This window comes from Phoenix dactylifera, chromosome 14, assembly GCF_051530095.1.
Source record: "Phoenix dactylifera cultivar Ajwa chromosome 14, Ajwa_hap1_PhDact_Kaust_v1.1, whole genome shotgun sequence".
Taxonomy (NCBI): Eukaryota; Viridiplantae; Streptophyta; class Magnoliopsida; order Arecales; family Arecaceae; genus Phoenix; species Phoenix dactylifera.
In genome coordinates, this window is record NC_143203.1 from 22,380,669 (window position 1) to 22,445,000 (window position 64,332).

Below are 64,332 nucleotides of genomic sequence, written 5' to 3' on the forward strand. Positions count from 1 at the left end.
AACTCATTTTAATTAGTCATGTTTATATTGCAGCAATATTGATACCATTAGGCTAGTTTGGTGCAAAGTTTTTGTCTTGTTTATATTGCAGCAATATGGATACCATTAAGCTAGTTTCGTGAAAGATTTTTGGCTTAAAATCTCGATTTTCATGGTTGATTCGGAAACACAGAAGATGTATTTTTAGAAAGAAACAAGGGGCCCCAACCAAATGTGTGTCTGTGTGTGTGTGTGTGTGAGAGAGAGAGAGAGAGAGTCATTACATGATATGTTCGTATTTAGACCACAATAAATAATATTTGTTATGTATTTTTACTACTTATTTAATTACATTAATTAGCACTTGAGGATATCAAATATTCTTTGTAATTCTATCAAAAAAAAAAAAATACTCTTCATAATATAAATTCATTCACAAGTTTCACTCTTGCAATATCCATATTTTATGGGGCCAACAGTGTGGTACTATTATCGTTATCGATCTCTTAAACTCCACAGGAAGAGATACGAAGCAGAAGTGGAAGCCTACCTATCGGATTGAAATAGTTCGACGGGGTGAATCCAAGATGGAGATTTTGGTCTCAAATATTCTGGAGGTGCCGCTGGCGGTTGGTTTTCCGCTATTCTTTCACTGTTTGATGATGTTTATCTCACCAAGGCTTCGAGACTTAAACGCTCTCTGGTAGATAATTTATGAATGATTGAGATGAGAGATAAGGACCTGGAATCTCTTACAGCGAAGTTGGCTATTAGTCACTAAAACCTTACTGTTACTTAGGACCATGTGTCTGTAAAAGTTTTCATTTCTTGGTGAACACAACCTACAGATTATGATTTAGTGTTTACTGTTGACTAGAAGATGGCAGACTGTTCCTAATATTTTCAGCTATTATTCCTATAGATTGCATCGTTACCTTATTTCGTAGTAAATTAAATTACTCTATCAAAGTTATTATTATGTTGCAGACTTGATCTTCATTTAGCATTGAAATTTGGTCGCGAGAGATAGCAAATCAATATTGTCTTAATTTTTGCATTCAGTTCCTTCAACCCTTCTTGCTAGTTCCTTTGATATGGCTACATGAGGTTATTATATGAAGAATTCAATTAATCACATGTCTATGTGTCAATCTAATGTTCTTGCTATTGTCTTAGAATGTCAAAACATCTTTCCCTAGCATTGTGTAACGAAAGAAGGAGCCAACTTCAGCTAGAGCCCTTCAATCAGCTTTATTGACATGTTTTATGTCTCTTATGTGAATTTTGGGCAGCAAGGATGACTTGATCACCTTTCTAGCTTACAATTGCTATAATCATTCCATCCTCCTCCCCCTCTTCAAGCATTCCTTGATCTTTTTTTTCTCTCTCGCACTCTCGAGAAGCATTTCATGCGCGTTTCTTTAGCTAGAACTCGCTTCAATGTTCTTTTGTGCTGATTTTATTTTTAAAATCTTTTCTTCACAAATGTGTCCTTGTGTCAAATTATCTGACTGGACAAGTTTTACCCTTTCTTATCGTATTTCTTTGCTTTCTTGGATGACATTAATGTAAAACACCGGCAAAAGTTACTATTCCTGTAGTGATTACATCTAGTTGTTTGATTCTGACCTATGTCGGCACATCACATAATACAAGGAAACTATTTTACATGACAACAACCAAATTTGGGTGCACATAACTACAAAGCCTTTTCTTTTCCCGGGGATTTTTTTTTTAATTTTTTATTTTATAGCAGCTTAACATGATCTCAAAAGGAATGCACTTTTACTGCAGAGTATAAGATCTTACCTACATTTTTGCTACAGAAACCAAACAAGTTCTCAAATGTTACTCTTTTGTTATCACTGATCATATTGAAAGAAAAGGACACAAATCAAATCCTTGCCTTGCTAGCCAATCTCTCTAATATGAATCTTTCTTTCAATCAACTGCCGCAGGACTTGACTGCCTCGTGTTTATTTCCCCAAAAAATAATCAAGTCAACCAAAAAAAAAAAAAAAAAAACACATCGCACAACAAAATAAACATTAAATAGACAGCAAATAGTAAATTTATAATCATAGATCTGAAAAATCCATTCTGGCTACTAATATAACTCAAATTAATAGAACACAAAAAAAGAAACATAACAATTATTATCTGATACACCAAAAAAAAAAGGAAAAAAAGAGACAGAGACCTTTTCGAGAATCGAACATGGAAAACGGGAAGAAGTCCTTCCCTCTTCAAGAACTCCAGCTTCGCCATCGGATTCGAAGATGAGAGAAAAAAAGGCACCAACTTGATCAATTTCAACGCTCTCTCCGAGGTTGGAGGTGGGAAAGGAGATCGAAATGATCGGCGGGGACGAGGACGGATGAGACGCTTTGGGTGACAGCATATACCATCTTTCCGTTTCCTTGTTCAATCTTAGATAGCTAGATTAGATCTCGGAGACATCACATCCGTCTGTCGATCGAGACTTAAATTGGGTCGGATCTCTGGTCTGTCCCGGCCCATGTTATAGTTTAGATTTATCTGGGCCAGGCCTAACTCCTTGGAACTTAGCCTCAAGTTCAACCCAATTCTGGATCATAGTTCTCACTTGTGATCAAAATTGTTATTTCATGTACAAACAAGTCTACATTGATAGTTGTGTTCAACAGGAGAAATTCCGAGCTGAGTTGGTTCGTATTTGCATGGATAGTGTCTCGTAGTTTAGAATACTGGAAGATCCATGTGGGATGCGATCCAACGATCGACGTCATGAAAGAAGATCAATCGTTCTTTCATGCAAAAGATGCAACTCAAACCCTACGAACTCAGCCAAAAAAACGAAAAAAAGGTTTACATTCACATCCTAACAGTAGAATAAACTAATTAAGCCTTAGTCATAGCACTCAAAAAGTTTAGGCAAAACACTTAACTAGATTGAATTACTTTAAGAATACAATTCCCTTGTTAATGGAGAAGTATACCCCTGGTTGTTCCTTTTGAGTAGATAATGCCATATAGCTTTTGGACGTAGATAAAGCCAGCCTCTTTGGCATCACACCAATTATTGCTGAGCCAATAAGCATCCAACCGACCATCATTAATGTAACATCAACTTACATCCATAAGTTGTTTTCTAAGTGCTACTTCTAGTTTGACACTAGCACCACTGATTCAGTTTCAGGTCCATTGTTAGTTAGTACTAGATTTGCATATTTGTCTAGGATGGGGTTGTTATTAGAAATATTCAGATGTGTAATCATTAAAGAAATCAACTTGATGATAAGACACCATACAAATTAGCATTTGATGCCAATCTGCTATTTTGGCATCTAATTGACAAGTTATCTCTTGTCAATCCATGAAGAAGATTCTCTTAGATTTTTCTTACCCTTTGGAGTTTAGTTTCGGATCTGCTCAAAGTGAAAAGTTGCATCTGATGTCTCCAGTTATCTTAGGAGCCATGATGGCCTAGTAGATTTAGACCCATAATTGAGCATTTTTCTTTTCTTTTCTTTAATTCGACTCTCAAGATTTTTAAAAGATATGCCTTGCAATCAGCAAACACAACGAAATTCAGAGGTAGATGCCAAGACTAGTCGATAAGATATGCTTTTATCAAGGGAAGATTTAGACTTTAGAGCAGTAAGAATCATATGTTCAATCTCTGCTCTCTTTAATTTCCTGCTATAAATCTTCAAAGGTTTCTTCTTTTCTTAATGTGCATGCAGAGACATTCCAAGTCACATTTCCAACTTTTACTCACATACTCAGTACATGAGCATCTAAATTTCTTAAATATGCAAATATAAAGTTCTAGTTCCCTGAAAATCGTAGTCATCTCAATCTGAAATAGAGTAGTGGAAGAAAAAGCGCAGAACAAGGCCCTCTGTGAGTACTGTTTTCAGATCTGTGCACTGTTATCAGGTCCTCTCGGTCACTACGTGGGATTATAGAAGTGACGTACCACTAATTAAAGAGCCTCTTTTTGCCCACTGCGTTCTGAGAAAGCAACCCGGTCCTGCCCACTTTGTTGCCTTCTTTTCAGAAGATAAGCACCCTCACACCATTAACAAATCAAATTAGGTTCTTCAAATGGAATCACTGCCTTTAGCTAAGCTATAAAAGAAACACTAGAACTAAAGAACTCCTCAGTAAGGCTTAACCAAATAATAAATCCTAGAGTCGCGTTCTTAGCGTATAAAGATTTAAACCGTCAGCTTAAGCATATCTCCAAACACACTGTCCATTTTATTATCCATACTTCCATGTTGTGCAGCGTCAATATCTAACATTAAATATATACTAATCTTTGAGATGCCCAAAATGGTAGGCACCGGGTGCAGATTCAGTGGACTGCATGGCGGATACCGTTTTAGAATTTTTTGCTTCGGATTTATCTGTCATACGTGAGAGACCTTAAAATCCATGCTAGCCGTACTGTATTTGGTGATGAGTAATGTTTTAAAATCTAGGCCGGATCGACCGGTTGCCGTTAACTGGTCTAGCATCCGATCTGAACAATCCTTTAAGAAACCTTGATTGTCATAAAAACTAGTATATTTTGTGAGATTTGCTTTAGATTGCAGTTGAACTGGCAACTAGCTTGTTCGAACTGCTTTGAATTCGAGCAAACTAATAGGTTTTCAAACTGAATAAAACTTCCACATCATATTAGAGAATTAATATTTCAATTGAGACTGTCTATTTGCCTCTTTTCTCTTTGAACAAGACTCTCCTCTCTATTCCGACATGAACTGTGGATAGTTGGCGGCAGGCAACAGACAGCCAAAACCCGTCCGATAAGCATCTCACCTTGAACTCTTAGAAGGCTTGATCCCTCTCTATTCCTCTCTTCTCCCTATCTTTCTCTTCTTGTCCCTCAATCCCTCACTAGATCCCCAGGGATGGCTGGCAACAGGAGGGTCAAAGCCAATTCTTGTGGCAAATGATATATTCATCTCAAGCCAAAGAAGAGGATTGGCTTCAAACCAACATATTTGGCACTCATTGAAATCATTTGTGGACATGTTTGTAATGTCATCATTGATAGTGAGTCATGCAAAAATATTGTATCTTAAGAAGTCATTAATTAACAAGCTCAATCTAAAATTAGAGAAGTATGTCCGACCATATGAAATTTCTTGGTCCTAAGAAGGTAATTGGTTAACCATCTCCAAAACATTGGCTTATCAATTTCTCTATTGGTGACACTTATATTGACAGTGCATGGTGCGATGTAACAATGATAGATACTTGCCATATAATATTAGGTCATCCTTGGCAATATAATCAAAGGGTGATCCATGATGGAGGGCACAATACATACTCTTTCCATTAAGATGGAGTAAAGGCACTTCTCCAACCTATGAAAGAGGAATCCCTATCAAGGAATAAGGAGGATCTGAGTATCCTTACTATCCAAAGCTTTCGTAATAAAAGCAAGGGCTCAAGTTGCATTACGTGGTCATCCACAAGAGGCCAGTGTAAATCCAACACCCGATGATGTGAAGCCACTTCTTGAGGAGATTGATGATTTGTCGCCTAAAGAGCTCCCCAAAGGTTTGGCCCTATGCATGACAACCAGCACTTAATAGACCTTGTACCTAGTAATAACTTCTTGCACACTATAATGTGGTGCTAAAGGAGCATGAGGAGCTACAAAAAGGCAAGTCAACAAGTTTTTCAAAAATGCTTGATCAACGAGAGTGAAGTTCTTGTGGGTGCCTACCCCACTCATTCTACAGAAAGAGGGAACCTAGAGAATGTGCACGAACAACTACTTCATCAATAAGATCATGATGAAGTATAATTTTTCCATACCTCAGTTGGATGATATGTCAGACCACTTTGTTGGAGCCCATATCTTCTCCAAGATTGACCATTGCTCGGATTGTCACCAAATTGAAATCTATCTAAGTCTTTGAGTGGAAAACTGTGTTTAAGACATAGGATTGGTTTTACAGATGGCTTATTATGCCATTGGGTCTCTTTGATGTCTTGAGCACGTTCTAAAGGAGCATGAGGAGCTACAAAAAGGCAAGTCAACAAGTTTTTCAAAAATACTTGATCAACGAGAGTGAAGTTCTTGTGGGTGCCTACCCCACTCATTCTACAGAAAGAGGGAACCTAGAGAATGTGCACGAACAACTACTTCATCAATAAGATCATGATGAAGTATAATTTTTTCATATCTCAGTTGGATGATATGTCAGACCACTTTGTTGGAGCCCATATCTTCTCCAAGATTGACCATTGCTCGGATTGTCACCAAATTGAAATCTATCTAAGTTTTTGAGTGGAAAACTGTGTTTAAGACATAGGATTGGCTTTACAGATGGCTTATTATGCCATTGGGTCTCTTTGATGTCTTGAGCACGTTCATGCAAGTCATGAACCAGGTATTTTAACCTATTTTAGAAGATTTTGTAGTTGTATATTTTGATGACAAACTACTATATAATTGCAATTCTTACAAGCATATTGAGTACTTGAGACAGGTGTTTGGACCCTTACATCAAACGAAACTATACGTTAATTTCAACAAGTGTTCACAGATGGTGCGCAAATTGATCTTCTTATAATATGTCATATCTAAAGATGAAATCCAAACCGACAAAGTGAAGGTCAGAGCCATCAAAGAATGGCCAACTTGTCGAAACATCCATGTTGTCTGGAGCTTCCATGTCCTTGCATCATTTTATTGGTGCTTCATCAAAAAATTCTCCTCCATTGTTACCCCCATCACGGATTACATAAGGCAAAGAAAGTTCATTTGGATGTCCAACATTGAGAGGAGCTTTCATAAATTGGAAGAGTTAATGAAGTAAGCACCCATCTTAGCACTAATTGATTGATAACATGTTCAAGGTGGAGTGTGATGCATCCAAGATCAGCATTGGTGCAATTCTTTCTTATGAAGGCTGATCAATGGCTTATTTTAGCGAAAAGCTAAATGGAAGTTACCTCACTACTCTACCTACAATGTAGAATCAACAGCATGACTTTGTGCTCTACACCGACCATAAGGAAATATCCTTGATGGTAATCACTGCCTTAATCGTTGACGTGGAAGATGGATAATTGCATTTATCTAGTAGTTCAATTTTGTAATTAGGTACTAGTCCATTGCGACAAACTAAGTAGCAATATTCTACTCAATAGCATCTTTATAGAGGTAGTGGGTTGTGACCTACTAAAGTATCTATACAAGAAATATACAAATTTTGGAGCTATCCAGTCTTCCTTCAAACGTGGAGATATTCTTAATTTCTCTTCTACCAATAGCTTTTTCTTCTTTGAAATTTGACTTGCATCCTAAATAGTTTTATGAAATAGAAGATCATTTAAGAACTACATTCCGGAGGATTGAGTGGTCATTTTTGACAGGATAAAACCAAAAATATTGTTCACCTCAATTGTGATGAGAAATAACCTAGTTAGTAATGAAATGTTGAATTTGCTAGACAACTAAAGATAATTATGTGTAGATCCTAGATCTTTATAACTTTTTTCCCATCCTTATAGCTCTATGGATTGAAGTTGGCATGAGTTTCATTCTTGGTTTTCCTAAAATATCATGCCAATTTGGACTCTCTATATTTAGAGTTGGATAGGTTTGATAAGTTAGCATGAATAGCAAGAAAGATCGTTGTTGCACTACATTGGCTCCCTGCACATCGCTCCCCCTCATCAAATGCCAAATCCACCTAGGTTTGTTTTCCTTCCACTTTCTTCTCATCTCCAGATCTTCTATTTGATTTATTGCTACTGTGAATGATGGAGAGGAAAAGCAATGGGACTACGGTTTAGATTGTTTCATTGGATATTATTATTGTCTAAAAATGTCCAATTCTACAATTTGTTCTACAGAAGATATATAAGAAAAGAAATCTCAGGAGAGACTATGAGCTATCTATAAGCAAACAAATATTTTTGAAATAGATATTGATAATTTTTAATTTTTATGTAAAATATGTTTTGCAGAAGATACAGAAAGGCCCATTTTTTCATAAATCTTATTTTTCAGATTTCTTGAAACAATCTAACAAATGTTTCAATAAAGTATACATTTATTATAAATGTTTCAATTTTTTAATAGTTTTTTGGTACAAAATTTATAATATTTTCTATATAGAAATAATCAATGTATTTTTTATAGCATCCTGATGTCCCACGTTAACTTGGTTAACTCAATGATTGAACGATGACCCGTGATTGGTCCCTTTGTTTGTTTTTAGTTTGACTTGTTTTATCCGAACTAAGAGGTGTTTTTAATCCTGGGAGAGGGAACTCCCGTTTCCACCTGCCCCTTCTATTTCCTCTTCTAGTTTGGATCAGGCATGGCGCATATTTTCTACATCTATACACGTACAAACCCTTGCCACATCATTCATCCCATAAATTAACGGCTCTTACTTATTCTAAAAACTATGACCATAATATTGGAATGCCAAATATTTTTTTATAATAAAATATAATTTCAAATATGAAGTTCATAGTCCATAAAAAATGCTTTATAATAAAACAATTATGAACCTATTGAATTTTATAATATCATTTGTTTGATTCTTATTTTTTAAAAATATAATAATATTAATATTTAATTATTTTTATATTTTTTAACATTAAAAAATAAGTATAAATTAAAAAAATAGTAAACAATATAAGATTTGCTCACAAGTTTAAATACTAGTTACAATTAGCTATCAAACATGTCAGATAAAAAAATTCATACCAAGCCTTTAGTTTTCAAAATGGACATACATCGATCATTCGTGTCTTGATCTTCAATGACTGGCAGAGATTTATTCATCAGCAGCCATCACTCGTGTCTTGATCTTCAAGTACATGTACTTGTCCCTGAGCTGACATGGCAAAGTCTGTGTGGCATGCTTTCACTGCATGGATTCAGTGGACTGCACGCTGCAATCCACCGAATCCGCACCGAGGCTATATAAGCACTTCGCTCCCCTTCTCTCGAGCCCAGAGTGGAAAGAAGGAAGAGTCGATCGACCTCCTCCACCCCTTCTCTCTCCAAGCCAACTATCTCCTTCTTCTCCCTCTCCAATTCACTGCCCAACTCTATCACCAAAGACCCTTGTCTCAAAAGAAAAGAAGTCAAAGGAAACCACAAGCAAACGTATAGGCTAAAAAGTGAGAGGAAGTTTATACTTTCTCTAGACTTTTATGCCCAATTCGCCGCGTCTTTCTGCGGTTGCAAACCTTTTCGTTCATATTTTTCGGCGACAAAAGAAGAAGTTACACTACGCCGATGGATTCAGGCAGCTTTATCCTGTCGTTCCCTGGGAAGCGCAGCATTTAAACTTTAAAGAGAAGTGGTTTCCATGGCCTACAAGATCGAGTGATATCGAAATAGGCTGAAAGATTGATATTGATAGCTACGTACGGTGGACTTCTTTCTCCTCTGGTTATTATCTCTCATGAGGCTGCTGGAAATTCTGAACCAGGTGTGGTTTCCGAGAATTCCTCCGGCGGGCTGCCGGCCGGTCGGTAGGTCGATACTTCCGATGGGCTCCTTCCCGGTGCGTGCTCGGAAGGGCAAGGTGGTGGTGGTGATGGGCGCGACCGGCACCGGGAAGTCGAGGCTGGCGATCGACCTGGCGGTCCGCTTCGGCGGGGAGGTGGTCAATTCCGACAAAATGCAGCTCTACGACGGCCTCGACGTCGTCACCAACAAGGTCACCGACGAGGAGACCCGCGGCATCCCTCACCACCTCCTCGGCGGGGTCCCGCCGGATGCCGACCTCACCGCATCGGACTTCCGCCTTGCGGCCGGCAGTGCGACCAACTCGATCGCGCAGCGCGGGTGGGTGCCCGTCGTCGCCGGGGGCTCGAATTCGTACATCGAGGAATTGATCGACGGGGCGGGGAGGGAGTTCCGGTCGAGGTACGCGTGCTGCTTCCTGTGGGTGGACGTGCAGCTCAAGGAGCTGCACCGGTTCGTGGGGGAGCGGGTGGACCGGATGGTGGAGCGGGGGCTGGTGGAGGAGGTGCGAGGGGTATTCGACCCCGAGGCGGACTACGGGAGGGGTATTCGGAAGGCGATCGGCGTGCCGGAGATGGACCGCTACCTGCGAGCCGAGGCGGAGGGGGCCGACGAGTGGACGAAGGCGAGGCTTCTGGAGGCGGCGATCGACGATATCAAGGCCAACACCTGCAAGCTCACCTGCTGCCAGCTGCAGAAGATTAACAGGCTGCGCACGCTGCCCGGCTGGGATGTGCACCGCGTCGACGCCACCGAGGTCTTCCGCAAGCGAGGAGAGGAGGCGGACCGGACCTGGGACGAGCTCGTGTGCAGGCCCAGTCTCGAGATCGTCGGAGAATTTTTGAACCAAAAGGAGAAGGTAGAAGAGAGAGAGGAGGGACAGGAAGAAGCTTATTTTGTTGCCAGCAGCGGCAGGAAGGAGGGGAAGAGCGTGTTGACCAATGAAACAGTGGTGAGAACGGGCGGCGCCGGTGCCGCCGGGGCAGCGGCCAAGCTGGCCTCGGCCGTCGTTGTGGGGGCCACGGTGTGAGAGCCGTAGAGGTCGGGCCCACGGCACGTGTGGGGGGACCCAGGGTGGGCACCGCACGGGCGCAAGTGGGTGTGTGGAGTGCAGGTGGGTTGCTTTCAGAGCCGTTAATGGTTCCCTAATATGTATTAATATATATATAGAGAGAGAGAGAGAGAAGTGCTGAGGTCGTACAGGGCCGGTGTCCGTCCGCATCGGCCCATTCCGAGGGTCGCACGCGCGGGTCTCCGTACGTTGTGCGGCCGCACTGAGCTAGTGTAACTAATAAATTATAATGGATGGCCACGACATTTGCGTTTTTTCTCATGTAACTTTCTTCTTATTTGATGAGCATGGTTTTCATGTTGTCGAGGTATATCAACAAAGGCAGTTATATGTCACACATAATATGTGTATGATAAGTGTTTGCTTGTGATATATAGTTGAGAGCAGGTTATATATTTGGACTCTTTCGAGTGTGGTCAATTGGATACCGCGTAGGTTAGTCTTATTGCCCGACTCATGCTTGACATATGTACGACTTGATGAACTCTTTTGGAACATTTACGGACGCTGATCTATGCCAAGAAGCCAACAAGGCAGCTAATATATTAGTTGATATTGTTAGTCCAATTATTTTGTATTTGGACTTTTCGAATAAATAATAGATGATATTTTAGGTGGCTATTTTGAGCGAACGTGATGTAACTAAAATGGTTGCTCCTTGAATTTCAAAAGATGCATTAAGAATTAAAATCGGACAAAGATCGATGGGTGCATCTAGCACTTGCCACATATTAAGATTGGTTTTCATTAGGATGTTGGTGTAAGTTGATATGCCAACAAGTTAGCTAGGACGTTTCAATATGTTAGGCCAATGTCTTAATGAAGCAAGCACCTTGTTTATGTGGGGTGCAACTGGTGAAATTAGTTGAAATAAGTAGATGGTCTCATGCTGTGCTTATGTCCTCAAAAATTTCTCTTAAATATCACGAGGGGTGGGATGGAGCAGTGTAGAGAAAAAAATATCGGCCTCATCACCCTCGTTTTACATGTCAAAACCGAGGAATTTTGGACCGAGAAAGAAGCCAAAAGGAGGCTTTGGACTAAGCAAGTAAGCATGGCATGTCAACATCTGGAACTGGGTATTTTTTTATTATTATTTAGTATTTTGTTTGAGCATAACCGCATGCCAAGGGAAAGTACCGTTGCAAGAAAACTTAAATTTTTTTGTCGGGCCTGGTTTGGCCTACACTGCCGCACCCACGTGCTTTGCACGCACGGCTGGGAGGAAGACAGGACTCTTACTTATTGGAGACTAGGAAGGACGACTTGTTCTTATTCTCCTCTCTTTTCCGGCTCGTAGGCCGTCCCTATTGCTTGAATTTAGGCCCATGAATCGCCAGAATTCCACGCGCCACCAACACGCCTTTAGGCCCATGGCTTGTCGCCGTTGCCACTGCTGCCGCCACTGAAGGTTGCCACCATGGGCCGAGCACATATTATGATATGCCATTACGGGCCGAAACATGTGAATATTATGGTTTACCACTGAAATGCGGATATTATAGTTTGCTGCCACGGATTGAAGCGCAAAAATTATAGTTTATCAGTCATAAGCCGAAGCATGATTGTGGATAGTCCAAATTAGAAAGATGATTATTGATTAAAAATCTAGGTAATAACAGAAGATAAGATATATAAAACCATTACTCAACGAAAGTTTTAGACTTAAAAATATTTGACATGTTTTTTTAAGTGAGTTGTATATACGATGACATACATTTACATGTATATATTTATATGGATTTACCCAAGCTATGTTGAATAATCGGTATGAGATTTTATAATTTTTGCCTATATTTTAATATGCTGTATAGTTAATCTTTATTTTAAATTTACTATATCTTTATTGATGTGACTATGGAAGATTCTTACTGAATTATAAAGCTTACACTATCTCTCTCTTTTTTTTTTCGGAGTTATAGATGCATAGTCTCGATTGGGTTGAGTGTGGAGTTCGAGCTATGGAGTCATTATTTAGCTGATTTTTCGATAGCAAATGAATATTTAAATATTTCGTAATCGAATAAGTTTAATGATTTGATTACGATAAATTTATTTAATAGAATTATTTGGTTGCTAGCTATTGATTTAAACTTATGAAGTTACTAAAAATTTGTTCATCCCAAGTCTGGTGTAATCTTTAGGATACTGCTCTAAAATTCGTGCGGTCGTTTCATGCGGTCAACCAAAATGCCATGAAAACCGCTTTTTTTAGTGCGCTAGACCCAGAAACGCCGGGTCCTACAGGTCCTGGCACTAAGCTTTATCCTCTTGGGTCGAGGGCCGCGGATGAAGTGGGGAGAGCAACGGAAAGCAGGTACAGAGCACGCAAATGATGCCCTCTCGCATTATCTTCTCTTCTTTACTGGTGGCTTCTTTTTTTTTTTGTGTGTGTGGGGAAGGTAGGATAAGTCCCAAGAAGACTTCCATCAGAAAGACCTTTCAGTGCAAGGAGTCATTAGCTTGTTGAAGAGCACTGATAGAGAAGGATACCCTTCAATCCTCATCCTACCATCTTCCCTGCAAGCATGTTTAGTGGTGCTGCTCGCATATTTTGGATTTTATTTTAATGGTTTCGTGGACTTCGAGTTGAGACTGTAGGTTGGTCAGGATGGGCAGCAAACGAACATATATATCTATATATCAGAAGTAGGCATTGTGCAATCAATACGTAGGGCATGACTCTTCCGGTAGGGAGTGATGATAAGAAAAATATGTGTCTCAGTGGATGTGAGACAAAGATTTTAAATCCCATTATTATAGTAAGGATGATGTCGTCCAAAGCAGGAAGAGAGTGAAAAGAAGAAGTAATTATGATTTGAAAAGAAATTAAGAATTTTCTAAGAGGTTTTAAGAAATTAATACTAGAGGGAGATGTAAATATGGGATCTTCCATAGATACCATGCAGGAGATTAGACAAAAATTATAAAATAAACTGGAAAAGATCGAAGCATATACCTTGTGAGCCCTAAGCAGCCATTGAAAATCGCTATAGCAGTAGATCTTCCTCTCCTTCTCCTTCTTGATATCTATCTCCTTATGACATAGACGCACCCTAGCAACAGAGAGACTTTGATGCTCTAAAGTTTTTTTACGGATAAAAATATATAAGAGTAGAGTGAGAACTTAGCCTAGTTAGTAATCCTAATGGTTTCACCTATTACGGAGCCCATTAACCAAATCAAACCTAACCATATGATTAAGGCAATAGGGCCCAAAAATAGCTATACGATCACAAATTAATTATAGGCTTCTTAAATATTTATTCAGAAGATAACTTAGCGCGTATTACATAATAAATTAAAATAAAATCAGTTTATAATCAACGAAAACCCACCTTATGAGAAATTCCAATGGTAAATTTAGAAAGCAAAAAAAATAGTCATAGATAGAATAATTTATACTACATACTACATGAGAAACACCGCTAAGAAAGAGCATGAAATTAAACAACTACATTGGCTTTTGAGTGATCTATATAAAAAAAAGAGTTGCATATTTGGATAACAACCAAATAGAAAATATTTATTATTCTAGAGGTCAGGAATATGGATTTTTCAATTTATACCATGTCATGTATTATTTTACCCACTAAAATCTTGCATGGCTTATTCAATTTAGTATTTTGCATACGCAGTGCATAAATATAAGCATGGTTTTCCGGGTATATTGGGGGTCCAAGCCTTACCTATTAAGGACACCCATACCCTTCCCAGAAAACAAAAGGTAGGCTTCGGGCTTGGAGGCTGGCATTCAAGTCTTTCCTATTATATAAAGTAGAGATTAAAAACAAAAAATCTAGAACATGTCTATAACTTTTCTAGTGGCTTATATGACTCTTCAGCAGATTAAAATCCTAAAAAACCTAGTCTCTAAACCATATATCAATTTCCATCAGAATTGGCATGACAAAATCCATTATCTTTCAAGAACATAAAGGCCTCGACAAGCAGCAGCCAAAGCTCTTGCCAATAATCTTGATTAACAACATATATAGGTGAAAAAGAGCCAAATTAAGAAGGCATTTCAGCTTATTAAAGGGGGTGAAGAGTGAGAGGAGGAGAAGGAGGACAATAAGCAATCAATTCTATTAAAATTTTGTACATTCTTTCAAACAAATATAAATTCAACACTATTTTTCTTGAGCCTATCCACATCTTAGTATCATAAGCTTAGGTATACTTGGATTTTTAGCATCTTCTGCAACTTTGACCCCAAAATAACGAAAGTAGAGTCGAACAACTGACTTTGCTCATATATTTCATATTATTGCCAAATTTCTAACTCCCAACAGTTTGACAAAACTGTTGCTAATAATTTACTTTTTAATAAACAAAAAAGTAATATTAAATGATCAAGAAGTATATATATAATTCAAGAAGAGAAGACTAAGTTTGTCATTCACTAAATAGACGACTTCCTCGATAAAGTCATGCCTAATAGAATCACAGCCATCCATCACATATCCCATTTGGCTAGCATGGTAGTTGCGCTTGATGGAATAGTAGCTATTGAGAGGGAAAAAAAATTTAAAGCAAGGACGTTGCCATGGTGCATCTCCTTGGTTATTCATACATAATGCTAGTTGTTGTAATAGAAATAATAATCTAGCCCCGACCATATCATAAATCAAGTAACGGAACAATTCAAGAATGCTATTACTTTCCATGACACAACAAATCAAATGATGGACTAGCTCGAGGATCCATCATTATCTGCACCTACGTCCTCATTGGTTGAAAGTGTGGTATTAAAAGGAACAAGAGGTTGTTGCATTGTCTCTAGGACCCACTTAGTTTACATTAGTCTACAACACAATTGCAAAAAAAACCTTATTATTATTACGTAAGACAAGTTTTCTCTAAGATTTTTTATTTGCAGAGGAAAATGTAAAAGGATTTCAAACATATTTTTTCTTGAATTTCATATGAAAAAATTCGCTTGGATGCTTATTGTAACTTGGTATATCTAATGCCTAAACAACTGCATATTGTATATATCGCATAATTTCCATCACAGTATCATAGTTTTATTATTCTCATATATGTTTGCAATGACGAAAAAATTGATCTTGTATTAGTGGATTAATTAATCATTTACTGAGTCACCAATTTCTTCAAAATCTTGAGAACTTTCAGAAATTTTTTCTTTTTTGTGTGCATTAGATGTTTCGAAACCATTCTTGAACACTATGGTTTGCATTCATTTTTAAATTCAAACCCCTAAACTAAACCGAGTAATAAATAAGGTGGTATTATCATAACAAATGCTAAGGCTTGCAAAGATCTTGCTGCATTAAGAGAAAAGCCACTTTCAGAATGTGGTGTGCTTATTTCCTAAAGGAGCGGTGGCCGGTCAAAAGCCTCATGAGATAGAAAGGCAAGCATCCCACCTCCTCAGATCTCATTGGCTCCTCTCAATATCAATCATGGTGCACATTGTTTTACTATCATTGGGAGAGCATTGCACTCATCACGTTCAAATAGAATACCAACAAAAGGTTTATTCCATCACATCAACCATATTTAGTACCGATCCTCGGATGTACCATCATTAATTTCTTTTTGCACTAATGCCCACAAGTTTAATCTTACATAAAACCCATCATCATGTCATGTCACAACACACACTATCGAGTGCCCTTGTCAACTATCATCTCCAAGTGTGCCTCTAAAGAGAACTGACAGAAACCAGAGATTTCAGAATTTTTTTATTTGAACACAGCAGACCCTAGTTTAGATCTCAAAAATTTATTCAATGACCTATCTATTTTATTCAGACATTGGGATGGGAAGACCATGATGCCTTCCAAATGGAAATTGTCTCCTGTTCCTTGTCCCCACCTCAGTATGAATCTCTCTTCTCTCTCTCTCTCTTTTTTGGAGTTGATATAATAGAAAAAAAAAAGGCTCAGATTCACGATTTAATCCAGCATAATAAAGTTACGTTAATGTGAATCTTGTGAATAAACTCTGAAGATGGTTTAGGTTTAGGGTCAGCTCCAAAACATGGTAGAGTCAGTCGTGTCAAGAGCCAAATTAACTGTTCTTGAGTGGCTAACCACAAAGCCGAAGGGCCATTTGGGTTTCCTTTATGAAGGAAATCTGAACGATACACTAGGGGGCTAAAAGCTCAAATAGAATGATGCCCATGCAGATCTTTGGGCATGATTCCACGGATAGCCTGCATGCATATTGTCGAATCGAATTCTCTTTGCCAACATAAAAATAGATTGGATGTTGATTAGGAGATTGATGAAAACGGGCAGACTCTATCTACTAAACGATCTAGAATCAAGTATCTATACGGATATGATACTTAAATTAGAAAAAGGAGAGCCATTAACAAGTTTGTGCACTTTAAATCATTCAAAGAAATGCCTTTTTGTATCGGATGCTTGTTTCCTGTCAATGCTTATGATCAAACCATTTTTAGAGACAAACTGCATCTCCCAGCTGGTTTTCAAATAGTTAATGATTCTGCGCCTTTTCCAACAAAATTATCAGACAATATCTTCACCACTTGTGTACCCCATGGAACAATCACTTTGTTAGAATGTGAAGATCTGCAAGTATAAACTGACAAGCCTGGAAACTGAGTTGATATTGGTTTGTACGCTAGATTGCTGGATGCAACTAACTAATCGTTCGCTGAAAGTTTTCTGGTTCTTATTAGAAAGAAAAAGCTGTCCTGCCTTGCTTCAGACATGATTCGAAACCTTGATAGAGCAACATGAAGATCAACCTTATAAGAATATCATGGTCAAAAGGCCAAACAAGAATTCACACTTCTGTTTGTAGATGAGAAAATCAAAATGCCACCATGATGACAAGCTGTTGAAATCCCCTTACTGGGCAAAAGTTCTTAGGGAAGAAATGATCGATCTACTTCATTCCAAAGTATTATGCTACAAATAGACATTGAAATGTACTTTATTCCAAAATGTTATGCTTTAAATAGACATTGGAATGTAACATTATGTTTACATTGAAAGCCTAATTTGGATTGAAATATTGTTCCTAAAGCAGATTTAGTGAATGGTCGGTTCGCCGCGCCGTGGATCATCAGCAGCTAACAGCTAGAACAAAATGGTAATGAGAACACGAGAAAGATGCATCAGAATATCATGTTGATATTGGTACAGCGTTCTTCAAGGATCCATACATAAAATACTGGTTTCTAAGACCAGGATTGAATATTTGAATTCAAATATTACATTAATGTATGACTACCTTCTAAAATATAGTTAATGATGTGTAGAAACTCGAAATGTACTTTTTCGCATCTCATAAACGCATACTTAAGACCTAATATTGTTAAGTGACCTAACAAATACTGTTTGACCAACCTTGACTGACTTAGACTAAAAGATGGGTTAGCTATATAAGCACTCCAAATGGGCTGGTCTAAAATAAGTAGTCCATTGCTTGGATGTCAAAAACTTTCTGCAGCATAGAACTCGTCCTTAAGTTCTTTCGAAGATAAATGCTTTACAAATTCCTTGTCCTTCAAGTGATACCATGTAAAATCTCTGGCACATAATTTGCAATACGGTAATGAACGATCTTGGTGCTTTCATGGGGAGATAAGAATGCTGTGACAGATGATCTAGTGAGTATCTAAATTTGAGTATAAAGCATTTCCCAATCACCACTTACTAAATTTGAGTATCCAAATTTGAAAGGTGAAATTCAATTTCCAGAACTTCCAAGTTTTGTTTTCCAATAGAACTTTAAACTATCAAATTCCCCACTCGAATGAAACTTAGGCGACGTGGAACTAATGGCAAGCCATAGGTGACATAGAAATTTGAGCAGTATGAGGTTCAAGAACAATAAGAGGAAGTACCTAAGCTTTAGAAGGAGAATTAGGAAGGCATGGTAATACAGTTTCAGAACTTCAGGGAAAAAATCAAACTTCATTTGTTTCCTCTATTAGCTCTTTGTCCTGAGGCTGATATAGTATGGAATAATCACTTCTAATGGTTGATCATTAAAAGAAAGTTCAACTGCAATAAATTGAAAAACCATAGCTTTAAGTTGATCAAGGTACTCTTAAAATATCTTGTTTGTTCTTTAAATCGGTTTGCTTGTTCTCTAAATCCTTCATCTAGTCTTCCTTCTGTTTGAATTGAGCATTCTTCATATTGACAAGATAGCCCTCCGTAGAGTCGAAATTTATCATGCTCGTTGTTGGTGCAAACCAACACTTGAGAAATGGGATGTTTTCTAAAGATAAAAAAAAACCAAGAACATAACGAGAAATCAAGTTGATGTCGTAGTAGCAATTGATGCTAGAATTATACGGAGTTAAACACATGTAACAGAAGATTGTATAAAAGAGAAGAAAGCATCCACCACTAGATTCAAATAGATATTTCATAGACTCACTTTCTACATAAAACCATATTAAATATTTATATTTTTTATATTAATACATGAGTACATTTTGAAAGACATATCATAATTGCCTTTATAAACTTTTAAGAGACATACTGAACTATAATTAATGATGTCTACAAACTCAAAGACGCCTTCCACATTCAAAAACATATTTAAGATTTAATTATTAAACCTAATAAGTATTTTTGACTAGTGTTTGGCTTCTTGACCTAGATATAAACTAGGTATGCAGGCACCCCAAATGGATTGACCGAAAATAAGCAGTCTATCACTCTTACATCGAGTCAGAAAACTCATAATACACAAATGGATTGCTTGTTGATTAACCTTGACTAACGTAACCCGCACTTCAGTAAAGTTGAATTATAGATGTAGAAACAGAAAAATTAGTTCCGGAGAAGACAATCAGGTTGATTTTTGACTTGTACTCAAATGCACGCAGTTGGCAAAATAATCACAAGAAAATCATAAATTAATAATACTCAACAACAATCAAGTAATAAAATCTGGACAGACATACAAAAAAAAAGGTGAGTAAAGAAGGCAAATGAGAAAAAGGTATACATAGAAAAAAAAGGAAATCGAATTCAAAATATATGTATATATAGACACAAACATGCAGAAATCTAGTTCCACGGATCATCCCATCCTTTCGGTCCTTCCCTCTTAACAAAATCTAGGATGGCCTGAACTGCTTCTTGCACTCTATTAGAGAGAGAATGATTTCCCCATTCAATTTCAACCTTCTCGGCACCTCCCAAAGCCTGACATAGTCTGCAGGATTATGCAAACTAGGTGATTCATGCACCTCCGATAAGAAGTGGTTCATCAATAACTATATGACATCCTTAAGCTGTAGGATGAGCTTGAGAACTGTTACCTTTCTACCAGTGCTTTCTTATCAACATAGTCTGGCACATTCTCATCAGCCATGGAGAAAATAACCTGCAGCCAAATAATCAGAAACACAATTTAAAACAATATTTTGTACCAGAAAGTAGGAGGAACCTCAAAAATGAACGCTAGCTAAAAGAATCCCAGAGTCTACAACATTCTGCAAATTTTACAGCACAAAGTAAAGCAGAAGGCTTAATTTAGTTACCCAATTATTCCACAAAGTAAAACAGTCACAACTTTATCCTCCATTGGTGCAACTCAGAACGCTTAATTTAGTTACCCAATTACTTCACATGGTGGCCCGTACTGCCGAAGGCAATATGTTTGTCCAGGAGATTGATTGTTCTAGTGTAAGGAATTGAGATGATAAAACATCTCTATCTGGATCCCCAGCTGAAATCTAAAGAGCCAGTAATGAGAAGTCTCATGCAACCACAAACAAATATTATTGACTAGGAACTTAAAAAAGACGAGGACCAGCACTAAATTAAATATATTACTAAATACTACCGATTTGATCTATTAAGCTTTACTGCTAACTTGTTTCAGGCTTTTATAAACCAAGATTTTGTGAATCATTCTAATAGGTTGAGCCACTTATAGTTGAGGGATCTGAAGCAGTAGCTTTAGTGTGAAGTTGCATAACAGCTGTGAAAAGATGTAAATAAAATATTGATGCTTCATTAGAACAAAATAATTTTTGAACAGACACAATTATCAGTCGCTGAAGAATTGAGAAAAAGGTGATAATGATAGCGCACCTACGAATATTTTAAAAGACACTAGGCAATGCACATCTAGCAGGTTAACCCAAACATGATGAAAGAAAATTAGCAAATTTGACTGCAACAATTTGTTGAAGAAAAAAATATCAAGGGGGGAAACTCGCTAGACCAGATTCTGGAGAAAATTCAGGTGTGGCCTTGATGCTACAAAACCGAATAGCAAGTCCATTATCGGTTAATGATACTATGCATTTAAGAATGACTTTTGAATACTGGAAATTTAGATACCATGATGAAATGCCAAACTAACACGAGAAGAGCGAGGGAGGGAGTACTTTGTTTGCTTTCTAGAATGAGGGTAGGCCTTGGCACAAATCAATAAGGTTACTCTATTGACTTCGGTGTCACAGGTTCGGAACTCAAAAACAGTCTCTCCCTAGGAGGGGGTAAGACTGTGCACATCTGACCCTCCATAGACTACGCAGTGGTGAGAGCTCCAAGCAATAGGAGACCCTTTTATTCTAGAATGAAATATGAACGGCAAACAACTTGCACCAACATAAATCGATGTAAATGCAGAAAGCCTAATAGGACAGTGAACAGGACAATTAGAAGTTGAGAGAACCTTGGTGTTGAAATTAAAAGCGCTGAGTACAAAGAATTCAGATTGAGAAATAATAACTGAAAGGATAAGAGACAAGCCAAAGATGGTGTTCATACAACATCAAAAAAAATATTAATTGCTTCAAAAGAATGATGCTCGAGAGAGTGGTTGGACGACGGATTTTTACAATAAATTTATAGCCAAAAAGATAGCCTAAAACAATATAAAAGTTATGCAGAATGCATTTTGCTGATTATCATGATGGTTTCGCATAACCATGCATCACAGACTGTTCCTAAAGAAGTCTTTTGCATGAAATTAAACAAATAATTGGATGGACTGATGTTCAAACTGTGTTTAACGACTAAATGCAAAATAAAAACCTTTATGGACTAAACATAGAATGACAATCAAAGGACCAGGTGTTGAGTTCCCCCATACCGAATGCACAAAATAAGCAAGCATAAAACTTCTTCATGCTTTTGCGGATCTTAACATAATTCATTGATTCATCATTGATGCTATCAGCATCCTTAACAATGCTAGTTGTGGCAAGAAGGAAAAACTGCCTTGAAAGTAAATCATACAAATGCAACAGTTCTATTCTTTTATTCAGTACAAATGACGATGAAAATGAAAACATGAACACTTCATCAGGCAGTAACCAATCAAAAAATTAATGCCATGCCCTGATTCGGCATGATATGAAGTACTGTTGAAACACATTATGCATTGAAAAATAGCAAACTCAATAAACAAAAACAGATATAAAAGAGTGATTACCTGGCAAGGTGTACTTGTCATGTGACCAAGTCTCAATCTCAACTGGTCCTCGCTAAGATCTGAACTGAACATATCATCATCCCCCATGTATGCGCAAAGTGAATGGTACCTTTTAATTACTTTGGAATATCAGTAGAAAAGATTAACGAAAACACACATGCGTACAACCAGGAAATGTGGTTACAAAGTGACAGTACAACCAAGAGAATAATAGAGATTTACATCAATACTTGCTAGCTCCTCCCTAGCAGACTAGCTGAAAGCCTTCTTTATGAAGACATCTAGCCATTTTAATCATGAACTATATCTCAATTAATGCAGTTTCCGTATGAAGGCTTGAATGGTCTGCTCAATCTGATAATGGTGAAATTTTGGTGAATCACTACTTGACATGTGGTCGCAGTAATGATATCATTATTACTATCAGGCATTTAACACAAGATAGTTATAGGATTCACAGCTGTGCTAGCAGAGCATTTTTGCAGTGCCAAATTATATTTGGCAAGTGCACTTCATGCCCAGGGTAATTAACGAGTGTGAGAAGAAATATGTTGATTTTGTAGGAATAGGGCATTATCAACCCGTGATTTAAGTATCGTACTGGTAATGTACCGATAGCGATATGCCCCTTGGTTGAATGCCTAAAAAATTTAATAGAGAGGTGCTTCTATGGTATTATGTGATTGACGCACGCCTTGATGACCTAAAGTAAAAAATTTATAGAATGAGATTTACTATGTTGTATGACTCAAAATATTACACAATAAAAAGGGCTCTAAAAAACAAGTTGAGTGAAACAGGAACATGAGAAGGAAGAGATGGGTGATGGTGTATGTTGTTATTTTAGCAATTGGTGATGATTGAATGCTCCCTTGTGTGTAATAAAAGAAAAGTTATGTCCAGCAACCTGACATTTATGCAGCAAAACAAAAAAGGAAAATATATTTTAAGTTTTAACACTTCGAGTGTACCACTCAAGATGACGTGCTAAGCCTTCCATGGTACACTCGAGATAACATGCTAAACCTTCCATTAAAAAGTCAACTACAATAAAAACAAATAAGCATGAAGGTATTTTATGTCATAACTCAGGACCTCATCCAAAAAAGCTTGCCGGAAAGTATTATTTGGTTCCTTAATTCTGTATAAGTACTCAAGATCTATCCAACGAATAACTGATATGGAACTAAACACACGCCCGCACGAGTTCTCACATATTTCCCCCGTATAAGTCCCGACGTCCTCGTCCGGCTAAAACTTCAAATCCATATAAATCTAATCACAAGCATCACGATCAGCACGTGGTCAGCCCCAACAAATTCGTGCTATAGTACCCCTTCGTCCACATAGCTTATGAGCTGGATCCGCTCTGATATTATTTATGTGAGGACCTGTGCGGGTGTGTGTTTAGTTCCATATCGGTTATTTGCTGGGTAAATCTTGGATACTTATACAATATCAAGAAACACAAACAATACTTTCCGTCTAGCCTTTTTGGGTGAGGTCTTGAGTTGTGACAATATGGTATCAGAGCAATAGGTTTAATTGTGGGTAAAACTTAAAAGTTTAGCAATGGGTAGTTAGGTCTCGTTTAGTTAGGTTCCGCATAGTTGAATAAGAAAAGATAGATATTCTTAATTTTATTGTTGCTCGACCATAAAAATTGATTAATGTTAGTATTTTAATAGGTGATAATAAGCAACAGAGAAGAGGAGGTTTTAGCAAATTTTGCTGCAAGAAAAAGAGGAGCAAGAGTGACCACGAAAGGAGATGCCAACTAGCCAGTTGAGCAAGTTTCAAATGCCCCAGCCACTAGGGTAGACATTGTTGGAGAATGCCAAATAGTGGCTCAGCTCCTTCAGCAACAGCAGCAAATGCAGGCCACTCCTAGACCTACACCACCTCGAGAGTCCTATTACGAGAGATTCAGAAGGCTTAACCCACCGATGTTTAAGGGTGGAGCTGATTCTCTACCCATAGGGAATCAGGAGATGGAGAAGATGTTTGATCCACTGCAGTATTCCGATAACGTAAAAATTAGAATGGCCATACCGATGCTCAGAGGAAACAACGAGTTTTGGTGGACTACTATAAAAGCTGCTAATGGAAATAAGGATGACCAGCTGACGTGGAAAGAGTTTAAGAAAATATTTTATGATCAATACTTTTCTAAGTCAGTGAAATTAGCAAAAGAGAATGAGTTCTTGGTTTTGGGGCAGAAGGATGACATGACAATATTAAAGCATGCAAACAAATTTAACAAATTAGGCCGACTCTATCCCCAACTCTCAGAGTTCGAAAGGAGCAAGGCTAATAGATTTGAACAAGGTCTGAGATATCCGATTCGATCTCGTTTGTCATCTCACCTCTTCAGTAGTTATAAAGATGTGCTGGAAGGAGCCTTGAAGGTCGAATCAGATTTGAAGAGATTAGAGAAGGAAAAGGGTGACAAGAAGAGGCCAAGACCTGCAGAAACTTAAAGTGACAAGAAGATAGTCGTACCGGTGTGAACCGGACCAAGACTTGCAAGAGCTTAAAGCGACAAGAAGATAGCCGTACAGGTGCAAACCGGTCCGGTTCGCACTGGTACACTTCTATATCGCTCGGTTCCGGCCTCTTTGGGGCCGAAACCGTTTTCCACCGCCATATCGGACCAGTCCAGTACGGGCCGGTTTAGCATACCATTGTATATATGGAGAGAGAGTAGAGCTAGGGTGCTCTAAACAGGATAGCTGAGATAGTCATTTGTTCTTCAAAATCAATGATAGGTCATCCAATTTGAATATCTAAACTATTGAACATAATTAAAAAATGCCGAAATCAAAATCCATATATTGTAGTCTCTAACCTTTGCATTGGATTGATGATCATGAAATGTATCCATGTTCCATATACCCACCATTCTATAGTATGAGCATTGGATAATGGGTATCCTTATAAATCAGAATTTAGTTTGAGTTCCTTTCACCCGAACGATTAAGCTGTTAGCCAACTAACATGTTCTACAAACCTCAAAATGAATATGTAAAATCCACATCCATTGGTACAAGATAAAGATATTAAATATTGGCAGTGCTCAAATGGAATAGTAACAAGTGGCAAATATTGCATTTCATGATTTGGCATGTCAAACACCAATTAATTTCTTTTAGTAAACACAAGTAGAGCAAAATCTGCTGAAGATCATGGACCTTTTAATAGAATAGCATAAAAAATGTGAAAATTAAAGATGATTTTAGAATCCGGTAGTAGAAGACAAGCCATTTTGAAATGTATGTCTATATCAGGGCTACAAACCTACAACATAGCATGGTGGAAGGTAATGGCAGAAGTTCCTTGAAACCAAAGGTCAACAGAATTTGATTATTCATACGTAAATCAGCTTAAATGATTTAAAGAGAACATTGTTAGCACAATCATAAAGAGTAAGAGCAAATATTAAACAATGGAACTGCTGTAATTTTCACCTGTAGGCAGTTATTGGGGCATCTGGATTTGCTTCTCTGGGCATTAATTCCATTCCCCTACCTTCACTTATCATTTTTGCTGCCAAGTCTATCATCACAGCAGTTTCGGGAAGAGTTGCCCTGTATTCCCGGTCACTAACTGGGGCCTGATCAGTTATATCAAATTAAGCATATAAGATATTAATGACAATTATATACACAGTTTTGGCAGCATACATTCCTCAAAGAATCGTTGCCATTTTACCAAATAGTGAATTTTTAAATGAAAGATAGGGGGATAAAAATGTGGAAATTAGTTATGCTTAATGTCTGTAATTATAGAAATAATACGCATATAGGGCTAGAAGTGGGTTCAAGTTGGCTCGAGGCCTGTTGGGTCATACCAGCTTGGGTTTTGGCATGGCCTAAAAGGGTTCAAGTTGGGTTGGGGCACAAGTTGTAGAGCCCGAACAAAAACTTAACCTCACCCGAACCCAGCCCAAAGCCGGACCGGGCTTGGTCCGCCACTTGAACCCATTTAACCTTAACCCTAACCCATATTCCCCGACCCGCACGCTCTCTCTCCTACTCTTCTCTCCACCTCTTTCTCCCACCCTTCTCTCTACGTTTGTCTTCATTCCGTGACTCAAGCTCCTCACCCTCATCCTCCCTTCCCTCCTCGCCCCCCACCCACCTCAACATGTAAAGCCCCTCCCAGGCTCATGGATACCATCTGGAGGCTTCCACCCTCCCCCTTCCCCTAGCCTTCACTTGCTCCTTGTCGCTGTCATTCATAACTCCGACACCACTTCCCTCTACTCTCGAGATCTACTCCTCACCCTCGTTACCCCAACCACCGATGGCCCAAACCTAGCACCCATCCCCTCTACCTCCGCTTCTAGATCTCCTTCCCTTGCTCCTCCCAAACACCTCACAAGTACCTTGTTGCTGCCCCGCTGTCCCCCACCAACTCCCTCTACCTCTTCTCCATCGACCTAGTCAACTCCATCCTAGGATTTGGTCTCATACACGGCCACTAGGTGGGGGTTGCTAGACTCGAGCAAAGTTTGCTCGAGCTCAATTCTGGTTGGGCCTATTGGGGCTTTAGGTCAATCTCGGATCAAGCTCGGGCTTGATCTAGGAAATCTTTTTTGATCTTTGTCCTCGCCTAACGCCTGAAAAAAAATTTGGCAGGCTCAAAAAGGGCGCGACCTGTCCTAGCACAGCCCACTTCCAGCCCTATAAGGCTAGTATCTAAGAAAGAAAGCATTTAGAAGCAAAAGAGAAGTCCATCAACCTTGAATTTTTTATTAAGTTTATAATGTGTATTTTGTCATTGAAAAGTATTTCACTGATTTATCCTTGGTTATAATAGTAAAGCCCTAACAAGTTATCTGTTAGTAGTGGATTTGCACAAGAACGGCACTAACTAACACATCATAATTGTAGCAATTATAGACATATGATCCTAGCAGCTGAAAAATACACCAGTAACTTTTTTGAATAAATCAAGATAGTCATGTCAGAAGTTTGAAGACTATAATCATTAATCTAGACATGCTTAAGATGATTAAAAAGGCGTGTCTTTTCTCCTATGTTTCATGAATTTCTCACTCTTTGTACTCTGATTTACAATAGCCTTGGTTAATTTTGTCCATAATACCTCAGTTCTACCGAAAACACGTGAACCAGACATCGGTGGAAATTGCCCCTGAAATCAGGTATTCTGAACTTAAAGATAAAATGTGTAAGTGACTGGAGAATTGCAGATCATAAGAGGCTTGACATCCAATTCATAACTAATATACCCCTTAAATGAGCAACAATGCAAGAAGATCAATAAGCATTTTTACCCTTCAAACGAAGAAACTTTGCTTTGAGATTGGGGTTCAGTTCAAAGAAAACAGAGGAGATACTACTTTTTTCTCTGTGTACAGTGCGCTCAGTTGGCTTTCGTGGTTCTTTCAGGACACCAAATGGCCTCACTTCAGTCAGATATCAGAGCACCTGATTATTGAGCGGATGAGAGTCATGAGACAGTCCTGGTTGAAGACATCTCCTCAGAATAAAGGACAGCTGGTGTTGACATGGGACAACAGGTATTTTTTATTTGATTCTCAATCATCCATGATGACAGGAATCGGATGTCCTGAGACTTTGACGATCAGGTTCAGAAGGTGCCCTTTCAGTTTCAGGACACCAAATGGCCTCACTTCAGATAGATATCAGAGCACCTGATTATTGAGCGGATGAGAGTCATGAGACAGTCAGTCCTGGTTGAAGACATCTCCTCAGAATAAAAGACAGCTGGTGCTGACATGGGACAACAGGTATTTTTTATTTGATTCTCAATTATCCATGATGACAGGAATCGGATGTCCTGAGACTTTGACGATCAGGTTCAGAAGGTGCCCTTTGCTATGACTATAAGCAATTACTGATGTAGCTAGCTTATAAGAACAAAATGCTGACTTATGAGGCAGGATGGTTAGTTCATGGATAACTTCCTTGAGGATAAAACATTGAGAATTATTTTCCTTGAATCAGGCCTTACAGGTTTTTTTTGTTGTCAAGGAAGGCAGCAACAGCAACCTATGCAGACTTTGTAACTGTATCAGCTGCCTGCCTCCACATCAGCTTGTTGAAGGATGTACTTGGTGCACTCAGGTGACACCCTTAGCTTTTTGTTGGATGATCTCGATCAAAGAATTGACAGAATCTTTTTAAAGCAATTCTAAAATAAAGATGACTATTGTCGAGGATGTCCAATAGGCAAGACAACCCCTCAATGTGGAGCTATAAGGTTCTTTGGGCTTTCTTCATGTGCTTCAAACTGGGAAACCTTTTAGGAGAATCAGCCAGGAGAATTATCAGCCTAAGACACTTCATTTGTTTGGTTATTTTTTAGTCTTCCAACATATAAATCACTTCCTCTTTTTGGTACAGCATTATTATGTTTTGGGTAAGAATTTGACCGGGTGGGAGATAAAGCTTATATAACCTCCCTGCAACCTTGCTTGTTCTTCTATCGATTGAAAAAGAACATGACAAACTCCCCCACATTTCCTAAAAATTTAAGAAACAGTGGCGTTGATGAACTTGCAAATTTTGTGATATAATTGACAATTTTTTTAACTTAGGACATTCTTAATTCATACGGAGCCATAAATGTAGAAAATATATAACAAATAAGAAAATACCTGTAAAATGACTCCACGAACCGCTCTGGAGAATGCAAAATTTGTGCGCATATAATGCACAATATCCTGTATAAGTGTTCGTGGGTCAAGTTAATATACTTGACATGTGTCTAGATGGTAAGGCAAGATAAGCTTCAACCAAATGTTTGAATTTCACATATATGAACCTGGCAACCAGTACTGTGCCCAAGCAGCACAACACCCTCCGAGTTTTCCTTATTTATTAAGTAGCCAATAAGCTGATCTATCTCCAAGGAGTCCTTTGATACACAATCAGAAAACAGAGTTAGCGCAATAATATATGTATTCAAATGAAGAAAAAAAATAACATATACATGAAATATGCTAGCAGAATCTAAATTTACTTTATGTTTAAATAAGTAATAAGGTTACTCAAGAAATCGTGCTTAATCATGTCAACCTCATATTAGATCATATTAAATGTAATAGAAAGTTTAGTAGGAGCTAAAAGTTATGGCACATACTTAGAAGCATATCTACTACCAGACTTCATATATGAATTCTACTATATGTTTATTTCTTGAAGTTTAAAATCTAGAGTAATGTAGTTAGATCAATAATCATTACTTGTGCTGGCGAGGAAAATAAAACTATTCCCTACCTGACCATATTACCTGCATACATTTATCGATCTGTGATAGCAAAATACATCAAAAACTAACTGTGACTTTGTATCAAGAACAACCAAGATTCAACTCCAGTCACAAACTTCCAACTTCAAAAATTAGTAGAAGATTTCTTAATAACTATGTGAATTTTTTATCAAAGGTCTGACCCAAACTCTATCATGAGTACAGATTGTATGTTTCCATACATAAATCATGGGTTTTACAAATACACTATTGTTTTCTAAAATTCTCTAAATTTTGTTGTATGCCAACCCTCATATCAAATGTCCCTCATACTCTTCAACGTCTCTTTATTCCTGAATATTTTGAGCTCCAGCAACGTCAAGACTTTCAACAGAATTTCTTTTCAAAAAAAAATAAAAGAAAAAAAATCACCTTTTGCAAAGTTCAAATAATAACTCTTTAGACAACCGTTACAATTCTCTACCTTTCGTTTTCAACAATTTCTTGTCCTTGACCAATTTAAAATACGTGGTTAGATTAAAAGGTTTGCCAAAATCAACCAAATAAACAAATACAGAAAGAATACATTCTCTCTCTCTCTCTCTCCGTGTTCCACCCTGTTGCTTATCGGCATTGAAGATCTCTTGTGCAAGAGTTGGAATTTATGACTACTTGAAATGGAGGTTACACACTTCTTTTGGTAACAAAGTTAATAGATATATATATATATACACAATATGATGGGGCAGTGACAAAGAGAGTCCAGTGCACAATTATCCATGCAATTCCTTTGCCCTTAAATGTAGCAACCAGTCTCTTTAATCTAAAAATAAATGGTTGATTTGGAAGAAGAAAGACACAAAGAATTAGAATGAAGAAGGCTTATTGAGATCAAGACTTAAAGACCCTCTGAAACAAGATGGATACCGTTGGTACCGCACCACTATAAAGGAAAACAAGCACCAGTACCGGGTGCGGGATGCTGATCCTTAATTGGATTCATAACCCAGCCAAAAGTGTTTTGGAACATGCCTGTACCAGGGCCAGGTTGGTTGGTACTGAGCACGAACCGACCAGGTCACCACATTTGGAAAAAAAAAAGGAGAAAGAGAGCTTTGACGCCTTGCGCTCTTTCCTTTTTCCTCCGGTCACACGTTTGCTATGGGTGGGAGACCGAGAAAGAGAATGGGGGGGAGAGAGAGAGGGGGAGGAAGAGGGAGGGGGGGAGAGAGAGAAGGGAGAGGAGGAAGAGAAAGAAAAAGGTAGTGGGTGCTGGTACCAATATTGGCACCATACATATGTTGAACCACCTCAAAATTCATTTAAGCATGAAAAAATAAAAAATATTCACTAAAAATTTACTTAAAATTAAAATTTTTAAAAAATAATAAAACCACAGAAAAAGGGTCTCAGCACGATACTGAGACACAGAATTTTCCCAAGAGTCAGGTGACTCAGAACTATATAGTCCCGATATCGTATCAACCCAATGAAATATCAGTATGGACTTCAGTACCGGTGATTTGAATGATTGGATGTAATGCCAAATAGATATAAAGTGATATAAAAGACGGAAAGGTACTAGATAATAGGAGGTATTTGAATAAAGGGAACGGAACATGATGGGCTCCTAATTGTTTAGATGGGAAAAGATCCAAAAAATTTAATCTTCACTGAATTGAATGACTAAAATATCAAGTCTCCACTCTTTGCAACCTGACCATGCTCTTTGAATCAAACTTAATTCAATAGGAAAGTGAAATCCTAAACATACCCAGACCTCTGATTGAAAATTAAATTAATTATATTTTACTTTTAACTCTTCTATCAAATTATTTTTATTCTAATTTTTACTCAAAAAAACTAAAGCTTCCCTACAACCCACTAGGGAAAAGAAAACTCCTTTGCCACCTGGATGCCTACTAACACAAGTATTCTGCCCGATATTACTCTTACTACAAATTAATAATAGAGCATCTTCAGCATTAAGCACTTCACAGTGCTGCAACATTAAGATATTCTCCTAGACAACGGTTGATATGAACAGGAATTCATTTTAAAACTCTTTAAAATCACTCCAACAGCAGCTTCCTTCTTGCTGCTGCTTATTGCAACCATTGCTTCCAGAAGCTTTTCTTAGACTATGAATGCTGCACTTGCAGCATAACTCCTGCCAACTTAATTGCATCACAAGCTTCCAAACCAAGAAAACCATCTTAGAAACTTCACTTCCTTGGACCTCTAAAGTCTAAATTCATAAATCAAGCACAAGATAAGAACCTCTTAATTATCACAAATATTATTTCTGCATCCAAATGGCATGACGAGGTAAAGTTTATTATGTCATACTTGCATAATATTTGTATTGATCATGTGCAATGAATTTAGTGAGATTGCTTTCTATTAGTAGAACAAAGTTTAAAGTTAATTAGTAAGAAGGTCTTTAGGAGTTATGAATATTTCAGTGCAAATCCTCCCGGAGATATAGATCATCAACGAATAAACATTTTGATCCTCAACAGCATCTACCAAGAATACCCAAAATGAGCGAATAACTTAAAAACTCCTCAGGATGCCCTTGAGAGGGTCTTCAACACTTTAAATGACAGGATAGTGTCTTTTGCAATTTTGTTCCAAAAATATGTTGAACAATTGTTAGCAATAAGTCTAATCTCATCATCAGGAAATATGTCATTTCAAAGCAATGATTTATTCTCAGACATGCATGAGTTTAGTTCTCTTTGGATTAAAAAGCTTCGAGATCACTAGGAATAACAAAATGGTGCCAACAGATTTAGTGTGTCAAACATGCACAGTCATCTATGTTAGAACTATTCAGAATTTTCAAATATTCTGAAATATTTTATAGCTCGATATAAATTATCATGAAATAATAATTAGCAAAAAAACAAAAAAATAATTAGCAGATTTGACAAATGGAATATAATATAATTCTTATACCTCCCCTAATTTTTCCTGACTACCTCAACCACACAATTCATGTGCTCCATTCAGTTTAACTTTCCTATCTTTCATGGTTTTTAAGCATCATTTTCTCAATTTTTTGCCAATCTGTAGCAGATCAACCATGGTACAAATCCATTGTGCTACGATCAACTTTTTGATATGCCTGACCAGTGTTTTTAAGATATTATAGTACAAAATGATGCCACTTTTTAAAACAAAACTTTCAACTGTGTGAACTTATTCAGACTTGCTTGGCAAAAGGTATAGTCGAGATACTTGTGCAATGGAGTATATAATATTAGCTTTGCTCTTGAAGTTATCACTAGTCTAATTAAATAAAGAAAATGTTATGTTAAAAAAAATAATTCTAGATGGCATCAGTAATCCAGTAGCCAATTTAAGAAATCATACTTCTTCTAAGCTGGAAGTGCCATATCCAACATAAGATGAAGAAAGTAAGGGTTGCACCAAGGACCATTTCTCATTCTCCAAGGCAATTGACAAAGGTTCCAAATACCTGCAAAACAGCGAAATTTCTGAACACTAGAAAGAAATTATATCAATAAAACATAGTGTGAATTTACATCTATAAATAGTTATATTACACGCATTTTCATCCATTAATAACAAGGAAAAAATTGAATCTAGGAAATTTTCTCTAGGAATATTGCAGAGTTAACACCATTAGAGTCAGGAACCCCTCATCAAAATCCAAAGTCGAATCTATTTATAGAAAAAGTGATAATTTAAATTTCAGGAAGTGTTTTAGGTCGACCAAAACCAATTTACCCAAGCTTGCACAATTCAACATGATGTGGGAAAGAACTTCAGATTTCAGTGAGGTAAGAACTAAATAAGAATATTAATGACTAAAAATGTTTTAAATGGATGAGTTTCTTACAGCTAAGAAGGTCACATTACCAGAGTTTTGATTCAAAATACAGTTTAAATTTAAACACAATAACAGGACACTAGTGTCAGGTGGTAAAATTCATGCATTGTTAGTAACCAACTATAGCAGTAACATGTTCTTGGATGCCTTTATTGGGGGAACTGGACCTAGAAAACTTTTTCTTGCTCCACATAATATATGAGAATACTTTAAGATCCGCAAAAGCTTATAGATGACCACCAATCAGAGACATGATCTATAAAGTTTGTAAGAGCTAATAAGGAGAATATATCAGAACATTACAGTGTCATTGGCTACTGTATGGAAAGGGACAAAATAACAAAAACACTCGTTTCTCATTACAGATGCAAGCCAACCAAGATTACACCAAGTACAAACCCAAAAGCAGTACAGAATGTATTTGTCAAATCCACAGGTTAGACCCATTCCCTATTGAGCAATGTTCAATCAGTGCAAAATATAAATCAGCCTAATATTCAAAAAAAAAATGATAATATCAATATAGATTACTACGAAAAGAAAAGTCTCAACTGACCAAATTACTTAATAAGAAGTTGGATCCAAGCAAAAACAAATATTAATAACTGGATCGAGCAACGGTGGACACAGTCCCCGGACTACCTGATCCCATCTCAGACCGTGTTGAACCAGGGCCAAACGCCATCATCCTATTTGGTTTAGATTGCTTTAAGTAAGAATATTCTAAGTTAGTGGCATTTCATGTTAGGATCAAATATGTGTTTTAAAAACTAATATTATTTTTAAGAGACTAAAAACGACACGATAGCCAGGCAGTATATAAGACATAAAAATTAATTGATGAAAACAATGAATGAAACAGGAAAATATGTCTCAGAAGAATGTTGATATACTCAGTTGCCAAAAGTCCTTCTGTCAATCCACCAATAAAAATGACTTGTTGGTTAAAATCGCCGGTTTTGAATGCCACCTGTGAGAAAAAAAATATTCCATGGGAAAAATGAGAATATCATACAACCAAGTATTGGAAATATTATATATCTTGAACAAGGCACCATTGTAGATGCTATAGTGTATAAAGAAGAAACCATGGTCATTATGAAAAGATATGCTGGCCCTTCCCAAGGCACTGGGGCAAATTCACAAATCTCAGCGCACTACATCATTGACTTCATTAACAAACAAAATCAGTCATCTGCAAATGCTTTGATGCAGTCCCCAGAAACAAAATCACTTGATTCGGAGGGTAACAAGTTGACTGGCATAATATTGGAGAACATGAAGGCCAAATATTAGTGTCTGCATATTAGTGTTAGCAGTGCACATATAGGTCATCTGCAACTATATTAAAATGTCAAATTCAGATTTGTTCTGTAGAAAGTCTCAACCATGAGCTTTTCACTGCCACAAAACAATATCAACGCCTGTCAGAAGGGAAAATAAGCCACTTCCTTTCCTGACCATATTTAAAATAGTTAACCCCATGTTAACTTAACAGAAAAGATTCCATCGCCTAAGATGTCGGAGAGATCTTAAAATCAGTGTCCAGATTTGAGTGTCTTTTTCTTCTCCAGATGGCACCATGTACGGGAAAATATAACCTCACATATGCATGTAACGTTTTGAGATCTTTTCTACAATTGGTTCTATATTTGAAATCAGCTCTATGGATAGTCATCAAGGTTCTATAGGAGGTAGCTATAAAGGGAAAAGTACCTGCCACAAGACCTGGAATGCTTGTGCGCGAGTAGAACATACTACATGTGTTGCTGCTTAAGCAATTTACGGCCACAAACCAAGAAGCTACTCTCCAAGATCTAGAAAAGAGTCCAAATGGAGATGGAAGAAGGTAAGGTTTGATGAGGGAAATATGTTCATCTTTCAGGCCCAAAGCTCATAAACCAAGTCAATACAGAATCCTATACATAAGTCTAATAAGGAGTATGAGATCCAAGGGCACGAATAAGTTCAAGAAAATAAGGGTATTAGCATAAAGTAAAGACAAGCAATCCAGATTTCGGATTACAAATCTTATAAAACGAGCTTCATGTTAGTGGGATATATATATATATATATAATATTAAAAAAAAGAAAGTTTGCTTATCAGATCTCCATTATGAATGGATTTGAACATACTAATATAAAATAAAAATGAATATGAGGGCAGTGTCTGGAGTTCCTAGTTGCTATTGATTACAAAATGTACAGTGACGTGCGAACAAGTCATGGAATAGACAGGAAATAGCCCTCGAAGATTTGTAGTAAAATCGAATCAGGTTTTATCGATCAGATCAGTTTGAGATTTAATGTAAGAAAGAAAAAAGTACATAATAGTGATGGTGATAATCACAATAGGAAGAAAAGAATAGAAGAGCACAACATAATAGAGCAGATTTATCTAAGATCATATAACTCTAAAACCATGCATCTGCACACTTTCATTACTAACTTATGCCAATTATAACTATATCAATAATGACTAAGATACTGCTATTGTATACCCTCTAATAAAAACATAAATAATGACTAAGAGACTGTGATTGTACACCCTCTAATAAAAACATAAATAATGACTAAGAGACTGTGATTGTACACCCTCTAGCAACAACATATGTCAACCTAGACATAAGTTCAAAAACAATTATGTAAGTAATACAAAATAAAATAGGGTCTCCCAATATGATGTGCTTATGGATCAATTAGAGAAAAGTCTGATAAGAAAGAAGAGAAATAAGAATAACAAAAGGTACAGTTGCTTGTGCACATCTAACTGTTAGATCCTTCTGATTCCTAGAACTTAAGATATAGGAGCATCAAACAGAAGGGCATAAACCATGTCTCACCAAACAAAAGGCAAGAAATCCAGGCTTTCTTTTACTGAATCTCATTCCTCCATCCATTCTCCCCTACTTATAAACAACTTAAGCAATCAGCCTCCTCAAGTATGTTACTGATGCAGTCATGAAGAAAGAAAGGGAGAGAAAAAGGCCTTCCCCATTCTACCTTCATTCAAATTCCCAAACTCATTTATGCATGACTCGGCAACAAAAGAAAGTCTCCTCCAGTAAAGCAGCAACAACCTACAAGAACCTCGAGACATTATCAACCATATGCGATCCACTATCTTCTTGATGCCATCTTTGCCCAATCTTAAGTCTCTGCACCATCTCCAATAAATCCACGTGCCTATGTACGTAGGAATTGCAAGGACAAATACTGGCAAACTAGTCTTTTCCTGATAAAGATTGAGAAGGCAGGACTTTCCGAACCAGCTTTCCTAAAAGACGAGAATCCTAGAACTTCCGTTTGACTCGAGTAATTATACATGTAAGTTGGGAACATTGCGTGTACCAAGTACAACATGACAAGATCCCCAACAGCAAACATGGAGCAGTTGCCACTCAACCTTTGAGACATCACCTTGACAGAAGAAGCACAGCCAGCATCACGACGCAATCAAGAAGATATTTAACAAAATAACCATCGGTAAGAAATGATTACTTTATCGAATTTTTTCTGACATCAGGAATTTTGTTTACGGTCCCAAACAAGGGGCCCATATGCTACCTTACCGGTACCCCATACATCAGCAAACCAACAACACTCACCATGCTGCAGTTTGGCCAAGAATCAAAACCACGCAATTGATAAATACCAAATAAAATCTAGCGAATGCATACATGTCAAAATTAACCACGGAGACAAAGACAAACCCTAACCTCCCATCCATCAAAGAACAGCCCCACTTACAAACATATGATCAAGAACCATATATTTACCATCAAGAAAAGCTATAAAGAGCTCGAATCAGCATATTCTACTACAGAGTTCTGTTAAAAAAAACAAGAAGTTAACTTTTTCCTAAATTTTTTTCCGTTTTGCTTTTTACCTGGACAGGCTTGGGGCCGTACTTAAAGAGAACGCCGTGGAGCTGGTTCTTGCGGGAGCCGGGGCCGAGGCCGTTGGCAGCGGCGGGGATGGAGGAGGCGCCGCCGCCAGAAACGGCGGCGGATTTGAGGGAGCCGCTGCGGACGAGACCGGCAAGCCAGGAGGAAGAGGACGAGGAGGAGGAGGAGGACGCGGCGGGAGCCGTGATCGAGGGATTCATGGCGAGCGATCGGCTGCTCCTGCTTCCCCGCCCATGCGATGGGGAGAAGTAGGAATTATATTTTTTTCTTTCTTTTTTTTAGGTTTTTGGATGGGGGGCGAGGGGCGTTGGATCGGAGAGGACTGAGGAGATATTTTTCAGGGTATCCGTCCAGCATGAGAGAATATCAAATGGATGGCTGTGATCCAATCGGCTGACGATTATAGAGCTATTAATATTTTAACTTAAAATTGCTTTGGAATGTCCGTTTTCTCCGTATGCGCTAGCCGGCATTCAACCATACCCCTGAGACCGGCTCTTGGCCTGCGAAGAGAACTCTTCTTGCGAGCCGCGTAATATTTTTCTTCGAATTTATATGTATCTGCTTTATTACCTACGCACGTTATAATGCAAATCATACTAGTGATTGTTAAAATTTAAATGTTTTATTTCATATTTATTAATTAAAAGCTCTAGTCATTGGTAGGTTTGTCTGAATCTTTAGGTATTTGATTATTTGATTTTGTAGCTGAGAAAGTGCTTTATTTGTAGTCCTATTTTATAGGAGTTGTGGTTAGTGCGAGGATGAATCATTCTGATGTAAAGCCTATTTATAGGGTCTTTTTCTTTATCCAAAAAATGATGATGGATAGAGCTTTGCCATTCCAACAAGTCTATTTTGTTTCTCCTTAATTTTGTATCAATGATTGATTTATTATTATTTACAATTTATGCAAATTTGATAATAAGAGTATATCTAAGCATTATAGAATCAATTTATTTTGTGGTGATATGATTACTATACAATTTTTTTTATAATAATCCAATAATAAATTAATAATAAAAATATATTTTATAATTATAGTAATAATATGGCAATTACTATACAATAATCAAAATGCTATATTACTGTAATAATCATTTCTATAATAATAATAATTAATAATACAAATATTTATTATTATTATCACCACTATTATTGTCGTCGCTGCTATTATTATTGTTATTATTATTATTGTGTCATATTGACTCTTACTGAAATTTATACATGATATAATAATAATCAAATCGTGTTAATAATAATATATCTAATTATATTTTTATTGAATTATTTTAAAATAATATAATTACTAAATTAATAGCTAAAAATAATTAAATAATAATTTAATAACAATATTATTTTATTTTATTATTATATAAATAATCAAGATGTAGTGCATAATGAAAGTGAATATTGTTAGTTAGTCTTTAAATATCCCAATATCTAGATCCAGACTTCAAAGGCTCTAAAGATTTATGACTAATAAAAATGAGGTTCTTATTCTATTTTATGTATTCATTATAAAATTAATATTCACCATAAAATTCTTGCAAGTTACAAAATTAATGATTCATTATTTATTGGCAATAAACCCCTACATGGCAACCATGTACAAAGTATACCGTACTTTGCATTGCTGATCTTTATTACAAATAATTAAATAGAAATAGCTTTTGTAACTATAATTTTAATAATTGTAGCAGATGCAGTTATAGTCCTCATTTGAATTGTATACAATAAAATTATAAGCAAATAAATGGCTTTTAAGATTTTTTTTAGCCATCTTTTCTTGCTTTTTTTTCTTTTTTTTTTCATTGGCGCGAGCATAGCCCAAAAAGTTAGAAAAAAACAAAAACTACAAAAAAATTTGGGACTGAGCCACGTCCGTCACAAATAACATTTTCGGAATATTGGGCTACATAGAAAGCCACCTAGTCCACAGCACTATTGGTCTCTCTGTACATATGAGTAGCCCGGAATAGAATACAGTCGTCCAGAAGGCGGCGAGTATCCTGAATCAACCGCATGCTCCCATCAGACTACCCAGAGCTCAGGATCTCCTCGATCACCGTAGCAATATCTTCCTCAAGAATGATATAATCCACACCCAACACCTGTTTCGCATAGAAAACACCCTCCCAAGCGGCCCTAACCTCGGCCCTGACAGGGGTCTGGTCAAAAATACGCCACCCCTCAGCCGCCGCTAGTCTGGCCTGCTGATTTCTGATGACAAACCCAGCGCTACTGCAACCACCCGCCCTGATGCAACCGTCAAAGTTCATCTTGGAAAAATCAGAGGGTGGGGCTCCTGCCTTTGTAGTAACTCTTGAATTCCTTTTCCATCCAAGTAATCATGGAACCCACTTAGGGCTCGTTTGGTTCGCGGGAAGCATTTTTCATCATAGGAATATGATTCCTGGGAAACAAATTCCTAAAAAGATGATGCCTAGGAAAATACTTTTGGCATGTTTGGTTGACCATGGGAAAGTGACAATTTTTCAAAGTGTTTGGTTGGCCATCCACTTTCCTCGGAAAGTTATGTATAATTCGTACAATACTTTTAATAAAAATTAGGTCTTTAATACCTCTTTAATGTTTCTTTAATGCTGAATGATCTTTTTGGGAAAAAATAAAAATAGAGTGATTTCTGCCTCATAGAAAAGTTACTTTTTCATGTTTTTCATGGGAAAGATTTTTCCATGAAATATGGGAATCATATTCCAATGAGAATACAACTTTTCTATCTCTCTTTTTTAAAAATTTTAATTAAATAAAAAATATTTTATTACTTTTTTTTGTTGCCTTTTTTTTTTTTTTTTTCTTCTTTTTCCGCGAACCAAACGGGCGCTTGGTTTTTTCAAGGAAAAGAAGGGCAACGCAAGTTACTCTCTGTAAATTTTCAATATCGCAAGGAGGAAAATTTACGCACTGTCTCAAAAAAAACTTACGCATAGAAACGAGGGGCCGTGCTTGGCCGTGCAGGATATAATTTCTTTTACCGGGCGCTGTTTGGCAACAAATCTGGAGAACTGTACAAATAGCCTCATGACACGTGGCACAGAAAAACTCTCGAGTGATTTCTCTCTGCCCCTTCAAAGAAGCTTCAACCCTGATACTCCGTCTCTCACGCTTCCTCTTTTTCTTCCTCGGCTCCAACCCGCGTCTATACTATCAGCTACTTAGCTGAGGTCAGGCGCTTGCCCTTTCCCAGTTATTCCCACTGTTTATCCTCTTCTTGAAGCTTCCGATCTCCATCGGGATCAGTTCGCGTGTTCTTTTTCTTTCCGTTCTTTGTTTTCTTTTGTCTTCAAAGCTTTATTAATGTAATTTTTTTTTGCCTTATTTTTGTGTTTTTTGTGGTTAATTCTTTCGATCTTGTTAGGTTTCTTTGTGGTGGAAATTTGGCAGGTAGATGATGTTACGCTCCATTTAAGATTTGACACCCCCACCTCTTTTTTTTTTTTTTTTGATGTTTTCGCAGATTAAGAGCTCCGAGAAGATGACTTGCAAGTCAGTCTTTTATTCCTTGCAGGAGGTTTTCCCCCAAGTAAGAAATCGCCTTATAATCGCAGTCACTGATTTTGATTGTGGAATGGAATTCAGTAAGTAAAGTAAAAAACAAAAAAATGATTTCTTCAAGGTGAGGATGACCGGCTGTGTATTGAGTTTTTCTTGTAATTAGCCTTCTAATCTATGCTAACATAATTTTGTTCTTATTTGTAGGAATTTATGTTTTTTCTTATCTTTCTACTAGGAATTTTCTGTATCTTTAGGAGATATGCTAACAAGTCACATAAACTTAAGCCTAATGGTGCTTATGATCAACCACAACAATTAACTAGGCATATGTGTGTGTGTGTGTGTGTGTGTGTTTGTCAGCCTGAGCTTTACTACTGTTTATCATTGACACACAACTTGAACAAGGCAGTCATATTTGTCTGCCAGAAAAGATCACAAATGTTAATCTTGAATTTTGATATGTTGATAATGAAATATTTGTGCAATTAGCTAACCTCAAATCATAGTTCTTGCCTGGAAGGACCCGAATATTGTCTTTCCCTTTCTATGAAGCTCTGATTTTAAACATACAGAACCCATGCTTGCAGACTGTTCCAAAGTCTATGATAATACTGTCTCTAGGTCCCTTGCAACACGTTCCATACCTGATGGGTCTCCAAACAATTTGCTTATGATGCACTCATCACTATCAAGTATCAACTGATTAAAAATGAAGGCCTTTTAAACTAGGGCATTTGTAAATGTTTCAGGATCCTGCCCATGCATGACTTGTAGACTTGTAGAAGTAACTTGAATGACTGATTTCCTTCAATACTTTATGGAAACTTCTTTAGCGGGCCTTTCTCTCAACAAGAGTCTAGCATGCATGTTCATTTGACTAGATGGTATGGATGTATGTCATGCTCCAGACTAGTTGAATATTTTCTTATGTTATTCTTTCAATTTGATGAATACATGCACTCCTCTTGTTTCTCTCCCCCGAAGTAAAGACTGAGCTAAGTGGGGTATATTAATTTAAGATATTTGTAGTTATTGGCAGTGTGCAGATGAATAACTGTGCAACACAGAGCTTCACGGACAGATTTGGAAGTTTGGATTTAATATTTTAATGTATAGATAGATGGATAAAATGTTTAGCTAGCAGCTATTTTAAGGTTTAACATGTGGGCGCCAATGATTGCAGCTGCTTTTCGCATAACATGTGGGCTGTGGAGCACCATCAAGCAGCCCCCAAGTGAATTGGTGTGCCCTAGTTGCCACTCATGAGGTTTTAATTCGAAATGCTGTTGCGTGCTGTTCCGCAATCCACAGGGTTTGCATCATGGTCAGCCTTTGATAGCAGATGCCTGGAAAATATACCATGCCCTTTTGGTATAACTATAATACGTACAGCCCCCAAAACTCAAACTCAGGAAAACTAAGTTCTTTTTGTGCCATATTCTAGAAAGAAAATCAATGAACATGGAAGAAGCTTTCCTAACAAGTTTACAAAGGGATAATCTTATTGCATCTTCTAGATTTTCTGTGTGTATTATCACAAATTGAAAATTTTATGTGGAAGAACCAGCGAGCCCTCCCTCTCTCTCTCAATCTGTGCTTTGTTAAAAGCTACTAGTAAATTGTCTTTTGAAGTTTATTATTTTCTTTTCTCATGTATTTCGGGGCTTTTACCACATACATTTATAACCAACCATATCGTAACAACCTGTAAGTGGCAGCGCATACTTAAGGTTATTGTGGCCATAAGAGATATATATAGACACACACACACACACACACCCTCCTGCCATTGGCTCTCTTTTTCTCCTAACCAAAGGGTTTAGTCAGGATGTTATGCAGGTTCTCTTTTAAATGAATTGTAGTGACTAGCCACGGTAACTAGAGAAAACTATGCAGTACATTACTGAAGTGGTTTCCTTAGAGAAAGGCATAGCTATATCTAATAATGATAGTTTTGATGGTTTAATTTATCATGCAGTAAGTCCACAACGGTCTTTCTGAAACTAGCTACTTGAGGTTTGTGCTATTTGAATGGAGCACAAAAGTGAGTTTGGACCTGAAATGAAATGTAAAAAGTTGTCTTTCACATGATATGACATTAACTTTGCACTTAAGATACTTCAAAGTTCAAACATCATACAATAACTTGAGTATTTACATTATAATTACTTTTTGGTAATTCAATTAAGTAGGTTGGTTGTTGTACAAGGCTTGTTCTGAAATTCAGTTAACTTCTCAACTTCTTGAATTTATTAATTCTAAACCAATATATGTTAAGTAAATATAAATGCAAGGTGTATTATTCTTTTTGCGTGCTCACAAATTTGTTGCATTTACAATTCAAGTAATGATCAATTCTTTTTCATGACTTCCTGCAGATAGATCTTCGTATCCTAAAGGCTGTTGCCACTGAATATTCGAAGGATGTTGATGCAGCTGTTGAATTTGTTCTTTTGGAAGTTTTACCATGTATAAGTGAAACAAGGGAAACATCTTATACACTTGATCATGCTTATGACATGGAACATTCACTTGCCAATGGTAAGTGTTCCTTTGATGATGTCATATATTATATTGGAACTACTCATCTTTTGAGCTTGTTGATTATGGCATTTTTTTTATGCTCCATATGCACTTATGTAGGACAAACACATACAATATAATGTATTTTTGCTTTTTCTTTTTGGTAGCTAATACTAGATAACATGTTGGATGTGTAGCCGGAATGAACAAGCAGGATAGTTTGTTGGGACATCAGGGAGACAAAGAGAATACAAGTCTGCTCCCGCTCCCGGAACCATTCGTTGTATGTGAAAGTGCTATTTCTGATAATTACACACAAGCAGCTAATGCTGAGTCATCATGCATGGAGAAATCAGTAAGCAAAGGTTCGCATGTAGGAAGGCCAAATGAGCCAGGTTTGTTTCCCTGTCCACATGAAGCCGTTGATGTTACTGCGAGTCCATCATCACAAGCCAAAATGATGGAAGATGCAATAGATCTTATTTTTGATCATACAATTAATGCTTTTGATTCAAAGCCACACTCCTTGGATGAAATAGTCATGGACACTTCACCTTCCAATATCCTTGTCCATGATCACCTGTCCAATGCAGAACATAGAAAGGCAGTCAATCTGGTAGAACAAATAGTTGAACCGTGTCAGGGATTGGCAAAAAATCAGTGTGTTTCTCTCGATGGTACTGTCCAAGAATTGTATGGGACAGAGGCAAATGGTACTGTGACATGTGTTGGTATGCAAGCTCAGAAATTTTCAACCCCAATCTTTGTAGGCAGTACAGATATAATGGAACTTGGTGCTGCTGTAGAGAAGGATATGAATGGTCATGAAGGTGAATATAAAGAACAATTATTGAGATGTTTGACAGAGGCTGCAAATATCCAGGATTTATGTGATTTAGAAGTTAATGACTCTGTTGTAACTTCCTTTACCCCGTCTGGTGATATCTCATCATGTAATCTTGAAAACAGTACAGACTCTGTGAAGCATGCTGAGTTGTTGGCCTTTGAGAATAAGATGGCTTCTTCAGGTGATAATTGTCAATCTTCAATGGTAGCTGGTCGATCTGGCCAGGTTGTAAATATTAATTTTCTTGAAGATTCTATCCTTGATGCTGAAAACAGCAAGGTATGACTTATGCAATATAGTGCATTTTTACATCACTTCAATTTAGGTTTTTTTGTTTTATGATCAGTGAATTCTTTTAATGTGAAATAAGCTAGTATTTTGATAAATCTAGCATTTAGTTAATATCATCTTTTTCCCTAGACCTTCAACAACACACATTCATTTAGCATCATATAGTACTGTGGTCATCTTATTCTCATTCTAATGATGGGTGATTTTAAAACAGCTGAATTGCACTCTTGTCAAAACTATACCTAACAGTTTTATCCTTCTTGTATGAAGAATCATATTTAGATGTTAAAGGAAAGATGGAACTTAAGCTTAGAAAGTAAACATCATTCTCAATATGTACTAGATACCTGGTATGGAATAACCAGAATGAAAGATTAGTTGCAGATACTCTAAAAATGAAGGAAGAAGGATATTTTTGAGAATCGTGAGTTCAATTTGCAGTGCATATAACATGTTTTTGGGAGCACTACATAGGGTTAGTTCTAGCCATCTTTTTGCAACTGCAGGCTAAGATCAAGGGTTTATATTAATGTTTGGTTTTCCTTGATTTTTAGATGTAGTGTAAGTACAGGTAATAGTGAGATCAAACCCAGCAAGTGAATAAGAACCCTTATTTAAAGGTCTAGAATAGGCTTCTCAGAGTGGAGTCTTTATCTGATTTTTCTTTAAGATGGACCTTTCATCTTTCATAGACATTCTGGAGACTTATCTAAAGGGACTAAGCTATCCTAGGGCATATTTTTTTTTTCAAAACCATCAGATTTTATTAACTAAATTCAGATGTAACTCGTATGATTTATGATATTTGTCCAGAAGATGATTGTGGTGAGGAGAGCATCATAAGTCATCTTTGGCATGTGGATAATCTCTTTCTTCCAGACCTTTTTTTTTTGCTTTTGGTTGAGACTCTAGAAGATAAATGTAGTCTAGAAATATATTTATCATTTTTTTCTGTACCCTCTAAATGGCAAAGCTCTTCATTTATATCTGAAAGAAGATGATGTGCCGATTCATGTGCGATAAGAGATTACAAAAGAGTGTGATAGGCAGTAGTGATCTGCTTATTTCAGTTTAAGAATATTAAGAATTTTATTTGAAGAGGGATTAGAAGGAGGAAAAGGGAAGGAATAGGGGAATGTGGCATGAGAAAAAAAATTCTGATTTTTTTTTTTTTTTAACTCGTGGTTTTGTTTAATTTCTGAAAACAGAATTAAGGTGGCATTGCTCTTTTTAACTTCACGTAAAACTAGACTTGAAAGTTGGATTTAATTTTATGATTAAATGCTTGAAAAAATTTGGATATATTAATTGTGAAAATGGAGATACACTGCTCACAATTTACTTTTGGCGTCCTATGTTACACACAAAGTTGTGAGGTTTAAAAAATGAAGGTGCATTTCTCATATTTCATCCCCTTTTCGTTCGTCCTTATAGATCCTTTTTTCCATTTCACATCTTGCAAAGTTATCCCCCATTTGATTGCATTTATTCTTGAATAAAGAAAGAGAAAATAGAAAGGCAAAAGGACTACTTCCTTATCTCGATATAAAGTCTGGTGATGGAACATGCAACTTTTAAGCCAATTAAGTAATAATGGTTGTTGTAATTCACTGAATCAGATGTGGTGAAACAAATATTTAATTTAATAGAAATATATAATATGAAACTAATTCCATCTATATGTGACATGAGTACATAATGTTATGTCCAGTTGGGTTCCGATGGCCAAATTCAAAACTCAAACAGCCTCCATTGCCTAACTTTAGCCATTTATTTTTTTACTTTTTATAGTGGCTCTTCACAACTGCTCCTCTTGACAGCTAGACCACCCTGAATATCAGTATGTACTCATTACTCATATATATCTGTATCTGACACGGATTACACTGATTATGAATTATAATTGTTTCTTTTTCAATTTTCTTCTTCTTTATCACTGGAAGGAGCCATCGATCTGTTTAGTTTCTAGATATGCATCCGCTGATTAGCCATCAAACTGGGAATGATATTTCATAATCTTGTTTCTGCCAAATGTAGCTTTGTATTTTTAAGTTCTGTATGTATTGTCTTTACCCACTTTATATTCTTTTGAATGACTATGGATCATACACTGTTTCTGCTTTGCATATTGGTAGCTGCATGCTATAACTTCCATCTTCTAATATGATTTTTTTTGTGTGCATCTGTCTTTGTTTTTGCTTCTTTCAAGTCCTGAGTATTGCAAAGAAGTTTGCTTGTTTAAGGCCTCCTCGAAACAAGCATAGGGCAGGGTTTTCCACTACTTGGTTAAGAACTTATGTTTTATAGTTACTGTCAAAGTAGATATAATTTCTTCACTGAAAATTGTGCAGAAAACATTGGAATCTGCCTTGGAATCAGTTATTAATATGGTAAAAGCAGTAGAGCTTCATGAGGAGAGAGCTAAACAGGCTAAAGAAGAAGTTATCATGGCCGGTCAAGATATTCTTACTAAGGTGGAGGACCTCAAACAGATGGTGAAACATGCAAAGGAATCAAACGACAAGGTTGTGCACTTGGTTTTTTTATTGTTTCTTTTTCAGTTTCATGATAGGGAACTGATGTTATTTCTGATTTTGTCAGAGAGCCGGGGAAGTTTATCATGAGAAATCCATATTAACAACTGAAATTCAGGAGCTTCAGTCCCAGATTAGCAATATGTCAGATGAAAGAAACAAATCTCTTTTAATCCTTGACGAGGTGAAAAAGGAAATACATTTAATATATATACCCATTTACGTGTTTTTATCTGCCATGCAATGAGTACTTGTTCTTTTTAAATTTTTAAAGTAAAATTTTCTGGTAATGGATGTACAAGGATTATAGCTTCACATGTAAGTTGCGTGGCAGATGCATTCAACGCTCTTGCATCCAGAGCTCTCTTTAAAGTTTCAAATATATAAATTTACTAAGGATTTGAAATATCACATATCATACCATTAGTGTTCAGTTCCTGAATTCTTTTAATATTTCGGGTGCAATATCATGGATTTAAGTCATAATCCAACAACTTGAATGCAATAAATAACCAAGATGAGAAAGAAACTAAATTTCTTTATAATTTGCAATATAAGACAAGACAGTTGAACATTTACTTGTACTGGATTGGTTACCTTTTGGTTTATTGCAATCCAACACACATTTATGCAATTTAAATCCATAATGGAAGAGAACAAAAATCTCTTAAAAGTTCAGCTATTTGAAAGCCCCTAACATGCTTTAGGCCCTTTATGGCTATGCGAAAAATGTCAGAATTTTCTGATGATGAATGAAATTACAAAAATAAATAATTTATAGTAAATAAAATAACAATATACCATTATTACAAGTTTAGCAGTTATTTAGAACTAATCGTCAAGGTTCTTCATCCTATTCTGAGCCTAATTGCTCAAGCTAGATCCAATTTTCATGAAATTTGGATGGAAAACTGTGATTATACTAACGTGTGATATTAAGCCATTATTTTCATGGACTAAGATTAATTCTGGTTCCTAAATAATATTCATTGATTGAATTACACCAAAGCCCAATGCAATCAACCTAGCCTACCCATCAAGCCCAAAACAAACCAGCCCACAATCCTTTGTTTGGTGAATAAGGTTTAGATCTGAGCCGAGATCCAAAACCGACCTGAACCATAGGCTTGACCTAGTATGCCTTCTCCTTTTCTTATTCAAACCAGGGAAGGAAAGAAGAACAGCCATGATTAACCATGGCTGACCCTCCCATGGCCATGTCGTAGTCGTCGCTGGGCAACCACCCATCGGCCATCCAACTATTGGGAAAAACTGACAGGCATCTTGACGCCAGCAGCTGATCATGAGTGTGGGAACTCAAGTTGAAAGGGATAGTGGCCAGTAGTGTGGTCGACCATAGAGATGGACAGCCAAAGGGTACCCACCAGTCAGCCACCTTGTTGTCGATATACCAGCTGGTGTCTGGTCTGGCACAGTCAGGCTGGTGGTCACTTGTAAGGGTTTTTAATCTTTCTTTCATAGAAGAATTATACTTTTACCTTGCTATGATATGATCCAGCGACCAATCTATGATGTGGTCACCACCGTGATGTTGGTAGTACTTGAATCCAGTGATGATGTTCATGAACACAAATCTCTTTCCAATGTTAAAATTTCTGTTAAGAAAGAGGACCCTTTTTTTTTATAATCTCACTAGTAGCAAGAGCACCATCTAATCATGAGAAAACTAAAACCCCTGATTTACCCCTTTTTTAATTCCAAAAATCAGTATGAAACCATTATATATTAATTTTAGATTTAAGAGAAATCCTTTAATCGAAAATTCAATGGGATTTGACCCAAAAAAATATTTTAATCTAAAATTTCACTTTCACTTTTTCTCTCGGCTTTCAACAACTTTCGCTTGATCTTGCCATGATTTGCTTTATCATAGAACACGAACCATGGTTTTCTGGTCTTACATATAAGCATATGTACAATAATGCATAGGATCATTGTTCTCATGATCAAGGAAAATCACAATCAGTATTAGGGTTGGATTGCATACCTTACATTGACAATAGCCGTAATACTCCTATAATCGAAGCCAAACTGGAGAACAATCTACTGGAAATCACTAAGCATACCGGTCTTCTCTCACCTCACTCTCCATGTAGAGTATTGGTGGGAAACTTTGTGGGCGTATCTTGATATGAGTTAGAGAGAGGGACCGGAACCCTCATATATCTAGTTGCTGGTTTCATAAACCTTCAAGATCCTTAGTCTAGTTAGGACTTTCATTTCATCTCCCAAGTAATTGGAATAGGCAACTTAACTGACTAGGCTAACCTTATGTGGGAGTCCAGGTTTATTAAAACAAAACATGGAGCCACACCTTCTATCTACAAGTGATTATTTAGGCCACATTACATGGATAAATTCTAACATGCGTACATGCATGATCAAAGCTCCCCTTGACTAGAGTTTCCATGCAGTTGTCCAACTACAGGGCAGTGCTGGCACTCAAGGAACCCTTAACACCATCTTCCTTTGCCATGAACTCCTCTCTCCCCCATTTGCCAGGTCTTCCCATCCCTTGGTTCTGAGTTGTTTTAGAGAATTCAACATCCACGAAATTGATCTTTTTTATACCTCTTTTCTTTAAAATTGTCTTTGCTAACAATTCAGCCGTCGTCATAGATTCAAAATTTAGAAAAAGACAGGTATTCGCCAAAAGTTCACAAACATGAATGCACAAGTTAATTGTATTCCTTTACAGATTTTGGTTTCAACCCCTTAATTGTCCCTACTGTGGTTATGGAAAACCAATATCAGGTATTTTAACAGAACGGGTTCCATGCTTTATAAGTTGTAGGCAGCCAATAGATAGTGTGAAATGCTGAATATTTTGACTGTGGTTTGTGTTTTCTGCTCCTGACCTCAGCTTCTTTCTTGCTAGATTCACCAAAGTCTTGAAACACGATTAGCTGCTGCAGAGGAAGCACGGGCAAGAGCTGAGCAGGAAAAGCTTGAAAAGGAAGAATTGGCTCACAGGGTTCTTGACGGGCAGGAGGCTATCATGGTGACCGTAGAGCATGAGTCTAGAAGACTCCAACAGGAAATGGAGGAGAACTCCAAGGTAACCATTTATTAATTCTACTATATAACCCAAACTCTGGAGTGGAGCTCTCACGAAGTTCCCTTCTTCATGCTTCCATGGCAACATGCATTGTACATGCCATGCTCTAATATATAATTTAAAAAAGAAAAGTTGGTATATATTTGTGCTATGAACACCCCACCTGCATTAAGAATGAAATGCTAGTCAGCAGCATTATAATCTTCTGGTTACTATGTTGCAGTTGAGGGAGTTCTTAATGGATCGTGGCCGCATTGTTGACGTCTTGCAGTAAGTTTCCACATGCTTAGTTAATTTAACTTTGAATTTGTTTGCAAACTCCAATGGTATGCAAGCTTCTATTTTCCAAAATTTTGTCTGCAGTATGACTTTCTTGTGTAGTGATTATTGCATGCATTCGTGGTTTAACTTTTCAAGTGCTTTTTATATGGAAACAATAATCTTGACTGTAAATTTACTATGAGTATAAATCTGGAAAAGTTGAAGTCCACATTGTGCATTCTTTTATTTCCAGCGAACAATATATCCTAAGTTGTTTCAAATGAATAAAATATATCTCATGTAATTAAGAATATTAGAACAAATATGGATGAGAAGAAACTTAACTAATTAGAACATCACTTTGCAGAGGAGAGATAACCGTTATCTGTGAGGATGTGCTGTTGCTCAAAGAAAGAGTTGATGGACATGCTCCACTCGACGGAACAAGGACATTGCTGACTTGCAGCTCGTTATATAATAAAAAGTTATTCGCTGACCAAGTTCTTCATCCTCTAGATAGAGAAAGCCCAAGAATTAATGAAAAGTCATCCGAAAACCAGCTTCTGGAAGGATATGTTAGTGACAATCACAAGGCATCTCTTGATGATGACTGGGTACTTTTTTGATGATAAGACTGAGGTGTACAGCTGATAACCTGTGGTTGTCTGAACAGCTTGCATCAGACGTTGATTGAAGGCTTGCTTCTTGACTTGCTTCAAATTATATTTCCAGTTTCCCTTTCTGGTTTCTTAAGAGTAAGATATGAACTACTTGTCTATGTATCAGTTGTATGTACATATTATCGTTGACTGCCACTCTTTGCAGTTGTAAATATGTGTATTCACCTTGAAAACACTTTTTTTATGATACCTTCTTCAGTTGTTGGCCTTTCTGCAAGGCGTTATGGATTTAGGTCCTGGAGATCTCAATCTCTAACTCATTGCTGTTGCTGATTTGATCTAGGGCACAGATCGGTGAGCAACCTCATGAGAATATCTAAATTAAGTACTTTAAAATCGTGTTAAGAAGCCGATTGCATTCGTTTCCCCTTTATGGAGATTGGGTGTAATTCCTTTCCCCTTGACATCGCCAGTCTCTTGTAACCATGTCTGGAATCCATTCTTGCTTGTTAAGTTATCTTTTTATTTTGCAACCATGCTTGGAAATTGTTAAAATCAGACCAGATTGAACGGCTGGTCGGACCGAAAACTGGTGAACTGGCTTCCTGTCCGGTTTGACTTTTGTGGTAGGATCGGAAAATGCAACTGCCATGGTGAGAACGAGATCAAACCGGCCGGTTGTCGTGAAAACCAGGGGAGCAAAGAGTGGTGGGTGGAGTGGTAAAATTCAAACTTTTGCTATTTGTTTGAGAAAGCTCTTAACCTATCAAACCACCTCTCAAACAATAGTGGAGTTATGATGGCTTATTAAGTTATAAAAATTATATTTGCATTTGCTTAAAAGGAGTTCATTGCTTAGTATTTCTATAATCAATTCTCTTCAATAAAAAGAACCAATTCCCTTACAAAATTAAGTAAAAATATATACTTTGTTTGTTTTATTTAGATATCTTTAAACTATTTTTTTCTTCAATGTTGTTAAAAGAGCTAAATGAAAAAAAAATCAATAACTATACATATTTTTTACATTATATTTTAATATTTTTTATTTTAATTATCACGAATGCAGCCTACAAAAATGAACGCCTATGCGTGGTGCATCATCATATGGTGCAGATGGTATAAGATATAATTTTTTAATAAAATGGTATTTTGGCCGATTAGATCTTTTCGGCCGATTTTAATAATTGCAGGAAAGCTGACCCGGTAGTAACCGTTACGCCGCTTCCTCTTAACTCGGGTCGTGTCAGGTCCTCAGCGTATCGGGTTCGGTCGGATTACGGCTAGTGTCAGGACCCGACCCATCGGCAGGTGTGGTGCCGGGAGGAGGAGTAACTGTAACCGCTCGAACCGTCCCCCTCCCTCCAACCATTTGAACTCTTTTGTATGCCCGCGTTTCCCACTTCCCAGACCAACGTAACCACCTTCTCCCATGGACGACTCCACGAACACCACCACCACCACCACCATCGGCTTCTCTCCTCTTCCTCCTCCCGCAACCCTGGCCGCCGCTCCGCCGCTCATCCACTGGCCCGCGACCAACAACGCCTCCGATGGTGGCGGTTTCTCTTCCGGGAGTCTCAACCTTCCCCTCCCTTCCCGGGACGTTGTCTCCTACCCTCCCACCACGGCCACCCCGAAGAAGCCGAGACCCCCTCGAAGGAAACCGGATGCTGCCGCCTCCACCTCCACCGCCACCCCCCCGAAGACCACTCCACCCTGCACCGAGTGCGGCAAGCGCTTCTCCTCGTGGAAGGCTCTCTTTGGCCACATGCGCTGCCACCCGGAGCGCCAGTGGCGTGGCATCAACCCCCCACCCCACTTCCGCCGCCTGTCATCTCCTGCGGCGGCCCACTTCTCCGACGAGGAGTACCAAGTAGCCACCAGCCTCATCATGCTAGCCAACGGCGCCCCGAGGGATGACCAAGGCATCGGTGTGGCTGTTGATGGCAAGTTGGTGTTTGGGTGGCCGCAGCGCAGAGCCAGGCTGACGAATCCGAGGAGCGAAGGAGTGGACGGAGCGGTCCATTGCGAGGTTGGTGGAAAGAAAGCGTGGGTGGACGGCGAGGCATTAGGATCTGCTCACAATTGCAATCTCTGCTATAAGGGTTTCTCCAGTGGGCAGGCTCTCGGGGGGCACAAGAGGTGCCACTGGGAGAGGGGAGAGCACCAAGTGGGGAGTTCTTCTTCATCGGCCAAGAACTATGTTTTGGACCTCAACCTGCCTCCACCGACGGAGAGCAACGAGAGCAGTCCAAGACCTGCTGTGGATTTAAGGCTGGGGATTTGAGGGGATTAGATTTGTGGCAATGCAATACGTAGGTATATGTTATATACTTTTCCGTCATTTAAATTTGAACCTGATTTGTACTTGAACATCCGTGTTCTACAAAGTGGAACATGGATGGAGAATGTTCAACGTTGTGTTCTGATTATTTTCCTTAATCAATCCAAATAACTGTCAACTTGATTCCTAGTTAGGTTTACGTTGCTCTATTTATGTAAGTTGTGTTCATTCGTCATCTGTTCGTACTACTGGTGACATGGAGTAACAAGCAGTCCTCCTCATACTTGTTCTCCCTCAATTAGAAGTTTTAATGATATCACCCAAATTAAGTTACAGCTTTCTCTATGTCTGCTTGTTGAGCATCTGTTCTTTTCTGAAATGAATGAGAACCATATCCGGCGTAGACAATGATTAGCTATATAATCTGCGACTCCATTCCCCTTTTTATTAAATATGATTCCTTTTGATATATTGTTTTCAATAAGTAAAGGCAGACTAGAATGAGTCGAGGGTATAGACAACATATAGTATCAGCAAAGCAAAGGTGATTTGAAGGACTTGGGAAGTCTGCAGTGGGGAGCAAAAGGGTGGTTGCAGAACTGCCTCATTGACCAGTCATCAGACTTTCAGAAATCCAAGGTACTCCTCTTGCCTTTTGCTCAATCAACTGCATTAGTTTCTATCTATTAATGATTTTGTGGATTGATCAACTGAACCTTTCTTTCTTTGTTCTAAATGTTGGTGGTTAATTAATTCACAAATAATTAATGGTTGCAAAAATTTGTTTTTACTTATGTACTATGGTTTTAGGTTTTAAGTTGTACCACTTTTATTTGATATAAAGACTGGTTTGAAGCCTGCGACATATATAATGAATTCTCCACCATGGTGTGCTTAAATTGTTAGTTTTGATTACCTCATGTTGTGCTGTTGCATGAAGGAAAAAAAAAAAGAAAAAAGAACTAATGTGATTCAGATTTCGTTAATGAATTGCTATCCGTACCAAAAGTTACCAAGCTTTATGAGCTCTCTTATGAAAATTTATATACTGTAATTTTTGTTCGGAACTTTGGGTAAATTGTTCAACTAATTGCATCTGTAAATGATCTTTATCATGCTGATCCAAAGTTGCTCGCTTCTCTTTGGACACCACTTTTGCCTGGAAATTGGGTCCTACAGCTAAGGTAAATTCTGACTCTATCTTCTGATATCGCAATCCCTTTTCTTGATTATTTCTTCTCACTTCTAATAACAATCTCCTAACATAAGGCATTTGTTATTGCAAACAGGAAGTATGCAACAACTCTCATGACATGCTTGACTTTTGATCCTGTAATAAGTTTTCTGGAATTCGAGTATGCATTGCTTACGTTTTCCTTGATTTTGCTTTCTATTGCTCCTAATCTTAAGTCGTGCTGTACTTTCACTTTCTGTCTTGCAATATCGACACTTTTCCTGGAACCTGATCCCAATTTTCATTCTTCAGACTTGCAATTTTGCAATGTCACAGGAACAGCCTCCACTTGGGGACCTGCATCAAGTACTTGTGTTGCTGATTTTGCTACTATAATATAACCCCCCCCTGCCCACAAAAAAAATAAATAAAAATAAAAAAATAAAAAAGGCCTTCCAAACACTAATGATTAAACACCATATTTACCCTAGATGTTCCATCGTGCTTGTAATGCACTAGTAATTCTGTTCTGGTCTTCTAATATTTTGATTTGTGTTCTTTATTTTGCATCTTTGGCTAACAGTTTTTCCCTTTCATGCAGATATGAAATGAATCAGCAAAACATTCATTAATTTTATTGCAAGTAGCAGAATATATAGATTCTTCCAAACATGGATCTTTTACTGCACCATCTAGGTCCCCTGGTCAAAAGGTTAATGCAATTACATAAAAGTACTTCATATTGATCTTCTGTGCTTTATGTTTGTTTAGATTAAAAATATCACATAAAACTTTTCCTGATTGATTTGCAGAAGTTCTTCTGGAGGAGAGTTACAAAAAGCTCAGTGATTTCTCATGCCAAAACAATATGGTATTGGTGGTATCCCGTTTCGGTTGTATTTGAATCTAATATGATTTGCTCTACATCTCCATCTCTCTGCGACCATGTCTGGAAACAATTAACATCCATCCTTGCCTGAAGTTAGTTCTTTGGGTGATTTTTTTAAGAACCAAGAATATTTCATCTTGTCATTTGCTCTGTACTGGATGGTGATATACTGCATTCTATTTAAGGGGAAAAGAAGGAACCGGTCGAGGAATTTATTGAGCAATATCACAGATGCATTAATGTCCTACTTGTTACTCCATCATTCTTCTTTTCATTCTCAAAAGAGGATTGATAGAAATAAGCGCGCACGAAGTTGAGGCCACCTACATGTTGTCTGAATTGTGAAACACAAACAGCTGCCTCTTAATATGGGCCCTGCATCTGATGCATGCAGGACCATGATTTAAGAGTAGGATAATTATGTGTGTGTTCCCTTTGCCAACATGCATGTTTAGGTCTTTTTTTTCTCCATCTTATGTAAGAGGTGAGTTCTCATAGCAGTCAGCTTGTTTGCCAATTTTTCTCCTATATGCCTGCAGGAAAAGGGCCTCTAATCAATGGATTCATTTTTTCTGGTTCTCACCTGATCCTAGATCAATCATTACAAAAACTATATCTGCATATGCAATGCATGTGGTTTATTTAAAAGAGGAACATTTGATGGATGGCTTTGATTCTATCAACCAAGATGGTTTGCAATATATATGTAATTATTAGTATTTTCTGTATTTTAGTTTATAGTCATCTATCTGACAACAAAAATAGGGTGTGTTTGCTAAAAGAAAGAGCACTATAATTGGATCGTAGGCTTAGAGATGCAATCATAACATCATGTGCAAAGGAAACCATGAGATTTCTGGGCTTTCCTCCGGCTTTGTTTACTTTTTCTTTCATCCTCAAGAATCCGAGATAGACTTCTCTCCAATTTCCTTGCCAAGTGAGATCAAGTGATATTGTTGAACACCTCAGTCTGGACTTTGAACTGATCAGTTTAGTCAAGATACAAGATCTATAGACAATAGGACTTGTTGTCTCTATATCACATAGGAGAAGATTTTCAGGCGTCAAGACCATCTAAACTTAGCTTAAGCAATCCTTCTGCAATGCCTTTTACTTCATCCAAAATTCCAGGTCAATATCCCAGAAATAATCAGCACCTGGAAGCAACATTTGTTGCCATTGTCATTTTGGTTTTGAATTGTTTGTAGGTATTGGAGATTATGATTATAAGATAGGTCATAATTAGGCTAAAAAATATGATATCAGAGATTACAGTTTCCAAGGTTAACTTCAGAACCTCCTTTATCATGAATGCTCTCCTGTTCGAGAGAAAATCCAAACTCCCAATCTCCAACCTAGGGAGGGCCAGTTGTTTCAGCTCAATAGTATATTGGAGGGAAAAATAGCATCATCATTCTTCCTTTTAGTTTATGAAATTACTCCATAGAACGAAATCGATCGGTGCACAGACTACTGGAGGGGAATGTTGCATGACTCTTTGTATTCATATAACTCAAGCCCGAAGTCAAGGGAGTGACTTCCAGGAGTTATGCGGCCTATCACCAAAGAGCTGCAACATGCCACTAAAGTGGGCAGCCTAGTGGTAAAGGGGCTTGGACTCCACCCGAGTTGTTTGGATTCGAAAAGCGCGGGCATCGATTAAATCATGGGACCGCATGCCCCACGCTCGGATGGCTCTGTGTAGATATGCTTTTCTTCTATCAGTACTGAAGTGGCGATGGGGTGACGTACTCACACGTGGATGGCCCAGTAGGATTTTCCACAGGTTGGGGAGGGCACGCGGAAACTTGCGACCCGCATCGAACATTTTCTGGTAGAAGGAAGGCCCAGTGAGGCAGTGAGGGCTGCTATGCAGGTGGGGTTTTGCCCCTCCCCCTCCCCTCCTATTTTTTCACCAAAAAAAAAAAGGAGCTGCAACATTCACATTACACTTTCATAGCTTCAACCTCCAAAAAGAGACTCAAAAAATTAACAGCCACGGGTAGGGGTGTCAATAGAGACTGCTAACCGGCTAACCCACTCCAAAACTACCCTGAAATGTAGGATTGCTTTCGGCATGAAAAATAAACCTAATAAGCTACTAGGTTGGGTTTGGGTCCTAAAGATACAGCCGGTCTTATTGGATCAAGTCAGGGTTTAGGTATATCCATACCCGAAAACTTGAAATCCAACCAAATTGTAAGTATACATACACACATGCACATATACATACTACATGTGCGTGTGTATGTGTATGTATATATGCATTTATATTGCAGTCTTTTTAATTGCAAAAGGTAGAAATTAAACAGAGAGTAATCAAACTATGAGCCATCTTGTCCCACGGAATATCCTATCTTGTGATTATGGTTGGTAGTTGTTATTAATAAGTTAATCTTTTTACAATATATTTGTTATGATTTAGCATCTATACTAAGCCTAGTTATGGTAGGATTTTCTTCCTCCATATTTTTTTGTTGCATGGATATTAAATAACGATTGAATATATGATTTTTTATATAGTATTCTGGATGTATTAAATAATATAGAAATAGTCTAAAAGCATAGCAAAATAATTTGTTAGCTACCTGATTTTCATCCAAAACCAACCGGATATTCGATCTTTTTTGAACTAATATTGGATATGGGGGTACAAAGCTTTAATTGGGCTTGGATTCATGCTTTGAATCTAACACATTATACTTTGGGACCCACTGACACCCATAGCCACAACATAAAAACAATCTTTCTTACTAATTTTCCATTCCAGCTCCACATCAGATAGCCTCTCAGACTTACTAAAAGAAAATGCAAACGATATTTGTAGATTAAGACTGCTTACGTCTCTTGTACCAAACCCTTTTAAGTGGATCTTCTCACTCCTGGGGGATTCACTTCTGTCACATGCTGGTTACTTTGAAGGAATAAATTCTTTCTTGCAACTTCACAAGGCAAGAAAATCAAGGACTAATTTGGGTAGCGTCCAGTAGACAAATTTGATGATGGCATTTCTAGCTCTGCTGTAAGAACCTGGAAAGATTAATTCAAGGTTGCGGATCCAAACCTCGTCCTGGTTTTATGCTTGTGAACTCATAGCGATAAACATCAGCCAGCCCAGCTTGCTAGAAGATGGCCCATATAGCGAACAGAGAGCATTGGGAATTTGGGAAGAGGTTTTCCCCAATAAGTGGAAAGAAATAAATGACGGCAGCATCCTGATTTTAGTAAAGTAAAATAGTCTTGGCTCATTGGGCCTTTTTACTCTCATAAACAAACTAAACGAAAGATTTCTGTAGCATTGAGCGATATTCAGTAATCAATAGATGTTAACAATACACATTTTTTACATTGACAGATCGTCCGAAATCCCTTCTTCATGTCAAACAGAACAAAAAAATAAACAGCAACAAATATAAATTGAGAACTTGAAAATATATAATACATAAAGATTGAATAATCATACAAGAAACTTCTTGAATGCTGAGCTAGTTATGATGGAATGATTAATCTTAATGAATCATAAATCATACCTTGACTTGCTAAATCCATCTTAAACTTTGAGATGTATGCAATCTGATCCACACCCGTGATCAACCGAGATTTGCTCTGATGTGAATAGAGATTAGCGAGAGATCTTCTGGAGAGAGAGCTCTTAATGCGTGTATTAGAGAAGGGGTCTAACAAGCTATTTATAGCCATCTCCAGGGATCAAACGCCATGGTTAGTTACACCCGTGAAGAGTCACCCCCCATCAAGGTGATTCTTCACTAAGATGGAATTACCTTAATGCCCTTAAGATTATCAGAATTTACGAAATTCAAGGGGCACTTGTCAAACGTGGGTTCTAATTAAACGAGATCAGGGTTTAATTAAAACGAGATCCAATATTCTCCCACTTGGACCATATTGACGCCATTTGTCAATATGGGCCACAACTTGACGGGATCCCAACATTCTTCCACTTGGACCATATTGACAAGTGAAATATCCTTAGCACTTGAATTTTATAATCTTTATACGCGTATTCTTTCCATTCTGATATCAATTTGGACAAACTTTATGTTTGACTACTTTGAGAATAATAATACGAGCCATGGCGGAAATAACACCTATTTGATTGGCGTATAACCTATTTGATTGGTATGGTATGGCGTTCCTTGGTTGGAAGAGTTCAACTCTCTTCCGATCTTTGAAAGTGGCTACCAAAAAATTTCATAAGTATCCAAATGTTCGATACGTATATGACAGATTTTTGGAGTTGGATACGAGTTTCCAAGCAACACAGGTAAGTTATAAATTCAATCCTTTTGAGGCATACACGGAGATATGTAGAAAAAAATAAAACCCACAATATTGTATGCTTCATACTAAGGTTCGTTGACTGATGCATACCGCCCTATACTAGATATACCGCACCATATCAGTACCGAACCAAGATTTAATACAAGATTTATGCCAAACCGATCACATACCAAGCATACTGACAGTGTACCGGCATGATACGGTATGAGATTCGGTACCGACATGGCGAGCCTTGTTTCATGCTATTGATTAAGAAATAGGACAAAATGAATGAATGAGTTTTGAGGGTCATATGTACAAGAAACAAGAAAAAGTGAGGAAGGAATATATTAAAGAAAGAATATAAGCTCTACAAATCAAGGACAAGGTGGTGAACTGGAGATAAATTAATTTAGATAGTACAATAGTGCAATTTAGGGATATAAATTTTATTAGAGAATTGAAGGAATAAAAGGCCTAGAGAAAGATCGACAAAGATAGCTCGATGTAGTACAATTAAGCTTGCTAGTCATAATTCAGGTTTTGCGACTAAGAACAGTCTATCAAGCACAACCACAAAATAAGAGAATGTAATGATACTTTAAAAAAGTGCACTACTGCCTAATATACAGTGTAATCAGCAAAAATCATCTGCCTAGAATTACAAAACAACTTACCCATCAACGAGGTCCACCAACTTTGGATATAGCTTCTCATCACGTAGACGGTTGATTTCTGAAACTGTTGAATCCATGGGCTGCATATGGACTATGTATCTCGTATGCAAATGACTTACAGCTGATTTAGTTTTCTCCTGTGTTTCGGAATTGACACCACGTTTCTTTTGTTTATTCAGTAAAGCAACCTTCCTTTGATACTCAGTCTTCATAAGCTCGCCTGTCTGCCTCCAATAAATAAAGCAATCTTTAGATTTATTATTTAATAACGGCTCAGGAAAGGAGGAGATGATTAAGAAGTTATGTTACATACTTTTCTCTGGCAATCACATATCAATTATGCATAGATCAAATTAAAGTTTATATTATCATGATCCACTCAAGCATATATCATTGATTGATCAATGATCTATACAAGTGTCATACCCTAGAAGTGTCTTGCTGCCAAATGGAAGAGCATACCCTAAAAGATAAAAAACTGTAGATCTCAAAAGGATACACCAAACAATGCTAAACTTAATTTAAGTCAAATGAAAACTCTGAATTTATCTTCCCTTTTCTTTTAACATATGGAGCATATATGCACTAGCATTACAAGCATATTAATAAAGTTTACAATATTTTACATAACCAATAACATAGATTTAGATATCATATATGCTAACTGCCCTTAGGGACTTTAACTAAGATATTGAAAGAAATGAATCATATTGTTTCCGGTTGGAGTAAAATAGAGAAATTAGATATAGGGTTAACCAATACATGCTCCAACCTGAAATCCTAAACTATGACAAATCCATGCACACTAGCAAGCCTATAGTGCAAGATGTTGCAGCATGTTGTGTATATTACTGTTTCAGTGTAGCAAAAGCATAATAATAATAATAATAATAATAATAATAATAATAATAATAATAATAATAATAATATGTTTTTGTACAGATGTTCTCATGAAGTTTTGTTGTTCGAAATATTAAAATTGAGTAAACTATGGAGTTGCATAAATCGAAGATAAAGTGATGATTTAATTAACTGACACAGTATTGATCTTTTGCAACAAAAGTCAAAAGAGGTGATCATTAGAAAGCACTCAAACTTGTACAAGAGTATTGGGAATATGAGAAAGAAACCATTGATAAGTATACACATAAGTTACAAAAATAACCAAAGGAGTTTGCTTTGATGAGAATTAAAAAAATAATTCATAATGCAATGAAACAAAATGAGGGCAAAGCATGTTGCTTGTAGTGTCATGGCGGCAGCATGTTAGTTTACTAGATTATTTTGCAGAAAAGGGAAAAACTTTCTTTTGGTAATAATTATGATAACTTAATGCTTCTAAAAAATAAGCAGGAGAAAATGTTCCCTTCTATTTTGTCTTGGATGCTTTAATGTAGTGTAGCAAGACACATGAAGGACAACCACAAATAGTACGGTTAAGGCTTGATATGTGGAGAATCACCAAGTTTGCACCAGTAGGGGAAAAAGCGAAGGAAAATATGATAAAAGAGTCAGCAAACATTAGATTAAATCAAATATCAGATACAATACCTTCACTTCATCATAGAGTTTCTTTTCCCATGCATCTTATCTAGATTCTAGCATCTTAGATTCTAGCATCTTATCTAGAATGGTAGCATGAGTTTCCCATTCATCATTATCAAAATCATCCTTCCCATCATCAGGGTCAGCCATGCCTTTAATTGAGCAATTCCATGTGATAACTCGCATAACTCTTGCAGAATGATCAATATGTCCTGAAAGAGATATGCGTTGAATGTTGTTTAACGTTTGCCGACTAAGGGCCAGAATGGTAAAAAATCATACATACACCATACATACATAATACATACATACATAATACGTACATATATACATAGACACAAATATACATACATAAAATGCACGTACATAAATATGCATATAAGTTGACACATAAATACATATATATATATATATATATGTACATACATATGTACACAAAGACAGAGAAAAAGTCTCCAATAAGTTAAGTTCCTAACCTCCCAATTCAAAGATAGTGTATAATGTGCTGAAGACCTAGAGGGACAGTACATACTATCAGTATAACATGGTAAGTAATGGCACTTTATGCACATTATAGACTATAGCATTTTATCATGCCTTAAATTTATAAAGATAGTAGGATGCAACAAGTAAGTAATTAAGAAACTAAGCTGGAAACGTAAACTTTTTTCACACAAGGACGTCACTTGCTTTCCATGCATCCTATTACAAGAAAACTGCTGGGGCCCCCAGCCTGCAGCGTAGAGGGAATCTTCTTATTCTTGAAAATAAAAATCAAAAACAAGAAAGAAATTGAGATTAGAATAATCTGAATAATCTGAATAATGAGATTCATTTCTTCCTTAATTTGGTCATGATAATAATTATATTTAAAAAAACAAATGGTATTGTTGTCGTAGAATATGGAAAGTTTGCAGCTGAGGCGCTTATGGTTCTTTGATGACTACCACATTCAGTATAATTATTTCAAATGGTCGTCTCTCTCACCATCATGTAAATAATGAGCAATGATATGCATTGATCAAGGAGTTCAATAGCATGTTGAATTTCCCAAGACTCGGAATTTTGTATTTTATTGCTTCAGTTGGCTTCTTTCAAGAAAGCATTTTTGATGAAGTCGCTTTTCTCTTTTAAAATATATTCCTACGACCATTGTGGGGAAGCACTTAATGCAACAGGTGCTTACATGGAGGAATTTCCTTCTAAGGGCACGATTGGAATGGGAACGGAGGACGCGAATGCACCAACCTCAACCATATACTCGACCAAGAAAGCATCGAAATCCAAACAGATCCGGAGCTTACCGGCAGAATCCAGTCAGTCGTAGAAACCCTAGCTCTCTCTACTTCTCCTTCATTCTCGTCCCAGAAAAAGAAAAAAGAAAAAAGAAAAAAAAACTAAGAGGAGGGACAAGAATGAGGGGGAGGAGGGGAGCAGAGAGAAGCTATTTCTCGGGTACAAAAAGTCTTCAAGAGGAGAAAAGAAAAGCGCGAAGAAAGAGAAAGACGCGAAAAGGAGAGAAACAAAAAAAGAGAGAAAGAAAGAGAAAGACAGGAGAGAGAGAGAGAGTGGCGACCAAAGTGGAAGAAAAGCAGAGGAAGACAGATAGAATGCAGCCCCCGTTGTCTCCTCATAAATTCGAAGCCGGCACCGATCCGGTTTTTCGGGGGGCAGAATGGGAGCTCATCCCGGTTTCAAACACTTGGGGTAATATATGGGGGTCGCGTATGATAGTTGATGGAAACAAGGTTACAAGAATGTAGATTTCAGAAAAAGCTTGAGGGACCGGAATATATATATATATATATATATATATACACACAAAAAAAAAAAATTTGAATTACCGTAATTTGCGGTCAACATCGCCCTCGCAAAGACCGAAATGGCCATGATCTCGTACGCCATCCGTGGGCCAGAAAAGTAATTTCCCGAATTTTCAACCCTATAAGCAGCTTGCTTAGCTACTACCACAGCAAGCGCTCACTTCTCGTCCCACCTTGAATCGAGCGAATATATGCCAGGGTTTTCCACTTCCCAGACCAACGAAACCTCTCCCATGGACGCCTCCACGAACACCACCACCACCACGACCATCGGCTTCTCTCCCCAGTCACAACCCCGAGATAACAACATCTTCTCTCCTCTTCCTCCTCCCCCAACCCTGGCCGCCGCTCCGCCGCTCCCCCACTGGCCCGCGACCAACGACACCTCCGATGGTGGCGGCTTCTCTTCCGGGAGTCCCCTCCCTTCCCGGGACTTTGTCTCCTTCCCTCCCACCACGGCCATCCCGAAGAAGCCGAGAACCCCTCGAAGAAAACCGGATGCTGCCTCCACCTCCACTGCCACCCTCCCGAACACCACTCCACCCTGCGCCGTGTGCGGCAGGCGCTTCTCCTTGCGGAAGGCTTTCTATGGCCACATGCGCAGCCACCCGGAGCGCTCGTGGCGTGGCATCGAGCCCCCACCCGACTTCTGCCGCCCGTCATCTCCTGCGGCGGACCACTTCTCCGACGAGGAGTACCAAGCAGCCACCAGCCTCATCATGCTAGCCAACGGCCCCCCGAGGGACGACCAGGTAAACTAAAATCCACGGGATCTAAATAATCATAATTGTCTAAATTTCTTTTTATGCGGTAATTGAGTACTTGGATCCATTAGAATAATCTGAATGGTGAGATTCATTTCTTCCTCTTGATGTTGTTTATGATAGACTGCTTTGTTTGCTGCTAGAGACCGTTGAGTTTTTCATTATCTTTTCAGAGATAAGAAAGTTACGGCAACCTTTTGAGTGAATTACATAATATCTATTTGGACAGAATGAGATATATATTAGG

The 64,332-nt window shown here is 37.6% G+C and overlaps 3 protein-coding genes, 1 long non-coding RNA gene and 1 pseudogene across 13 annotated transcripts in view; 3 read left to right on the forward strand and 2 right to left on the reverse strand.

The window, feature by feature from the left end:
• Positions 1-2,555, reverse strand: part of LOC113462589 (uncharacterized) — a 3,224-nt gene extending 669 nt beyond the window's left edge. The window contains exon 1 of the long non-coding RNA XR_003385278.3: positions 2,180-2,555. This is a non-coding gene — a long non-coding RNA (uncharacterized LOC113462589). The remainder of the gene's footprint in view (positions 1-2,179) is intronic.
• Positions 2,556-8,753: 6,198 nt separating this feature from the next.
• Positions 8,754-10,890, forward strand: LOC103705113 (adenylate isopentenyltransferase 5, chloroplastic pseudogene; annotated as a pseudogene). The gene has a single exon (XR_015973101.1). The product of XR_015973101.1 is annotated as an adenylate isopentenyltransferase 5, chloroplastic pseudogene (transcript).
• Positions 10,891-19,398: 8,508 nt separating this feature from the next.
• On the reverse strand, positions 19,399-37,310 carry LOC103705095 (UPF0613 protein PB24D3.06c-like). 3 transcript variants are annotated; one of them, XR_015972949.2, is made up of 10 exons: positions 36,953-37,295; positions 33,957-34,033; positions 32,583-32,688; positions 28,779-28,871; positions 28,612-28,677; positions 25,433-25,578; positions 21,966-22,074; positions 20,059-20,253; positions 19,837-19,901; positions 19,655-19,730 (listed from the first exon to the last, which is right to left on the reverse strand). XR_015972949.2 is itself a non-coding variant. In XM_008788709.6 (9 exons), exons 1-9 carry the CDS (start codon positions 37,169-37,171, stop codon positions 19,583-19,585), a joined length of 1,029 nt encoding a protein of 342 aa, XP_008786931.3. In that variant the 5' UTR covers positions 37,172-37,310; the 3' UTR covers positions 19,399-19,582. The 3 variants fall into 3 exon arrangements, 2 of the variants coding, with proteins under 2 accessions (XP_008786931.3, XP_088566430.1); XM_008788709.6 differs by lacking the exon at positions 20,059-20,253 and having other exon boundaries at positions 19,399-19,730; positions 36,953-37,310; XM_088710304.2 differs by lacking the exons at positions 20,059-20,253; positions 36,953-37,295 and adding an exon at positions 35,907-36,500 and having other exon boundaries at positions 19,399-19,730.
• A 2,723-nt stretch (positions 37,311-40,033) lies between these two features.
• On the forward strand, positions 40,034-50,889 carry LOC103705094 (uncharacterized). 7 transcript variants are annotated; one of them, XM_039132282.3, is made up of 10 exons: positions 40,077-40,159; positions 40,453-40,518; positions 41,674-41,876; positions 42,869-43,031; positions 43,211-44,139; positions 46,503-46,676; positions 46,753-46,869; positions 49,585-49,764; positions 49,988-50,034; positions 50,393-50,889. In XM_039132282.3, exons 4-10 carry the CDS (start codon positions 43,010-43,012, stop codon positions 50,649-50,651), a joined length of 1,728 nt encoding a protein of 575 aa, XP_038988210.3. In that variant the 5' UTR covers positions 40,077-40,159; positions 40,453-40,518; positions 41,674-41,876; positions 42,869-43,009; the 3' UTR covers positions 50,652-50,889. The 7 variants fall into 7 exon arrangements, with proteins under 7 accessions (XP_008786927.4, XP_038988210.3, XP_008786928.4 ...); XM_088710378.2 differs by having other exon boundaries at positions 40,098-40,294; XM_008788705.5 differs by lacking the exon at positions 41,674-41,876 and having other exon boundaries at positions 40,034-40,159.
• A 1,059-nt stretch (positions 50,890-51,948) lies between these two features.
• LOC103705112 (zinc finger protein ZAT2-like) lies at positions 51,949-53,070 on the forward strand. The gene has a single exon (XM_008788725.5). The coding sequence runs from the start codon at positions 52,078-52,080 to the stop codon at positions 52,933-52,935; it is 858 nt and encodes a 285-aa protein (XP_008786947.4). The 5' UTR covers positions 51,949-52,077; the 3' UTR covers positions 52,936-53,070.
• The last annotated feature ends 11,262 nt before the right edge of the window (positions 53,071-64,332 follow it).

Excerpts from the sequence above, each read along its gene's own strand:
- LOC103705095 (XM_008788709.6), bottom strand. The coding sequence starts at position 37,171 with ATGAATCCCTCGATCACGGCTCCCGCCGCGTCCTCCTCCTCCTCCTCG. Across the intron at positions 34,034-36,952 it reads ACGGCCCCAAGCCTGTCCAG|GTGGCATTCAAAACCGGCGA; the intron begins GTAAAAAGCAAA and ends TTTTTCTCACAG. Across the intron at positions 28,678-28,778 it reads GGCACAGTACTGGTTGCCAG|GATATTGTGCATTATATGCG; the intron begins GTTCATATATGT and ends ACACTTATACAG.
- LOC103705094 (XM_088710377.2), top strand. The coding sequence starts at position 40,441 with ATGTTTTCGCAGATTAAGAGCTCCGAGAAGATGACTTGCAAGTCAGTC. Across the intron at positions 44,140-46,502 it reads TTGATGCTGAAAACAGCAAG|AAAACATTGGAATCTGCCTT; the intron begins GTATGACTTATG and ends AAAATTGTGCAG. Across the intron at positions 49,765-49,987 it reads AAATGGAGGAGAACTCCAAG|TTGAGGGAGTTCTTAATGGA; the intron begins GTAACCATTTAT and ends ACTATGTTGCAG.
- LOC103705112 (XM_008788725.5), top strand. The coding sequence starts at position 52,078 with ATGGACGACTCCACGAACACCACCACCACCACCACCATCGGCTTCTCT.